The sequence below is a fragment of the Hypanus sabinus genome, unplaced genomic scaffold (assembly GCF_030144855.1).
Source record: "Hypanus sabinus isolate sHypSab1 unplaced genomic scaffold, sHypSab1.hap1 scaffold_47, whole genome shotgun sequence".
NCBI classification, from domain to species: Eukaryota; Metazoa; Chordata; class Chondrichthyes; order Myliobatiformes; family Dasyatidae; genus Hypanus; species Hypanus sabinus.
In genome coordinates, this window is record NW_026781341.1 from 429,677 (window position 1) to 501,765 (window position 72,089).

A 72,089-nucleotide genomic window follows, 5' to 3' on the forward strand; every position below is an offset into this window, starting at 1 on the left:
AACCGGTCAGGACTGCCCAAGCCAGAAACTTTTGATCAGCAGTTCCGTGCGAACAGCATGTATTGCATGACTGACAGCTTACATTGCCGGTAATCAGCAGGAGCTCAAGAAATGCAGCTCCGATTTGTGGATTATCATCCAGACAGCGAAACGTCAATACCGAGACAGGGTTCAGGCACAACTCTCCACCAACAACACACACTGCTTAGAGCAAGGTCTGTACACCATCGTGGACTTCAACGCCAAGCGCAGTGGTACTGCCAGCATCGCCGTCTCTCTCCCAGATGAGCCAAATCTTTTATACGCTCTGTTCGATATCGCCAACACTGAGCCCACGAGGAGAGCTGACAAAGCGACCTGCACATTGGTCATCTCTGAGGCTGAAGCTCGCAGGTGTTTCCAACGAGTGGACAGTTGCAAGCCTGCGGGACCGGATGGCATCCAGGGCGGGTACTCAGGATGTGCACGGCGCAAATGGCAGGTGAGTTTACGGATATTTTTAATCTCTCCCTCTCCCAGTGTAGAGTGCCGTCCTGCTTCAAAACATCCACCATTGTCCCTGCACCTAAAACTACGAAGGCAACATGTCTGAACGTTTGGCGTCCTCTCGCTCTCACCTCAATAATAAGCAAATGCTTTGAGAGGCGGGTCAAGGACTACATCTGCCGCATGCTGCCACCCACACTGGACCAACTACAATTCACCTACAGCCACAACCGATTGACAGACGACACAATAGTCACTGTCCTGCACACCTCCGTAAACATCTGGAGAAGAGGGATGCTTATGTGAGAATGATGTTATTAGACTACAGTTCAGCATTACTCTACAGGGAACTCTCTCTGGGCAAGAGAGATAGTGGTGCCCACGCAAGATGGACAAGGACCAAATTAAGCAGCAGCTCTCTCAGGCAAATTTGGAGGTCAACGAGCGGCAGCCGCTGATCCAGGGAAAAGCCAAGAATTTTGAGGAACCCAGAAGAGCGACTGCTGAAAAGAAGAGAAGATGCAAGAAGGATCCAACTACCCAAACGCCAGCATCCCAGCTGTCCCTCTGTCCCAAATGCTCCCGGGTCTGCAGACCCAGAATATATCAACCTATTGGGGAAGAGAAAAGGATTTCGGGTATGCTTTGCATCATGGTCATTAATGCTTGCTGGAACCCTGGAATGTCCAAGCCCTTCAATCCTTTTGTTCCCCAGATCTGGAGTACCTGTGCTGCTGTGTGGACCTTTCTGGTTGCCGAGGGAGTATTATTATCACAGAGGGGGGGATGATTCCTCCCAGAAACCGGTCAGGACTGCCCACAACTTAAAGATTTCTCAAAAGAAAATGAAATGTTGGTTTGATAAGTGGGCTTGCGAAAGAAATTACCAGGTGGGGGATAAGGTGCTTACCTTATCTCCAATGTTGACAAATCCAGTTCAGGCAAAACTCAATGAACCGTATGAAATAGTCTCTCAGATTAATAATGTGAATTATGTTATCAAAACACCCGACCGATGTAAGCTAACACAGGTAGTACAGATAAATATAATAAAGCATTATTTTGACAAGCAAGCACCGTCTGTGAGTGTTGTTGTCAAAACAAATGAATCTGACAACCCTGAGAATGAAGCAATTGACTTGTCTGAGACTTTTCACAAGCCAAACATTGTCCCAGTTAGGCTAATGAACTCGGTTGTCCCAGAAAACATTGATAGCAGGTTGGCTCACCTGCAGCCAAAGCAACAACGACTGCTGAAGGAATTAATTCTACAGTTTAAAGATTTATTTCCCGATGTTCCCAAGCAAACCACGTCGCAATACATGATGTAGATATTGGTTAAACCGATTAAACAACACCCATATCGCATGAACGTAGAAAAATGTAAATAGGCTGAGCAAAAAATTGAACATCTGCTGGAAAATGGTATTATTTGTCCTTCAGCATCAGATTGGAGCTCACCCTGCTTTATTGTGCCCAAACCTGATGGTAGTGTTAGATTTTGCACTGATTATAGGAAGGCAAATGCAGCAACGAAAACAGATGCCTATCCTATCCGTAGGATGGATGGTTGCATCAATAAGGTTGGAAAAGCTGAATTTCTTACAAAGATTGATCTGTTGACAGGGTATTGGTGTGTCCATTGACGGACAGAGGTAGAAAAAATCCTGCATTTGTGATAACAAATGGGTTGTATGAATATAATATCTTGCTGTTTGGAATGAAAACTGGTCCAGGAATATTCCAGAGAATGAATGATCCTGTAATTCGAAGGTTGGAACTCACAGATGCCTATATTGATGACTTAGTCACAGGGAGTGACACTTGTGAAGAGCATATCTCTGCAGTAGAAAATATGTTTGACAGGTTTTCCCAGGCCAGCCTTACAGTTAAATTGGCTAAGAGTGAATTTTGCCATGCCACTGTGACCTGTCTTGGCTATGTTGTAGGTCAAAGCAAGTTGGCTCCTGTTGGGGCAAAAGTCCAGACAATTTCTCAAGTTCCTATTCTGACTGCAAAGAAGGCTCTTGGAAGGTTTCTGGGAATGGATGGATATTATCGTAAGTTCTGTAAGAACTTTGCTGCTATCGCTCTTCCTCTGACTAACCTGAAGAAGGGTGACAAATTTGTTTGGAACGAGTCTTGTCAGCAGGCATTTGATCGATTGCAAGTTATTATGTGAGATTAGGCCAATCAATGTAGTGCTGTCAGCAAATTTAATTAGCAGATTGGAGCTGTGGGTGGCAACACAAGTCATGGGTGCACAGAGAGGAAAGGAGACGGCCAAAGAGACAACCCTGTGGTTGTGTGTGCTGAGGGTCAGAGGAGATGGAGCCCACTCTTACCACCTGCCAGCGATCTGAAAGGAAGTCCAGGATCCAGCTACACAAGGCAGGGTGAAGGCCGATGTCTCTGAGCTTCTTGTCGATACTTCACGCCTTTGTATGGCTACTGCTCTGCCCATGACTGCAAGGAACTGCAGAGAACTTTTGAAAGCAGAGAACATCAGAGAAACAAGCCTCCACTCCATGGACTCTCCCTACACTTCCCCTGCCTCGGAAAAGCAGGTCATGTACTCAAAGAACCTCATAACCTGGACATTCTGCAGATCTGCAGAAAAACACGAACAGGAAACGGGATCAGATCACGGGTGGAGGTACTCCCAACTGAAACGCAGACTATGCTCCTCTCACCTCACACACTGCCCGACCCATCCGCAGCATTCCCCACATTATTCCATATTTACACCAGATACATGTCTACGTTTCCACACCATATCTACCCCGATCCCTTTCCCTCCACCCCCAGGTCAGAGTCACGGGCTCGATTCCCATCCCGGTCCGAAACATAATTCAAGCCCAAACAGAAAGTGTTCACGTTTCATTTAAATCAGTTCTGTGTTTATAAACACTAATTCTATTCACATTCCTCCGGCTTCAGTGGACACGAACACTGAAACAGCAGGAGGTGGCCATTCGGCCCGTCTAACCATCAACAAGATGGCGGCTGCTCTCCCATCTCAGCCACGTATCTGTGCGATCCTTATTTCCTCTATCACTTCGGTCTCCACACATCTGCCGGCCTCTTTTCTACGTGAGGACGATCACTGAGTCTTCACCGCCCTCTGTGGAGGGGATTTACAGATATTCACTACCCTCGGAATGGAGACTTTTCCTCTCATCTCAGTCCCGGACAGTCCACCCACTTTTTCAGTGACTGGGATCCCTGGTTCAACCAGTAATGATGTTGTGCATTTAAATGTATTCACCTCTCACTCCTCGACTCTCTAAATGACATTTAGAATTATCACATTTGATCTTTCTTCAAGTTATGACCCCACCACTCCAGCGATCAGTCAGGTGAATCTTCATTGCATTCTGTATAACAAATACTCCCTAATCTCTTTGTTCACCCTCTATGGAATTAATTTCCATCTTCTGCAGCCCCGTGTTGCCACAACTACTCACCTCCCACCCTTGTCACTATTTCCACCTTCCACCTCCCCCTCAGCTGATGCCACCTCTCACTCCCCAGCTCTTGCCCCATCCCCACCCCTCACCTCTTTTCTCTGACTATTTCCCGTCCACACTCAGTCCAGAGGGAGGGTCTGGGCCCGAAATGTTGACGGTCTATTTCCCTCCACAGATGCTGCCCGACCCACTGAGTTCCTCCGGCAGTTTGTTCTTTGGTCTGTCTAACCCGTGTTAGCATGGGGAGCGGGATTTTACACCATATTGCAGGGTTAGGGTTAATGGACTTTTCGGTGAGACAACAACATTAATCACTGGTTTCATCGCTGAATCCAGTGTTGTGGGATGTAAAGTCCCCTGTTATGTGTCCGGCTGTGCCGTGTTGTTGGTGGAGTGGGCAACGTGGTGTTTGTCTCGATTCGGGTCACAACACCAGAATTACCAACGGGGTCCACACACGGTGTATTTGACAACAGAAAACCTCTCGTCCCTGCAGTCTTTGTCTCCTGGTAAACTCAACACCCTGACAGTGTGGACCATAGATACCCCTTCCTCTCAGATTCAGGGAGTCATTCAGACAACTGATCGTTGAGAGGAATTATATTTATTGGTGATTCAAGTTCGCCCAGATACGTTTGGACGGATTTGATGTGGAGTTCGGGGTGTCACAGTGAAAGGGCCGGACGGCCGACCTCTCCCCGTTGTCCAAACATCCTTCCAGGTGAGGCGACACTTCACCTGTGAATCTTCTGGGGTCGCCTATTGTGTCCGCTGCTCCCGATGCGGCCGCCTCTACACTGGTGACACCGGCTCCTCCACAATAGTGTGTTTTTAAAGGGTGTCGATATTTTCCTTCCATTTTGTGCGGGAGGGTGGGTTTTGGGGGTTGATGATCGGGATGCCGTCCTTTTTGATTCAGGGGGTGGGGAGGGAGTTTCATTTTTTTTTCTCTCTGAACGACTTTCATGTTTTCTTTGTTTGGTTCTCTGGAGAAGAAAAAAAAACTCAGCGTTATTTATGAATACCTGCTTTGATAATAAATTAACCTATCAACTATCCACTCCGAGAGGGACTTACTTAGTTAGTCACTCAGACAGGAACAGTCTGTGAATGCTCCCACTCAATTCACCAATTCCCCTTACACCACAGATACATCTGTCCAGATACACCCCACGCAAGACAGGCTGGAGCCAAAAATATTTACTACATGACAGACCCTAAAGACAAATTACAAAATAGTGTTAATGGCTTACACAGGGAGAACAGACAGAAGCTGTCCTATCTCTACACATGAGTGCACAAGGAGATAAGCATCCTGAAACCCTAGTTAGCTACCCTCAAGAAGTAATATGGCTCAGCTTGGCTTAGCACATTGGTTCATCATCAGAAGTTTCTTTCAGAAAAACAGGCTGCTATTTTTAATGCAGTGTTAACCCTTTTACATACTTTATCATTCCCTCCTTTACATCATTACATGATCAACAAAGCAGTAACTTTTTACAGAGAAAGCAACCAAGTGCAGCATTGACTTCTCAGTGGGTAAAAACGGAATACATCAGTAATTATAACAATGATATGTACAACCATTTGGACATAATGCAATATAAAGCCCCACATATTACCGACAGGTCTTCAAAGATCACCATTTCGACCCTTCGGTGAACCCGTGTAAATCCTGCCCTACTCTCCTGATGCTGTCAGTCTCCTTGGCAGTGTGCTCGGAGAGGGATGTAACGTTAGTAGACTCATCAGGGATATAGGTGCAGCATTCTGTGTCAATAATAGCACAGGTTCCCTCTTTCTCAGCTGGGATAATATCTGAAGCCGTACGATTCTGTACGACTGTTTGCCGGATTGCAATCATTTCAGTGGATATTTCTGTTACTTGGGCCTGTGTTTCTGTCAGGGCCCCTGCAGTATTGTGGCCAGCTCTTCAAAAGCTTGTAGCCAAATTCAATATCAGTCGTGAATTCCTGGCTACTCCATAGGAGAAAAAAGCGATCATCCAAAATTGCTCAGTCTCAGTTATTCCTCTCGGCTGCTGGGCACCTGCAGTTCTGGCCAGGATGCATGTTTCCCAGTTTAGGAAGTTCAATTTCGTGGGGGCCTGCGATACTATCCCACAAAACACCCACAGCCACAGTCATCCCTGACTAGACCACAGTTCCTCACTCTCCTCACCAGATGTTATTTGAGGAAGCCCAGGCTGAGAGTTCCTCACTCTAGTTGAGCAGGATTACAGACATTGGAATCATAGTTTTACCCAGCAGGCCCCTAGTTCTACCTGTTTGGCAAGGTGTGACAGAGAGACAGAAAGGTGTTAACATGTGGGCCCCCAGAAAGACATAATCACGAACACCTCTTTACATTCCCGTAACAGTTTAAATGAAGCAGCAGCGATAGACAACACATGGAGTGTGGTTTTGATGTTAAAACCACTGTCTTTATTCGTAAGTACTTATAATATAACAAATTAAGCAAAATAGTCAACAGTTAAAAGTGTTATGAGTACACATATGTGTAAATATAACTCCCAAACCACTGATCTCAGGGAATACCAAGCTTAAAATCTTGAGATGGAGAAGTATGAAATTCAGTTCATCCACAGGATCAATGAAGAGAGAGAGATATTTGTAATCCAATGAGAATGTCCAGAGAAGGTAATTACATTGTATTCCACAAATTCCACAGCGGTAAAACAAGATAACAGTCGCTGTAGGTCTTATCCGTCGTTGTTCTAAATCCACATACGAATTATCTCCAAAAGTAGCTTATCACAGGAGTACTGTCTTCAGAAGGAACTACCACCCAAGCAAGGGTTGACACACAGGTAGATTCCGCAAGGTACTCCCAATCCAGATCCAACACACAAAGTATCATCGACAGTGATTTCCACAGAATATCCCTTCTCACAAGTGGTTACCGCATAACACAACCAAATCCGGCAAAGGGTTAACAAAAGTGGTAGCCACGAGATACTCCAACAAAATCTCCATTTGGATTATACGAATAATCACCAACAGTGATTGGTCACAGGGGTACCTCTTTAAGTGAATTACCACCCCCAGGCAAGGGTTAGCACAAGTGGCCCTCACAGGGTACTCCGAAACCAACAGATCCACTCCAACGGATCAAACAAAGTGACAATCACACATTCGGTATAGGCTGGATCAATAATCAACCCAACTTGTGGGCACAGGAGAGTCCAATCAGTGACCTTTGGCCACTAGGCCATTTGTTTCAAAGCTTCCATCTTCTTTCTTTCTCTCTGGCTGACTGTGCTTGTGACTGTCCTTGCTTAAATAAAACAAACTGTGAGCTGTGTAAACACAAGCTGCGAGCAAGTGTAAACACGCTGCATTGTCAAATAGTTCCGCCCCTCCCCCCCGCCTCTCTCAGTAAGAATCAAACAGGAGCCGGAAAAGCCAGGCTTGTATACACAGGAATTTAGAAGGAGAATTTAGAATTTAGCATTTTTTTCCTCGTATTCCCTTTTTAGTTATCTTCTGTTGCTCTATAAATGTTTCCCAAACTTCTGGCTTCCCTCTCATCTTTCCTATGTTATACATCTTTTTGATTTTTATACTGTCCTTGACTTCCCTTGTCATCCACGGTCGCCCCTTACTCCCCTGAGCTGGCTTTTACCACTGGGATTGGGTGGGACTACAACCAGAGGCCATGGTTTAAGGGTGAAAGGTGAAACGTTAAGGGGAACATCTGGGGAAACTTCTTGACACAGACGATCATCCGGGTGCGGAACGAGCAGCCAGCACAAGTGGTGCATGCGAGCATGTTTTCAACATTTAAGAGGTTCGTGTAGGTATCTGGATGGTAGTGGTGTGGGAGTGGGCAGTTTAATTAGTTCAGTACAAACCAGATGGCCCAAATGGCCTGTTTCTGCATTGTAATTTTCCACAGGAACCTGAAGTAATACTAATATTCACTCTATCCATTTAACAGCTGTGCAGACCAACCATTCACCTCAGCAGGGATTTTTTATATGGCGTTAAAATTGTGGAACTTTAAGTTAAAAATACGTGAAAGAAAATCCCAGATGCACGTCAATAAAGACAATTTGCATGACAGTGTTTCAGTTACTGTAGGGCCAGGACCCATGCAGCTCAGCAGGAACTGGGAATAATACCAATGGAGAGAGTTAAACTGAGCCAGGGTACAAATTGTAGATGGCAGAAATGCCCCATTCTTATAGAAACAGGAAGAGCATCGGAGAGCTGATGGTCATTCCAGATACTAGCACTCTGCCCAGTCAGGAGATGATTTCTCCGTCCAACTTGGGTTCAACCTCATTGTAACAGTGAGGAACAGCCAGATCAAAACTTGGCAACTCAAACAATCTCATCTGAAATGTTGTCCTACGGCCATTGATGGACTTTGTAAATTATTTCAGAGGTTAAAACGAGAAGGAATTTGTCTCCAAGAATCTCAAACACAGCGCGCCAGTTTTGTTGTCTCTGTCTAGATATTTAAGAAGTGGAGCGAGGGATTCAATCGACTATCTTTCCTACTCAGACTGTGGGGAGGGATTTATTCGGTCATCTGACCAACTGGCACGCCCGTTATTTTACAAAGGAGAAAGGCTGTTCACCTGCTCAGACAGTGGGAATAGATTCACTCGGTCATCTCAACTGAAGGTACATCAGCCGGTTCACAGTGGGCAAGGTCATTCACCTGTTCTGTGTGTGAGAAAGGATTCAATTGGTCTTCCCACCTGTGGACACACCAGTCAGTTCACACCAGGCGGAGGCTGGTGATCTGCTGAATTTCTGGGAAAGGATTCACTCAATCATCTGACGGAATGGCTCACCAGCGGGTTCACACTGGGGAGAGGCCGTTCATCTACTCAGAATGTGCGATACGATTCACTCGGTCATCCGACCTACAGAGACACCAGCGAGTTCACACTGGGGAGAAGCCCTTCATTTGTTCCGAATGTGGGAAGCGATTCACTCGATCTTCCAAACTACTTGTACACCAGCGAGTTCACACTGGAGAGAGGCCGTTCACCTGCTCAGTCTGTGGGAAGAGATTCGCTGACTCATCCACCCTACAGAGACACCAGCGAGTTCACACTGGGGAGAAGCCATTCACCTGCTCAATCTGTGGGAAGGGATTCAGTCAGTCATCCAACCTACGGAGTCACTTGCGAGTTCACAATGGAGAAAAGCCGTTCACTTGCTCAGAATGTGGGAAGGGATTCTCTCAGTTATCCAGCCTACAGAGACACCAGCGAGTTCACACTGGGGAGAAACCGTTCACCTGCTCAGAATGTGGGAAGGGATTCATTCAGTCATCCGACCTACAGAGACATCAGCGGGTTCACACTGGGGAGAAACCGTTCACCTGCTGAGAATGTGGGAAGGGATTCACTCAGTCATTAAAACTACTGGCACACCAGTCAGTTCACAATGGGGAGTGGCCATTGTTATGAATCTCTAGGTTTCGGTTGTTGTGGACTACCATTGTAAGAGAGAGAGAGATTAAGAAGGTGAATTAGTAGGATTTGCAGTTTGTTTACATCGCTCGCAGCTTGTTTAGTTTTAACCGAAGACAAAGACACTCAGAGTCAGTCAGAGAAGAAGGAGGAAAAATGGAAAGATCAAAACAAGGGAACTACTGGACAAGGGTCACTGGTCGCAACTTTCCTATGCCCATAAGGGTGGGTTAATTATCGATTCTACGTACATCAAATGTGTGGTTGTCACCTCGTTTGATACATAGGAGTGGTTCTGACTTGGGGTATCCTGTGAAGACCACTGATGTGTTAACCATTGCTGGGTGTGGTGTGGTAATTTACTTGAAGACGATACCCCTTGTGACAAGTCACTTTCCGTGATAATTCGTATGTGGATTTGGAAAGATGACGAATAAAATCTACAGCACCTGTTGTCTCGTTTTACCACCATGAAACCTGTGCAATTCGACATAATTGCCTTCTGTCAACATTTACGCTGGATTACAAGTATCTCTCTCATCACCTATTCCGTGGTTGAACTGAACTTTCATACTTTGCCATCTCAAGACTCCAAGACTTGTTTCTCCCGAAATCAATAGTCTGGGAGTTATATTTGCACACATATATACACATAACACATTTGTTTATCTTGTTTAAGTTGCTATATTATAAATAGATTCTAATAAAGATGGTTTTAATATTAAAAACAGACTCCAGGTGTAGTCTATTGCTGGTGTTCTTTTCTAAAGCGTTACAATTCATAACAGAATTTGGGCCTGCGTCTGGGATATAAACAGATTTGGGGACGTAGTTATTAATTATCGATTTCATTGGGGAAATTCCTTTTGATTTATTTGTGTGTGAAAAATCAGTAGCAATGGATATTGATAGATGTGTCGAAGTGCCAGGCATTGGAGGACGCCAGAAGGATTGAGTTGTTATGTATTGCTAAAAGGTTAAAACTTGCTAAGGGGAAATCGACAATAGGGAGTGCAGAGATGCAGAGTGTAATAGCTGAACATTATGTATCTGAGGGTATGTTTAAAGTGGAGGTGTTAGAGGTGTTTCCTGAACGTAATCCTAGTGTGCTTCAGATCCAGTGCAAGTGAAAAAATTAAATGTGGAGGCTGCGGAAAGGCAAGATGCAGAAAAACACAGAGGAGACAGAAAAGCAGATGGAGGAAGCAGAAAGGCAGAGGCTGCTCGAGCGGGAAAAGATAGAGAGATTGCAGCAAAGGGCTCGATTGCTAGACTCTGGTGATAAGTTTAAGGCTAGTCGGGAAGTTAAATTGGTACCTCCATTTGACGAAGCAGAGGTTGTTAAATACTTTCATCATTTTGAGATGGTTGCTCAGAGTTTAAAGTGGCTAAAAGAGGGTTGGCCTATTCTCTTACAAAGTGTAATTAAGGGGAAGGCTCAGCAAGCCTATTCTGCTTTGACAGTTGATGAAGCAGTTGATTATGACGTAGTGAAACAGGATGTGCTCAAAGCTTACCAGTTTTACACAGAATCATACAGGCAAAATATTAGAAATTTGAGGAAGACTGTGAACCAAACTTATATGGAACTTGCGTATGATAAGTTTGTCTGTTTTGACCGCTGGTGCACATATAAAAATATAAATGATGATTTTAACAGCTTACAAGAGTTGGTTTTAATTGAAGAATTCAGAGGGTGCGTGCCTGATGACATAAAGACGTATTTAGATGAAAAGGATGCTGCCATTTTGCAGGAGTCTGCTAGAATAGCAGATGAGTTTGTTTTTACTCATAAGGTTACGTTTATCCCGAATAAGAGCTTCCAAAGGAGTAGCAGGGATCACCAGGGTAAACCAGAAATTAAAGCTGGGACTACTGACAAGATTAAGGGAGAAGGGAAGCAGTTGAAGGAGAAATATTCTCATGTTAATTTTTACTATTGGAAGAAAGCTGGTCATATGATGGCTAATTGTTGCCTCCTGGGGAAGAAAAATGAACAGGAGGCAGTCCCAAATGCCTGTATTCAGTATGTTGAAGCACCTATAAACGCGCAGGGTTCTGAACATTCTGTTGATGCTCAGATAGGAAAAAGGAAAAGGAGGCCGTCACAAATACCTGTGATCGGTCTGTTGAAGCACCAGTAAACCCATAGGGTTCTGAACATTCTTTTGAGTCTCAGATAAGGATTTGAGAGGTCTGACCCAGTTAAGAAGAGATTCGATTATTTTATGTCAGATGGGATTGTATTATTAAAGGAAGGGCCAAACACGGTACCACTGAAAATTGTTTCAGGTACAGGGGCTTCTCAGTCACTTATATGAGACAGCGTTCTAAAGTCTGGTGATGAGACTGATAGAGGTGAGGTAAATCTTATTAAAGGCATTGGGAGCGGTGTGGTTTCTGTTCCTTGTACAAGGTAGCTTTACAGACAGGGCTGTTTCGGGACCTGTTGAGATCGGATTAAGCCCCAGTTTACCGGTGAGAGATGTTACTTTGCTGTTAGGAAATGACCTGACAGATGGTAAAGTTGTTCCTGCAGTGCTGATAACAACTAAGCCAAACACTGACGACTCACTGATGGATTTTAACATTTATCCTTCCTGTGCAGGAACTCAAAGTATGGCTAAAAAGTCTGCCGACGCAGACGGTTCTGTGCAGCATTAATCTCATTCCCATGATAGCCAAAATCGGGATTCAGGTTATGATGACTTGTCAGGGACTTTTCTGCCTTCAGTCTTTCAACAGGATTCAGGTAGTAAGTCTGATGAGAAAGATTCATCCCTGTCTAGGAACGTGTTTATAGCAGAACAGAACCGAGACCCTGAGATTGAAGCTTTAAAAGCAACAGCTCTCTCAGATGATTAGATTAAGAAAGTGCAAGTTGGGTATTATCCCAAGGATGGAGTGTTCATGAGGAAGTGGAGGCCACCTGCTATACCAGCGAGGGAGGAATGGGCAATTGTTCAACAAGTTGAATTTTCTAAAGTTTAAAGGGATGAAATTTTAACCTTGGCCCACAGTATGCCCTTAGGTGGCCATATTCGAGTGAATTAACTGTGACCAGGTTTACGAAATAATGGTACTGGCCTAATTTGAGGAAATATGTAATATTTTGCAAACCTGTCACTCTTGTCCAGATGTGGGTAAACCCCACCAGGTCACTACAGTGTCACCACTGTGTTCTGTATCTGCATTCAGTGATCCGTTTACTAAAGTTATAGTGGATTCTGTTGGCCCATTGCTAGAGCTTAAAGCTGGCCATCAGAATCTGCTAACTATTATGTGTACTGCATCCCCATTCCCAGAGGCAATACCTCTCAGAAATATTGAAGCTAAAACTGTGGCGAAGGCTCTTACCAAGTTGTGTGTTTTTTTTTTACTTTTTCTGGATTGCCTAAAGAAATCCAGTCTGATCAAGAAAGTAATTTTACACCTGGATCATTTCAGTAGGTAGTTTATGAACTAGGAGCTGAACAAATAACATCATCTGCGTACCACCTGGAATCACGGGGGCTGTAGAAAGTTTTCATTCTACAGTCAAAGCAATAATTAAGACATACGGTGTTGAAAATGGAAAGACTGGGATGAAGGAATACAATTGCTTTGTTTTCAGTAAGAGAGTCAGTACAGGATTACTGGGCTTTAGTCCATTTAAACTTGTATTTGGTTGTAGACTGAGGGGATCTTTGACCTTGTTAAAGGAACAGTGGATTGATGGGGATGTACATGTTAACTTGTTAGACTATGTTTTGAAGTTCAAAAATAAACTACACCAAGCACGTAGTCTAGTGAAACAAAACTTGAATATACTTCTCAAAACAAAATGAAGTCTTGGTTTGATAAACGGGCTTGTGAAAGGAAATACCAGGTGCGGGATATCTTATCTTATCTTACTTTATCTCCATTGTTGACGAATCCACTCCAGGTGAAATTCAATGGACCGTATGAAATAGGCTCTCAAATTAATGATGTGAATTATGTTATTAAAACACCCGACTGACGTAAACTGACACAGATTGTACACATAATTATGATAAAGCCTTATTTTGACAAACAGGCACCATCTGTGAGTGTTGTTGTCAAAACATATGAATCTGGCAACCCTGAGAATGAAACAATTGACTCGTCTGAGACTTTTCACAAGCCAAACATGGTCCCAGTTAGGCTAATGAACTCGGTTGTCCAGAAAACATTTATAACAGTTTGGCTCATCTGTAGCCAAAGCAACAACAACAGGTGAAAGAATTAATTCTGAAGTTTAAAGATTTATTTCCTGATGTTCCCAAGCAAACAATGTTCGTAGTGCATGACGTAGATATTGGTCAAGCCAAACCGATTAAACAACACCCATATCGCATGAACGTAGAAGAGTGTAAATTGTCTGAGCAAGAAATTGAAAACAAGCTGGAAAATGGTATTATTAGACCATCAGCATCAGATTGGAGCTCACCCTGCTTTATTGTGCCCAAACCTGATGTAGTGTTAGATTTTGCACTGATTATAGGAAGGTAAATGCAGTAACAAAAACAGATGCCTATCCTATCCCTAGGGTAGATGATTGCATCAATAAAGTTGGAAAAGCTGAATTTCCTATCGCTCTTGCTATGACTGATCTCCTGAAGAAGGGTGAAACGCTTGCTTGGACCGAGCCTTGTCAGGAGGCATTTGATGGATTGAAAGCCATTTTTATGCCATTAGCCTCTGCTCAGGGCAGGCTGCTGATGCCAGTGATGAAGCTGCCGGGGCAGTTTTATTACAAAAAGATGATGATGATGTTGAACAGCCTGTAGCTTACTTTTCGAGAAAATTCAATGAGCTTCAAATAAATTATTCCACCTTAGCGGGCTCACTTTTGACATTTAAGAAAAACTTGGGCAGATATATGGATGAGAGGGGCTTGGAGGGATAGGGCCCATGTGCAGGTGAGCGGAACTAGGCAGAGAAATGGTTCGGCCCAGCCGGGAAGGGACAAAAGGCCTGTTTCTATGCTGTAATGTTCTATGGTTCTTAGCAAAAGAGTTGTAGTCACTCATCTTGGCATTGCGGCATTTTGATGTCGATGTTTGTCCTGAGAAGAAACCTCTTGTAGTTTATACTGATCATAATCTGCTGGTGTTTTTGATTAAGGTAAAGGGCAAAACCAGATGATTGTTAAACTAGAGTCTGATTTTGCAAGAATATGGTATTGTGATAATGCATATGAAAAGCACGGTCAATATCATTGCCGATTGTCTTTCCAGATGCTGAGCTTACAATTTTAATAGTGAAGCAGAATCTGCTATTTGTATACGATTCTGCAATGTGTTACATGGTATCTGTACATGCATTATTTTACATACAGTAGCTTGCAGTTAAATTGTTTTCTCTTTTAGAGCAAAAGAAATTACTTGGGGGGGGGGAGGGGAAGTGTTATGAATCCCGAAGTTTCGTTTGCTGTGGACTGTCACTTTAAGAGAGTGCCTGAGTGAGGTGGGAACTAACAATGACGTCAGCCGCTGACTTTCTCGGCTGTCTTTTGATCTTTACAGAGAGAGAGTTCAAGGAGGCGAGACTGTCTGACTTGCAGCTTGTTTACATTAGTCCCAGTTTGTTTAGTTTTAAGCAAGGACACAGACACAGTCAGAATGAGACAAAGAAAGAGAACAAAAGGATTTAGACAAGGAAGCTCGTGGCCAAGGGTCACTGTTTGGAACTCTCCTGTTCCCACAGGGGTAGTTTGATTATCGATCCAGTGCACATCGAATGTGTGCCTGTCACCACGAACAATCCACAGGAGTGGATTTTGATTAGGGAATCCTGTGGAGAGCACTTACGTATTAACCTTTGCCTGGATATGTGGTGTGGAGCTTCGCTTGAGGACGATATCCCTGTGACAAACACGAGGACCTCTGAATTTCAAAGAGCAACACACACAAAATGCTGGTGAAACACAGCAGGACAGGCAGCATCTATAGGGGGAAGCGCTGTCGACGTTTCGTGCCGAGACCCTTCGTCAGGACTAACCGAAAGGAAAGATACTAAGAGATTTGAAAGTAGTGATTTGAAATACTAAGGTAGGAGGTGTTGTGGATAATGAGATGGATTTTCAAAGCTTGCAGGGAGATTTATGCCGGTTAGAAGAATGGGCTGAACGTTGGCAGATGGAGTTTAATGCTGAGAAGTGTGAGGTTCTACATTTTGGCAGGAATAATCCAAATAGAACATACAGGGTAAATGGTAGGGCATTGAGGAATGCAGTGGAACAGAGAGATCTAGGAATTACAGTGCATAGTTCACTGATGGTGGAGTCTCATGTAGATAGGGTGGTGAAGAAGGCTTTTAGAAGGCTGGCCTTTATAAATTAGAGCATTGAGTACAGAAGTTGGGATGTAATGTTAAAATTGTACAGGGCATTGGTAAGGCCAAATTTGGAATATTGTGTACAGTTCTGGTCACCGAATTATAGGAAAGATATCAATAAATTAGCGAGAGTGCAGAGACGATTTACTAGGATGTTACCTGGGTTTCAGCACTTAAGTTACAGAGAAAGGGTGAACAAGTTAGGGCTCTATTCATTGGAGCGTAGAAGGCTGAGGGGGGATGGGTATTTAAAATTTTGAGAGGAATATATAGAGTTGACGTGAACAGGCTGTTTCCATTGAGAGTAGGGGAGATTCAAACTAGAGGACATGATTTGAGAGTTAGGGGGCAGAAGTTTAAGGGAAACACGAGTAGGTATTTCTTTACTCAAAGAGTGATAGCTGTGTGGAATGAGCATCCTGTAGAAGTAGTAGAGGCCAGTTCAGTTGTGTCATTTAAGGTAAAATTGGATAGGTATATGGACAGGAAAGGAGTGGAGGGTTATGGGCTGAGTGCGGGTAGGTGGGACTAGGTGAGATTAAGGGTTCGGCACGGACTAGGAGGGCCAAGATGGCCTGTTTCCGTGCTGTGATTGTTATATGGTTATATGGTTATAGTGAGGGGAGGGGGAAATGCGAAATGATAGGAGAAGACCGGAGGTGGTGGGATTAAGCTAAAAGCTGGAAAGGTGATTGGTGAAAGTGATACAGAGCTGGAGAAGGGAAAGGATCATGGGACGGGCGGCGTCGGGAGAAAGAAAGGGGGGGCAGATGAGGAACAGGTAATCAACTAAATATGTCAGCGATTGGGGTAAGAAGGGGAGTAGGAGCATTAACGGAAGTTAGACATTTTAATTACACGTCCCATTCCCATTCTGATATTCTATGACCTCCTCTATTGTCAAAATGAATCCAAACACAGTTTGAAGGAACAACACCTTATATGCCGGCTGGGTAGCCTCCAAAATGATGCCATGAACTTTGACTTCTCTAACTTCCGTTAATATCCCTCCTCCCCTTCTTACCCCATCCCTGACATATTTAGTTGTTTGCATGTACTCCATCTCCCTCTGGTACACAAGTCAGTTCACACCAGGGAGAGGCCGTTCTCCTGCTCCGTGTGCGGGAAGGAATTCACTTGGTCATCTCAACTGAAGGAATATCAGAGTGTTCACACTGGGGAAAAGCCGTTCACCTTCTCAGACTGTGGAAAGGGGTTCACTCGGTCATCCCACCTACTGGTACACAAGTCACTTCACACCAGGGAGAGGGCGTTCTCCTGCTCCGTGTGCAGGAAGGAATTCACTTGGTCATCTCAACTACGGAGACACCAGCGAATTCACACTGGGTAGAGTCTGATCACCTGCTCGGACTTTCGGAAGAGGTTCTGTCAGCCAAATCAACCAGATGTGCATCACTGACTTGACACTGAGGAGAGGCGGTTCACCTACTGTGAATGTGGGAAGCGATTCGCTTATTCATCTAACCTTATGTAACTCTCGCTTCGGCTAGCAGCTTAAAATAAGAGGTGAAAGCGCTCCCTCCCTACTCCCCACCCGGCCAAACTTAAGAAATCTCATTTGGGTGGATGCTGCGTGATGTGTTCCCTGTTACAAATCAGTACTATACCCCGAAATAACAAACGGTACGCAATATGTGATTAAACAATTGAGCTTTGTCACTCTGACTTTGACTGAGGCAAAGATGTACAGTGTATCGGTAAAGTTTCCTGCAACATTTGACTTCATTGTAAAGTATTATCTTGCACCTTCTATCTCACTGAGTTTTCCAAGAATCAGTTTCTGTTCACTAGAACGACAAGAGGTTCAATTGAATGCAGCACCTGGTGGGTAAGAGTTATAAGCTACGATCATAGGGTATGGCAGGATAGATTCTAGTATTTTGTTAAGAACAGTAACACTTTAGAAACGAACCAGCAGGAACAGACTGCACCTGGAGTCTGGTTTTAGAAACATAGAAAATAGGTGTAGGAGTAGACCATTCGGCCCTTCGAGCCTGCTCCGCCATTCAGTATGATCATGGCTGATCATCCAACTCAGAACCCTGTACCTGCTTTCTCTCCATACCCCGATCCCTTTAGCCACAAGGGCCATATCCAACTTCCTCAAATATAGCCAATGAACCGGCCTCAAATGTTTCCTGTCGAAGAGAATTCCACAGATTCACCACTCTCTGTGTGAAGAAGTTTTTCCTCATCTCGGTCCTAAAACTGTGACCCCTCATTCTGGACTTCCCCAACATCGGAAACAATCTTCCTGCATTTAGCCTGTCCATTCCATATAACCGTATAACAATCACAGCACGGAAACAGGCTATCTCGGCCCTCCTATACCGTGCCGAGCTCTTAATCTCACCTAGTCCCACCTACCCGCACTCAGCCCATAACCTTCCACTCCTTTCCTGTCCATATACCTATCCAATTTTACCTAAAATGACACAAGTGAACAGGCCTCTACTACTTCTACAGGAAGCTCATTCCACACAGCTATCACTCTCTGAGTAAAGAAATACCCTCTCGTGTTTCCCTTAAACTTCTGCCCCCTAACTCAAATCATGTCGTCTCCTTTGATTCTCCCCTACTCTCAATGGAAACAGCCTATTCACGTCAACTCTATCTATCCCTTTCAAAATTTTAAATCCCTCTATCAAATCCCCGCTCAACCGTCTGCGCTCCAATGAATAGAGACTCAACTTGTTCAAACTTTCTCTGTAATTTAAGTGCTGAAATCCAGTTAACATCCTAGTAAATAGTCTCCGCACTCTCTCTAATTTATTGATATCTTTCCTATAATTCCTTTAGAATTTTATATGTTTCAATAAGATTCCCCCTCAATCTTCTAAATTCCGGTGAATATAAGCCCAGTCGATCCAGTCTTTCTTTATATGAAAGTCCTGCCATCCCAGTAATCAAGCTGGTGAACCTTCTCTGTACTCCCTCTATGGCAAGAATATCTTTCCTCAGATTAGGGGACCAAAACTGCACACAATACTCTAGGTGCGGTCTCACCAAGGCCTTGTACAACTGCAGTAGAACCTCCCTGCTCCTGAACTCAAATCCTCTTGCTTTGAATGCCAACATACAATTTGTCTTTATCACCGCCTGCTGTACCTGCATGCCCAACTTCAATGACTGGTGTACAATGACACCCAGGTCTCGTTGTACCTCCCCTTTTCCTAATCGGCCACCGTTCAGATAATAATCTGTTTTCCTGTTCTTGCAACCGAAGTGGATAACCTCAGATTTATCCACATTCAATTGCATCTGCCATGAATTTGCCCACTCACCTAACCTATCCAAGTCGCCCTGCATCCTCCTACCATCCTCCTCACAGCTAACACAGCCGCCCAGCTTCGTGTCATCTGCAAACTTGGAGTTGCTGCATTTAATTTCCTCGTCTAAATCATTAATATATATTGTAAACAACTGGTTTCCCAGCACTGAGCCTTGCGGTACACCACTAGTCACTGCCTGCCATTCTGAAAAGGTCTCATTTACTCCCACTCTTTGCTTCCTGTCTGCCAACCAATTCTCCATCCACATCAGTACCATACCCCCAATACCGTGTGTTTTAAGTTTGTACACTAATCTCCTTGTGGGACCTTGTCAAAAGCCTTTTGAAAATCTAAATATACCACATCATCTGGCTCTGTCCTATCCACTCTACGTTGAATCTTCAAAAAATTCTATAAGATTCGTCAGACATGATTTTCCTTTCACAAATCCATGCTGACTTTATCCGGTGATTTCACCTCTCTCCAAGTGTGCTGTTATCACATCTTTGAAAACCGACTCTTGCATTTTTCCCAATACTGACGTCAGACTAACCTGTCTATAATTCCCCGATTTTTCTCTCCCTCCTTTTTTAAAAAGTGGGGTTACATTAGCCACCCTCGAATCTTCAGGAACTAATCCAGAAACTAAGGAGTTTTGTAAAATTATCACTACTGCATTCACTGTTTTATTCCTTAATTCCTATTTCCTTAAGCGCTCTGGGATGCAGACCATCTGGCCCTGGGGATTTATCTGCCTTTAATCCCTTCAATTTACCTAACACCACTGCCCTACTAAAATGTATTTCTCCCAGTTCCTCCGTCTCACTAGAACCTCGGTCCCCTACTATTTCCGGAAGATTATTTATGTCCACCTTAGTGAAGACAGAACAAAAGTAGTTATTCAATTTTTCTGCCATGTCTTTGTTCCCTATGATCAATTCACCTGTTTCTGACTGTAAAGGACCTACATTTGTCTTGGCCAATCTTTTTCTTTTCACATATCTGTAAAAGCTTTTGCAGTCAGTTCTTATGTTCCCTGCCAGCTTTCTCTCATAATCTTTTGTCCCTTTCCTAATTAAGCACTTTGTCCTCCTCTGCTGGTCTCTGAATTTCACCCAGTCCTCAGGTGTGTCGCATTTTTTTTTGCTAATTTATATGCTTCTGCTTTGGACTTGATACTATCCCTAATTTTCCTTGACAGCCACGGGTGCACTACATTCCCTGGTTTATTCTTTTGCCAAATTGGGAAGAACAATTGTTGTAGTACATCCCTGCGATCTTTAAATGCTTGCCATTGCATATCCACCGTCAACCCTTTAAGTATCATTTGCCAGTCTATCTTAGCTAATTCACGTCTCATACCTACAAAGTTTCCCTTCTTTAAGTTCGGATTTTTTGTTTCTGAATTAACTATGTCAATCTCCAGCTTAATGAAGAATTCCACCATATTATGGTCACTCTTTCCCAAGGGGCCTCGCACGACAAAATTGCTAACTAAGCCTTCCTCATTGCTCAATACCCAATCTAGAATGGTCTGCTCTTTAGTTGGTTCCTCGACATGTTAGTTCAGAAAACCATCCCGCATTCATTACAAGAAATCCTCTTCCCCAGCACCCTTACCAATTTGGTTCACCGAATCTATATGTAGGTTGAAGTCACCCATTATAACTACTGTTCCTTTATTGCACGCATTTCTAATTTCCTGTTTATTGCCATCCCCAACTTCACTACTACTGTTAGGTTTGTTTGTACACAACTCCCAACAGCGTTTTCTGTCCCTTAGTGTTATGCAGCTCTACCCATATCGATTCCACATCCTCCAGGCTAATGTCCTTCCTTTCTATTGCGTTAATCTCCTCTCTAACCAGCAATACTACCCCACCTCCTTTTATTTCCTGTCTATCCCTCCTGAATATTGAATACCCGTGGATGTTGACCTCCCTCCTTGGTCACCCTGGAGCCATGTCTCTGTGATCCCAACTATATCGTATTCATTAATAACTATCTGCACATTCAATTCTTCCACCTTGTTACGAATGCTCCTCTCATTGACATACAAAGTCTTCAGTCTTGTTTTCACAACACTCTTAGCCCTTATACAATTATGTTGTAAAGTGGCTCTTTTTGCTTTTTGCCCTGGATTTGCCTGCCTGCCATTTTTACTTTTCACCTTACTACTTTTTGCTTCTACCCTCATTTTACACACCCCTGTCTCTCTGCACTTGTTCCCTCCCCCCTGCCACGTTAGTCTAAATCCTCCTGAACAGCAGTAGCAAACCCCTAGGACATTGGTTCCAGACCAGCCCAGGTGCAGACCATCCTGTTTATACCGGTCCCACCTCTCCCAGAAATGGTTCCAATGCCCCGGAAATTTGAATCCCTCCCCCTTGCACCATTTTTCAAGACACCTATTCATCTGAAATATCCTCCTATTTATGCTCTGAATAGCACGTTTTTTTATGTTAAAACCAGTATCTTCATTAGTATCTACTGACAATATAGTAACTTAAGCAAGATATGGTGTATACGTATGTATGAATATAACTCCCAAACTATTGAGCTCGGCGGTGGTGGGGGGGGGGGGGGGTGGGAGGGGAACAAGGCTTAGAGTCCTGAGATGGTAAAGTATGAAAGTATAGTTCATTCACGGAATAAGGGATGGGAGAGAGATATTTGTAATCTAGGGCAAATGCAGAGAGAAGGCAATTACGTTGAACTCCATAGGTTCCACGGTGGTAAAATGAGATAACAGTCGCCGTAGATTTTACCCGTCGCCGTTCCAAATCCATATACGAATTATCACCGAAAGTAACTTGTCACAGGGATCAACAACACACACAAAATGCTCGTGGAACACAGCAGGCCAGGCAACATCTATAGGGAGAAGCACTGTCGACGTTTCGGGCCGAAACCCTTCGTCAGGACTAACCGAAAGGAAAGATAGAAAGAGATTTGAAAGTAGTGGGGGAAGGGGGAAATGCGAAATTATACCAGAAGACCGGAGGGGGTGGGATGAAGCTAAGAGCTGGAAAGGTGATTGGCGAAAGTGATACAGAGATGGAGAAGGAAAAAGGATCACGGAACGGGAGGCCTCGGGAGTAAGAAAGGAAGTGGGGAACACCAGAGGGTGATGGAGAACAGGCAAACAACTAAATATGTCAGGGATGGGGTAAGAAGGGGAGAAGAGGCATTAACGGAAGTTAGAGAAGTCAATGTTCATGCCATCAGGTTGGAGGCTACCCAACTGGTTTATAAGTTGTTTTTCCTCCAACCTGAGTATGGATCCATTTTGACAATAGAGGAGGCCATGGATAGACATGTCAGAATGGGAATGGGACGTGTAATTAAAATGTCGAACTTCCGTTAATACCTCCTCCCGTTCTTACCTCATCCCTGACATATTTAGTTGTTTGCCGGTTCTCCATCTCCACCCCTCCTTTCTTTCTCCCGAGGCTTCCCGTCCTATGAACCTTTCCCTTCTCCAGGGCTGTAACCCTTTCGCCAATCACCTTTCCTGCTCTTAGCTTCATCCCACCCCCTCCGGTCCTCCCCTATCATTTCGCATTTCTCCCTTCCCCACTACTTACAAATCTCTTACTATCTTTCCATTCGGTTAGTCCTAACGAAGGGTCTCGGCCCGAAACGTCGACAGTGCTTCTCCCTATAGATGCTGCCTGACCTGCTGTGTTCCACCAGCATTTTGTTTGTGTTGTTGTTTGAATTTTAGATTTCCTGGGGGATATCGTCTTCAAGTGAATCGCCACACCACATACCCAGGCAAGGGTTAACACTTAAGTGGTCTCCACAGGATTCCACAAACAAAATCCACTCCTGTGGATTATTCGTGGTGACAGGCACACATTCGATGTGCACTGAATCGATAATCAAAGTACCCTTGTGGGCACAGGAGAGTTCCAAACAGTGACCCTTGGCCACCAGTTTCCTTGTCTAAATCCTTTTGTTCTCTTGCTTCTGACTGTGTCTGTGTCCTCGCTTAAAACTAAACAAACTGCGAGTAATGTGAACAAGCTGCAATGCAGACAGTTCCGTTTCCTTGAGCTCTCTCTCACTCTGTAAAAATCAAAAATGAGCTGTTAATGTCAGCTGCTCACGTCATTGTTAATTCCCACCTCCTCAGGCACTCTCTTAAAGTGACAGTCCACAGCAAACGAAACTTAAAGATTCATAACACTTACCCTCCCCCCAAAACATTTCTTTTTGCTCTAAAAGAGAAAAAAAATTAACTGCAAGCTACAGTATGTAAAATTATGCATGTATGGTTATCATGTAACACATTGCAGAATCGTATACAAATATTAGATTGTGCTTCACTATTAAAACTGTAAGCTCAGCATCTGGAAGGACAATCGGCATTGGTGTTGTCCGTGCTTTTCATATGCATTATCACAATACCATATTCTTGCAAAATCAGTCTCTAGTTTAACAATCATCTTTATTTGCCCTTTACTTGAATCAAAAACACCAACACATTATGATCAGTATAAACTACAAGAGGTTTCTTCTCAGGACAAACATCGACATCAAAATGCCACAAAGCCCAGCTGAGTGACAACAACTCTTTCTCTAAGAACCATACAACATCACCGCACAGAAACAGGCCTTTTGGCCCTTCTTGGCTGCGCCGAACCATTTTTCTGCCAGCTCCCACTGGGCCATATCCCTCCAAGCCCCTCCCATCCATATATCTGTCCAAGTTTTTCTTAAATGTCAAAAGTGAGCCCGGTAAGGTGAAATAATTTCTTTGATGCTCATTGAATTTTCTCTAAAAGTAAGCTACAGGATGTTCAACATCATCATCATCTTTCTGTAATAACACTGTCCCGGCAGCTTCCTCACTGGCACCCACAGCTGCAGAAAATGGCTTTGTAATGGCTTTGCCCTGAGCACAGGCTAATGACACAAAAATCGCTTTCAATCCATCAAATGCCTCCTGACAAGGCTCGGTCCAAACAAACTTTTCACCTTTCTTCTGGAGATTAGTCAGAGGAAGAGCATTATCAGTAAAGTTCTTGCTGAACTTTATCCAACCATTCCCAGAAACCTTCTAAGAGCCTTCTTACCAGTCAGAATAGGAACTTCATCATTGCAACGTAAATGTTGAGAGAAGGCAATTATGTCGAATTCCACAGGTTTCATGGCGGTAAAACGAGACAACAGTTGCTGTAGATTTTATCCGTCATCATTCCAAATCCACATACGAATTATCACCCAAAGTGACTTGTCACAAGGGGTATCATCTTCAAGTGAATTACCCCACCACATCCAGCAAGGGTTAACACATCAGTGGTCTTCACAGGATACCCCAAATCAGATCCACCCCTACGGATCAAAAGAGGTGACATCCTCACATTCGAGGTACGATGATTCGATAATTAACCCACCCTGGTGGGACTAGAAAAGTTGCAATCAGCGACCCTTGGCCACTAGTTCCCTGGTTTTGATCCTTCCATTTTCCCTCCTTCGTCTCCGTCTAACTCTGAGTGTCTGTGTCCTCGGTTAAAACTAAACAAGCTGCAAGTCAGACTGATTTACCTTTTTAATTTCTCTCTCTGAAAATGGCAGTCTACAGCAAACGAAATCTAGAGATTCATAACAACGGCAACTCCCGATTGTGAACTGACTGGCGTGCCATTACTTGGGATGACTGAGTGAATCCCTTTCCACATTCTGAGCAAGTGAACGGCTTCTCCCCAGTGTGAACTCGCTGGTGTCTCCGTAGGATGGATGACTGAGTGAATCCGTTCCCACAGACTGAGCAGTTGAACGGCTTCTCCCAGGTGTGAGCTCGCGAGTGCCTCCGTAGGTTGGCTAAGTGAGCGAATCTCTTCCCACATTCTGAACAGGTGAATGGCTTCTCCCCGCTGTGAAATCGCTGATGACTCCGTAGGTGGGAAGACTGAGTGAATCCGTTCCCACAGACTGAGCAAGTGAATGGCTTCTTCCCAGTGTGAACTCGCTGATGACTCCGTAGGGTGGATAGGTGAGTGAATCGCTTCCCACATTCTGAGCAGGTGAACGGCTTCTCCCCAGTGTGAACTCGCTGGTGTCTCTGTAGGGTGGATGACTGACTGAATCCTTTCCCACAGTCTGAGCAGTTGAACGACTTCTCCCCAGTGTGAACTCGCTGGTATCTCTGTAGGTTGGATAGGTGAGTGAATCCCTCCCCACATTCTGAACAGGTGAATGGCTTGTCCCCGGTGTGAACTCGCTGATGTATCTGCAGGTTGGATGACTGTCTGAATCCCTTCCCACAGACTGAGCAGGTGACAGCCTCTCTCCAGTGTGAACTCGCTGGTGTCTCTGTAGGTTGTTTGACTGAGAGAATCTCTCCCCACAGACTGAACAGTTGAACGGCTTCTCACCAGTGTGAACTCGCAAGTGACTCCGTAGGTTGGATAAGTGAGCGAATCCCTTCCCGCAGTCTGAACAGGGGAACGGCTTCTCCCCGGTGTGAACTCGCTGATGACTCTGTAGGTTGGATGACTGAGTGAATCCCTTCCCACAGACTGAGCAGTTGAACGGCTTCTCCCCGGTGTGAATTCGATGATGTCTCTGTAGGTCGGATGACCGAGTGAATCGTTTCGCACATTCTGAGCAGGTGAATGGCCTCTCCGCAGAGTGAACCCGCTGTTGAGCCATTACGTCAGATGATTGAGTGAATCCTTTCCTACAAATACAGCCGTTTACCAGCTTCTGCCCAGTGTAAACTGACGGGTGTGTCCGCAGGTGGGAAAACCAATTGTATCCTTTCTCACACACACAGAACAGGTGAATGGCCTTGCCCAGTGTGAACTTTCTGATGTACCTTCAGTTGAGATGACTGAGTGAATCTATTCCCACTGTCTGAGCAGGTGAACGGCCTTTCTCCTTTATAAGATGACGGGCGTGCCAGTTGGTTAGATAACCGAATAAATCCCTCCCCACAGTCTGAATAGGAAGGATGGTCGATTTTGGCCCTCGCTCCACTCCTTAAATCTCTGGACAGAGACAGCAAAACTGGCGTGCTGTGATTGAGATTCCTGGAGACAAATTCCTTCTCGTTTTAACCTGTGAAATGATTTACAAAGTCCATCAATGGCTGCTGGACAACATTTCAGATGAGATTGCTTGAGTCGCCAAGTTTTGCTCAGGCTATTCCTTACTGTTACAATGCGGTTCAGCCCAAGTTGGACGGATAAAACATCTCCTGACTAGTGCTGGAACCTGGAATGACCATCGATTCCCTGATGCTCTTCCTGTTTCTATAACAATGGGGCATTTCTGTCATTTGCAATTTGTACCCTGGCTCAGTTTGACTCTCTCCATTGGTATTATGCCCTCTTCCTGCTGAGCTGCATGGCCGCCTGGCCCCACAGTAACTGAAACACTCTCACGCAAATTGTCTTTCTTAACCTGCATCTGGGATTTTCTTTTACGTATTGTTATCTTAAAGTTTCACAATTTTAACGGCCTATAAAAATTCCCTGCTGAGGTGAATGGTTGGTCTGCACAGCTGTTAGAAGGACTTAGAGTGAATATTAGAATTACTTCAGGTAATTACAATACAGAAACAGGCCATTTGGGCCTTCTGGTTTGTACTGAACTAATTAATCTGCCCACTCCCACACCACTACCATCCAGATACCTACACGAACCTCTTAAAAGTTGAAAACATGCTCGCATGCAACCACTTGTGCTGGCTGCTCATTCCACACCCGGATGACCGTCTGCGTCAAGAAGTTTCCCCCGATGTTCCCCTTAACGTTTCACCTTTCACCCTTAACCCATGGCCCCTGGTTTTAGTCCCACCCAATCCCAGTGGTAAAAGCCAGCTCAGGGGAGTAGGGGGCGACCATGGCTGACAAGGGAAGTCAAGGACAGTACAAAAATCAAAAAGATGTATAACACAGGAAAGATGAGAGGGAAGCCAGAAGATTGGGAAACATTTATAGAGCAATAGAAGATAACTAAAAAGGGAATACGAGGAGAAAATACTAAATTCTAAATTCTCCTACTAAATTCCTGTGTATACAAGCCTGGCTTTCCCGTCTCCTGTTTGATTCTTACTGAGAGAGAGAGGGGCGGAACTATTTGACTATGCAGCGTGTTTACACTTGCTTGCAGCTTGTGTTTACATAGCTCACAGTTTGTTTTATTTAAGCAAGGACAGTCACAAACATAGTCAGCCAGAGAGAAAGAAAGAAGCTGGAAGCTTCGAAACAAATGGACTAGTGGCAAAAGGTCACTGATTGGACTCTCCTGTGCCCACAAGGTGGGTTGATTATTGATCCAGCCTATACCGAATGTGTAATTGTCACTTTGTTTGATCCATTGGAGTGGATCTGTTGGTTTGGGAGTGTTCTGTGAGGACCACTTGTGCTAGCCCTTGCCTGGGTGTGGTAATTCACTTGTAGAGGTACCCCTGTGACCAATCACTGTTGGTGATAATTCGTATAATGCAGATGGGGATTTTGTTGGAGTATCTCGTGGCTACCACTTTTGTTAACCCTTTGCCGGATTCGGATTCGGTTGTGTTATGCGGTAACCACTTGTGAGAAGGGATATTCTGTGGAATTCACTGTCGATAATACTTTATGTGTTGGATCTGGATTGGGAGTACCTTGTGGAATCTACCTTTGTGTTAACCCTTGCCTGGGTGGCAGTTCCTTCTGAAGACAGTACCCCTGAGCTCAGTGGTTTGGGAGTTATCTTTACACATATGTGTACTCATAACACTTTTAGCTGTTGATTATTTTGCTTAATTTGTTATATTATAAGTAGAGACGAATAATGACAGTGGTTTAAACATCAAAACCACACTCCAGGTGTGGTCTATTGCTGCTGGTTCGTTTAAACCGTTTCGGGAATGTAACTGTGGTGTTCGTGTTTATGTCTTTCTGGGGGCCCCCATGTTAACACCTTTCTGTCTCTCTGTCACACCTTGCCAAACAGCTAGAACTAGGGGCCTGCTGGGTAAAACTATGATTCCAATGTCTGTAATCCTGCCCAACCGGAGTGAGGAACTCTTAGCCTGGGCTTCCTCAAATTAAACCGAGGGAAGAGAGTGAGGAACTGTGGTCCAGTCAGAGATTACTGTGGCTGTCGGTGTTTTGAGGTATGGTATCTCAGGCCCCCACCAAACTGAGCTTCCTGTACTGGGAAACATGCATCCTGGCCAGAACCGCAGGTGCCCAGCAGCCGAGAGGAATAACTGAGACTGAGCGATTTTGGATGATCACTTTTCTCTGCTTTGGAGTAGCCAGGAATTCACGAGAGATAATCAGTTTGGCTACAAGCACTTCAGGAGCTGGCCACAATACTGCAGGTGCCCTGACAGAAACACAGGCCCAAGTAACAGAAACATCCACTGAAATGATTGCAATCCGGCAAACAGTCATACAGAATCGAAGAGCTTTAGATTTTATCCCAGCTGAGAAAGGGGGAACCTGTGCTATTATTGACACAGAATGCTGCACCTATATCCCTGATGAGGCTACGAACGTTACGTCCCTCTCCCAGCACACTTCCAAGGAGACCGACGGCATCAAGAGAGCAGGGCAGGATTTACAGGGGTTCACCCAAGGGTCGAAATGGTGATCTTCGAAGACCTGTCGGTAATATGTGGGGCATGATGTTGCGTTATGGCGAAATGGTTGTACATATCATTGTTATAATTACTGATGAATGCCGTTTTTACCCACTGAGAAGTTAATGCTGTACTTGGTTGCTTTCTCTGTAGAAGAAAGCATGTTGTTAGTCATGTAATGATCTAAAGGAGGGAATGATAAAGTATGTAAAAGGGTTAACACTTCGTTAAACAATAGCAGCATGTTTTTCTGATAGAAACTGCTGATGAGCAACAGATGTACTAAGCTGTGCTGAGCCATATTTCTTCTTGAGGGTAGCTAGCAAGGGTTTCAGGATGATTATCTCCTTGTGCACTCATGTGTAGAGATAGGACAGCTTCTGTCTGTTCTGTGTGTGTAAGCCATTATGACCATTTTGTAATTTGACTTTAGGGTCTGTCATGTAGTAAGTATTTTTGGCTCCAGCCTGTCTTGTGTGGGGAGTATCTGGACAGATATATCTTTGGTGGAAGGGGAATTGCTGAATTGGGTGGGAGCATTCACAGACTGTTCCTATCTGAGCGACTAACTAAGTAAGTCCCGCTCGGAGTGGATAGTTCAAAGGTTCATTTATTATCAAAGCAGGTATTCATTAATAACCCTGAGTTTTTTTTTCTTCTCCAGAGAACCAAACAAAGAAAACATGAAAGTCGTTCAGAGAGAAAAAAAATGAATCTCCCTCCACACCCCCTGAATCAAAAAGGACGGCATCACGATCATCAACCCCCAAAACCCACACTCCCGCACAAAATGGAAGGAAAATATCGACACCCGTTAAAAAACACCCCTGCCCCGCACAACTGCGGAGGAGCCGGTGTCACCAGTATCGAGGCGGCCGCATCGGGAGCAGCGGACACAATGGGCGACCCCGGAAGATTCACAGGTGAAGTGTCGCCTCAGCTGGAAGGATGATTCGACAACGGAGAGAGATCGGCCGTCCGGCCCTTTCACTGTGACACCCCGAACTCCACATCAAATCCGTCCAAACGAATCTGGGCGAACTTTAACGACCAATAAATATAATTCCTCTCAGCGATCAGCTGTCTGAGTGATTCCCTGACTCTGAGAGGAAGGGGTATCTACGGTCCACACTGTCAGGGTGTTGAGTTTACCAGGAGACAAAGGCTGCAGGGACGGGAGATTTTCTGTTGACTAATACACTGTGTGTGGACCCCGCTGGCAATCCTGGTGTTATGACCTGAATCGAGAGAAATACCACGCTGCCCACTCCACCAACAACACGGCACAGCCGGACACATAACAGGGGACTTTACATCTCACAACACTGGATTCAGCGATGAAACCCATGATTAATGTTGTTGTCTCACCGAAAAGTCCTTTAACCCTAACCCTGCAATATGGTGTTAAATCCCGCTCCCCATACTAACACGGGTGATACAGACCAAAGAACAAATTGCCGGAGGAACTCAGTGGGTCAGGGAGCATCTGTGGAGGGAAATGGACCGTCAACATTTCGGGCCGAGACCCTCCCTCTGGACTGAGTGTGGACCGGAAATAATCAGAGAAAAGAGGTGAGTGGTAGGGATGGGGCAAAATCTGGGGATGTAGAGGTGGATCCAGGTGAGGGGGGTGGTGGCAGGTGAAAATTGTGACAAGGGTGGGAGGTGAGTGGTTGGGGCAACACGGGGCTGCAGAAGATGGAAATTAATTCTATAGAGCATGAACCAAGAGGTTAGAGAGTATTTGTTATAGAGAGTGCAATGACTGATCCCTGGAGAGGTGGGGTCATAACTTGAAGAAAGATCAAATGTGATAACTCTAAATGTCATTTGGAGAATCGAGGACTGTGAGGTGAACACATTGAAATGCACAACATCATTACCGGTTGAACCAGGGATCCCAGTCTCTGAAAAAGGGGTCGACTGTCCGGGACTGTGATGAGGGGAAATGTCTCCATTCCGAGGGTCGTGAATATCTGTAAATCCCCTCCACAGAGGGCGGTGAAGCCTCAGTGATCGTCCTCACGTGGAAAACAGGCCGGCAGATGTGTGGAGACCGAAGGGATAGATGAAATGAGAATCGGACAGAAGCGTGGCTGAGATGGGAGAGCAGCCGCCATCTTGTTGATGGTTAGAGGGGCCGAATTGCCACCTCCTGCTGTTTCTCACTTGATGTTTCAGTGTTCCTGACCACTGAAGCCGGGAGAATGTGAATATAAATTAGTGTTTATAAACACAGAACTGATTTAAATGAAACGTGAACACTGCCTTTTTGGTCTTGAATTATGTTTCGGACCCGGGTGGGAATCGAGCCTGTGACTCTGTGACCTGGGGGTGGGGGGAAAGGGATCGGTGTAGATATGGTGTGGAAAAATAGACATGTGTCTGTGTAAATATGGAATAATTATGGGGAACGCGGCGGATGGGTCGGGCAGCGTGTGAGGGGCGAGGAGCAGAGTCACCGGGACAGGTGGGAGTCCCTCCACCCGTCACCTGATCCCATTTCCTGTTCATGTTTTTCTGCAGATCTGCAGCATCTGCGGGTCACTGCTGAACGTGTACGTGTAGCTTCACCTTTTGCCCCTTCAGACAAAGCAATGAGATCCGGATCTGTCACGTCCTCTCGTTGTGGGTGGACAATGATTTTTTTTTTCCCCTGCAATATTTTCTGCATGTTTCATTCACTGTTTCAACGTGCTGAAGTGCGGCCGATCTTTCTGGGTGTCTGACCCGTTTATGTGAGAATTTATCCATTTGTATTTATCTGAGCTTCTCATAAATGTGTAAAGTTTAATTCAGCTTCAGATGAGAATTTCTAAAGCAACAACCCAGTCAGTCAAATAGTTCCACACAATTAAAATAGTTTATTACATTTTTATTTTTTCTATTTTTGTACTATATTACTATAGTTATTTTAAATCACAATTGTTTAAATCTTTTGTTAAGAATTAGGTTCCACTGCTACCGCAGAGACAACGAATTTCATAGCATATGCCGGTGCTATTAAACCTGATTCCGATATTGATATGGGAGACCCACCACCAGTCACCTGATCCCAGTTACCGCAGATCGTAATGTGAGATTGAAGCATTTTCCATATACTTGCTTTCCACAGAGATGACAACAGTTCAGTTTCCTTCTGCGGTTCCGGAGCAGAAGCTCAGTCTGTCTGGTATTTCCACACAATTCAAGTGGGGAATTTGTTTATTATCATCACGTACTGAGATACAGTGAAAATCTTGCCTGATGTACCATCCACACAGATCGATACATTACGACGGTACATCGGGATGACATACAAAAAAACAAATAACTGTAACAAAGCATTATGGCTGCAGAGAAAGTGCAGTGCAGATACACAGACGTTGCAGGGTCACGTCGAGTTACATTGTGAGGTTGAGTCCATTTTATCATCCATTTGGCTTATAACTGCAGACAGGAAGCGGTCCTTCAGCCTGGTATTACGCACTTCAGGCTTTTGTATCTCTTCCCCGATGTGGGAGCGGGTTTGCAGCGAGAATGTCCAGGTTATGAGGTTATTTGAGTACATGGCCTGGTTCTCCGAGGCAGGGAAAGTGTAGGAAGAGTCCATGGAGGGGAGGCTTGTTTCCCTGATGTTCTCTGCTCTCCAATGTTCTTTGCAGTTTCGTGCAGTCATGGGCAGAGCAGTAGCCATACGAAGGCACAAGGAGCTCAGAGACCTCGGTCTTCACCCTGCCTGGTGTCGCTGACTCCTGGATTTCCTGTCAGATCGCCGGCAGGTGGTAAGAGCGGGCTCAATCTCCTCTGTCTCTCTGACCCTCAGCACACATAAACCACAGGGTTGTCTCTTTGGCCTTCTCCTTTACTCTCTGTGCATCCATGACTTGTGTTGCCACCCACAGCTCCAATCTGCTAATTAAATTTGCTGACAGTACTACATTGATTGGCCTAATCTCACATAATAACTTAAAATCGTTGAAATGCCTCCTGACAAGGCTCAGTCCAAACAAACTTTTCACCCTTCTTCAGATTGGTCAGAGGAAGAGCGAGAGCAGCAAAGTTCTTGCAGAACATCCGATAATATCCATCCATTTCCAGAAACCTTCTAAAAGCCTTCTTAGCAGTCAGAATAGGAATTTAAGAAATTGCCTGGACATTTACCCGAACAGGAGGCAACTTGCATTGACCTACAACATAGCCAAGGCAGGTCACAGTGGCATTGCCAAATTCACTCTTAGCTAAGTTAACTGTAAGGCTGGCCTGGGAATACCTGTCAGACAGTTTTTCTACTGCAGAGATACGCTCTTCCCAAGTGTCACTCCCTGTGACAATATAGGCATCTGTGTGTTCCAACCCTCGAATTACAAAATCAATCATTCTCTGGAATGTTCCTGGACCAGTTTTCATTCCAAACAGCAAGACATTATATTCAGACAACCCAGATGGTATCACAAGTGCAGAATCTTTCTATCTCTGTCCGTCAATGGAACACACCAATACCCTGTAAACAGATCAATCTTTGTAAGAAATCCAGCTTTTCCAACCTTATTGATGCAATCATCCATCATCAGGATAGAATAGGTATGAGTTTTTGTTATTGCATTTGCCTTCCTATAATCAGTGTAAAATCTAACACTACTATTAGGTTCAGGCTCAATAATGCAGGATGAGATCGAATCTGATGCTGAAGTACTAATAATACCATTTTCCAGCATATTTTCAATTTCTTGCTCAGTCTGTTTACACTTTTCTACGTTCAAGCGATATGGGTGTTGTTTAATCGGTTTAACCAATATCTACATCATGTACTGCGACCGTGGTTTTCTTGGGAACATCGGGAAATAAATTTTTAAACTGCAGCATTACTTGCTTCAGCTGTTGTTGTTGCTTTGGCTGCAGGTGAGCCAACCTGTTATTAAAGTTTTCTGGAACAACCGAGTTCATTAGCCTAACTGGGACAATGTTTAGCTTGTGAAAAGTCTCAGGCAAGTCAATTGCTTTATTCTCAAGGTTGCCCGATTCATATGTTTTGACAACAACACTCACAGATGGTGCCTACTTGTCAAAATAAGGCTTTATTATATTTATCTGTACCACCTGTGTTAGTTTACATCGGTCGTGTGTTTTGATAACATAATTCTCATTATTAATTTGAGAGACTATTTCATACGGTCCATTGAGTTTTGCTTGAAGTGGATTTGTCAACATTGGAGATAAGGTAAGCACCTTATCCCCCACCTGGTATTTTCTTTCGCAAGCCCACTTATCAAACCAACACTTCATTTTGTTTGAGAAATCTTTAAGTTTTGTCTCGCTAGACTACAGGCCTCGAGTAGTTCATTATTGAACTTCAAAACTTAGTCGAACTAGTTATCATGCACATCCCCATCAATCCACTGTTCCTTTAACAATGTCAAACGTCCCCTCACTCTATGACCAAATACAAATTCAATTGGACTAAAGCCCTGTGATTCCTGTACCAACTCTCTTACTGCAAACAAAAGCAAATGTATTCCTTCATCTCAGTCTTTTCCATTTTCAACACAGTATGTCTTTTTTAGGCAAGTGAGTGTGTGAGTGCAATAATGTATTTTCAAGCCTTTACAATTCATGGAGTGAGAGAGAGACGTGTGGAACACATTATGTCTTAATCATTGTTTTGAGGGTAGAATGAAATCTTTCTAGAACCCATCGTAATTCTGGATGGTACGCAGACGATGTAATTTGTTTAGCTCCCAGTTCATAAAATACCTGCTGAAATAATCCAGATGTAAAATTGCTTCATTGATCAGACTGGATTTCTTCAGGCAAATCAAATAAAGTAAAAAAAAAACTTGTTAAGATCCTTCGCTACAGTTTTAACTTTAATATTTCTGAGAGGTATTGCCTCTGGGAATCTGAATGCAGTACACATAATAGTTAGCAGATACTGATGGCCAGCTTTAGTCTTTGGCAATGGGCTAACACAATCCACTATAAATTTTGAAAATGGTTCACCAAATGCAGTTATATATAGACTGCAGTGGGGCACAGTGGAGATCTGATTAGCTTTACCAACAACTTGACCAATGTGACAGTTTCTGCAAAAGGTCACACCATCTTTCCTGAGATTAGGCCAGTAGAATTATTTCATAATCCTGTTCACAGTTTTATTCACTCCAAAATGGCCACCTGAGGGCAAACTGTGGGCCAAAGATAAAATTTCAGTCCTATAAACATTAAGAACTACAGCTTGGTGAACAATTGCCCATTCCTCACTCGCTGGTACAGCAGGTGGCCTCCATTTCCTTATTATCATTCCATCCTTGACATAATACCCTACTTTCTTAATCTCATCATCTGAGAGAGCTGTTTCTTTTAAAGCTTCAAACTCGGGATTTTGGTTCTGTTCTGTAATAAACTCGTCTGCATCAGCAGACATTTTAGCCATACTTCGAGCTCCTGCGCAGGAAGGATAAATGTTAAAATCCATCTGTGGGTCATCAGTGGTTGGTTAGTTGTTAACTGCACTGCAAAACAACTTTACCATCTGCCAGGTCATTCACTACCAGCAAAGTAACATCTTCCACCAGTAAACTGGAGCATAATCCGATCTCAGCAGGTCCAGAAACCAACCCTGACAGTAAAGTTACCTTGAGCAATGGCATGGAAACCATGTCGCACCCGATCACTTTAATAAGATTTACCTCACCAGTATTAGTCTCATTACCAAAGCTTAGAACGCTGTTTGATATACGTGACTGAGAAGCCCCAGTAACTCAAAGAATTTTCACTGTTACCGGGTTGACCCTTCCTTTACTAATACAAACCCATCTGACATAAAATGATCGAATCCCTTCTTAACTCGGTCAGACCTCTCAGACCTTAACTGAGCCTGAAACAGAATGTTCAGAACCCTGAAGGTTGGTAGGTGCTACAACATACTGAACACAGGCATCTGGGACTGAATACTTTTCCTTTTTCTTCTTCAGGATGGAACAATTAGCCATAATATAACCAGCTTTCTTACAATAGAACAAGTGAGACAAGAATATATCTCCCTCAACTGCTTCCCTTCATCCTTACTCTTGTCACTATTACAGCTTTATTTTCTGGTTTAACTTGGTGATCCCTGCTACTCTTTTGGAAGCTTATTCGTGATAATCTTAACTTTATGATTAAAAACATTCTCATCTGCTACTCTATCAGTCTCCTGCAAAGTGGCAGCATCCTTTTCATCTAAATATGTCTTTATGTCATCAGGAATGCACCTTTTGAATTCTTCAATTAAAAGCAACACTTTCAAGCTGTTACAATCATCATTTATGTTTTTATATGTGCACCGGTGTTCAAATCACACAAACTTCTCATAAGCAAGTTCCATATAAGTCTGTTTCACAGATTTCTTCAAATTTCCAAACTTTTGTCTGCATGATTCTGGGACCAACTCATAAGCGTTGAGCACAGCCTGTTTCACTATGTCATAATCAGCTGCTTCATCAACTGTCAAAGCAGAATAGGCTTGCTGAGCCTTCCCCTTAATTACACTTCGTAAGAGAAAAGTCCAACCCTCTTTTGGCCACTTTAAACTTTGAGCAACCTTCTCAAAATGCTGAAAGTATATATCAACATCTGCCACGCCAAATGGATGTACCAATTTAACTTCCTGACTGGCATTAAACTTATCACTAGAGTCTAACGCTAGACCCCTTTGCTGCAATCTCTCTCTTTTCCAGCTCAAACAGCCTCTGTCTTTCTGCTTCGTCCCTCTGTTTTTCTGCCTCCCTAGCTTCAAACTGCCTCTGCCTTCCGCAGCCTTTATCTGTAATTTTTCTCACTTGTACTGGAGCTCAAGCTCACGAGGTTTACTTTCAGGAAACACCTCCAACTCCTCCACTTTAAACACACCCTCAGATACATAACATTCAGCTACTATCCTCTGCATCTTTACCTTCCTTGTTGTCGAATTCACCTTAGCAAGGTGAACCAGCAGCAATAACCTACATCTGGAGTCTGTTTTTGAAGTTAAAACTATCTTTATTAGAATCTACTTATAATATAACAAGCAAGACAAACAAAAGTTAACATTGTTATATGAATATATATGTGTAAATATAACGCCAAAACTATTGGGCTCGGGAGAAACAAGGCTTAGAGTCTTGAGATGGCAACGTATGAAAGTTCAGTTCAACCATGGAATAGCTGATGAGAGAGATATTTGTAAACCAGTGTCAATGTTGAGAGAAGGCAATTATGTCGAATTCCACAAGTTTCATGGTGGTAAAACGAGATAACAGTTGCTGTAGATTTTAACTGTCTTCGTTCCAAATCCACATACGAATTATCACCGAAAGTGACGTCACAAAGGGTATCGTCTTCAAGTGAATTACCACACCACACTCAGGCAAGTGTTAACACATCAGTGGTCTTCACAGGATACCCCAATTCAGATCCACTCCTATGGATCAAACGAGGTGACCTCCACACATTCGATGTATGCTGAATTGATAATTTACCCACCCTTATGGGCATAGGAATGTTGCAATCAGCGACACTTGGCCACTAGTTCCTTGGTTTCGATCCTTCCATTTTTCCTCCTTCATCTCAGTCTGACTCTGAGTGCCTGTGTCCGTGGTTAAAACTAAACAAGCTGTGAGTCATGTAAACAAGCTGCAAGTCAGACTGATTCGCCTTCTTCATATCTCTCTCTCTCTCTCTCTCTCTCTCTCTCTCTCTCTCTCTCTCTCTCTCTCTCTCTCTCTCTCTCTCTCTCTCTAAATGTCAGTCCACAGCAAACAAAACCTAGGGAATCATAACAACAGCCACTCCCCATTATGAACTGACTGGTGTGCCAGTAATTGGGGTGACTGAGTGAATCCTTTCACACATTCTGAACAGGTGAATGGGCTCTCTCCAGTGTGAACTCGCTGATGTCTCTGCAAATGGGATGACTGAGTGAATGTCTACCCACAGACTGAACAGGTGACTGGGCTCTCTCCAGTGTGAACTTGTTGATGTCTCTGTAGATAGGATGACAGAGTGAATGTCTTCCAACAGTCTGAGCAGGTGAACGGCCTGTCTTCGGCATGAACTTGCTGATGTACCTTCAGATGTGACGATTTACTGAATCCCTTCCCACAGTCTGAGCAGAGGAATGGCCTCTCCCCAGTGTGAACTGATTGGTGTTTCTGTAGGTGGGATGTGAGTGAGAATCCCTTCCCACATTCTGAGCAGGTGAACGGCCGCTCCCCAGTGTGAACTTGCTGGTGACTCTGTAGGGTGGATGAATGAGTGAATCTCGTCCCACATTCTGAGCAGGTGAATGGCCTGTCTCCAGTGTGAACTTGCTGATGACTCTGTTGGTGAGATGAATGAGTGAATAACTTCCTGCAGACTGAGCAACTGAATGGCCTCTCTCCAGTGTGAATTCGCTGATGACACTGCAGATTGGATGACTGAGTGAATCCCGTCCCAAAGACTGAGCAAGTGAACGGCTTTTCCCCAGTGCAAACTCACTGCTGTGCCATTAGGTCAGATGACTGAGTGCATCCTTTCCCAGAAATTCAGCAGATGACAGCCTCTGCCTGGTGTGAACTGAATATTGTGTCCACAGGTGGGAAGACTGACGGAATCCTTTCTCACACACAGAACAGCTGAATGGCCTTGCCCAGTGTGAACTTACCTTCAGTTGAGATGACCGAGTGAATCCACTCCCACTGTCTGAGCAGGTGAGCGGCCTTTTTCCTGTGTAAAATGACGGGCTTGTCAGTTGGTCAAATGCCCGAGTGAATCCCTCCCCACAGTCTGAGCAGGAAGGATGGTCGATTGAATCCCTCGCTCCACTTCTTAAATATCCAGACAGAGACAGCAAAACTGGCATGTCATGTTTGAGATTCCTGGAGACAAATTCCTTCCAATTTATAACCTGTAAATAGATTTACAAAATCCATCAATGGGTGTAGGACAACATTTCAAGAGAGATTACTTGAGTTCCTAAGGTTTGATCATCCAATTTACTGTCTCATCTTGAATGCTGAGTGACTGAACCTTCTTGGCCAACCTCCCATATGAGACTTTGTCAAGTGCCTTGCAAATGTCCATGCAGAGCACATCCACTGCCTTGTCCTCCCTATCTGTTTTGTTTCCTCATATGGATTACCATTCTGATCTTGCAGAGGATTATTTTTTTCCCATGCAATCTTTTTGTTCTTAACATATCTGCAGATTCCCTGAGGATTCTCCTTCACCTTGTCTGCTGGGGCAACCTCGTGCCTTCTTTTATTTATTTCATCAGTGTTCACTTGAATTTCCTGTATTTCATAAGGACCCCATTTGTTCCTATCTGCCTGTACCTGGTATGCACCTCATTTTTATTGACCTGGAAAGCCAAAGGGTAGAGCTGCATGCTGGGAGGTGGGGGTAAGGGGGGGGGTGGTTAAACGAAAGTTGCAGTGGGAATGCGAGCCTGAATAACTGAACAGAGAGTGGAGTGTTTGTGGAGATAGTTGTTGTTCAGTCCTCAATTGTCAGGAATGAAAAAGTTGAGCATGATGCAGTGAATATGCTGAGCCCTGTATATTTCAATACAAGGAGCATTGCAGGAAAGGCGGATGTGTTCAGGGCATGGATCAACACCTGGAATTAAGATACTAGGATCTGGCAACTGTGGATTGGGACAGTCTGTTTTTCTAAGCTCCATGTACCTATCTACGAGGCTGTTAAAAGACCCCATTGTATCTGCTTGGACCACCACTGCTGCCAGTGCATTTCACACACGCACCACTCTCTGTGTAAAAATCTTACCCCTGACATCCCTCAGTATCTATTTCCAAGCACCTTAAAACTACGCCCCCTCGTGTTAGCCATTTCAACCCTGGGAAAAAAAAACTTCTGTTTATCTACATGCTCAATGCCCCTCATCATTTCACACACCTAAAAAAGGCTCTAAAATAAACAAGGAAATTATACATTGGATTGAGATTCTGTTAGAAGTATAGAAAATTATGGGGGTATAGATAGGGTAAATGCAAGCAGCTTTTTCCACTGAGGTTGGGTGGGACCACAACCAGAGGTCATGGGTAAATGGGGAAGATGAAAATTTAATGGGAACATTTGGAAAAGCTCTTCACTATAATGGCTGTGAGAGTGTGGAATGAGATGCCAGCACAAGTGGCGAATATGTGCTCGGTTTCACCACTTAAAGGAAGTTTGGATGGGAACCTGGATGGTGGGGGTATGGAGCGTGATGGTACCAGTGCAGGTATTTGCATTAGACAGCTTAAATGTTTTTTCAGCATTGACTGGATGGGCCAAATAGACCATTTCCATGCTGAACTTCTCCATGTTTCTGTGACAGAGAAGCTGGCCAATCTTGTTTGGAAGGGAAAGATAGGAGTGACAACGGAGCAACAATGGTTGGAGTTTCTGGGAGTAATTCGGGAGCTGAGTGATTCCCCAGAAGTGGAAATATTAGAACAACAGGAGGACACAACCGTGGCTAAAGTGAGAAGCCAAAGCCAACATAAAGCCAGAGAGAGGGCACATAATACAGCAAAAACTTTTAGAAACCAACAGCAGACAACTAAAAAACCTCAGATGAGCTCAGTGTGTGAAATCCTGATATTGTAGTCATTTATGGGTCTTGGTAGCTCCCAACCGTCTGAGGGATTTAGAGGAACAAAACATCTGGGGCCTCGCTAGCTCTTGAAAACCAAGATTCCCTGCACCAGTTTTCTCTCAACTTTTATCTTGGCAGTCACATACAGACTCTACACCCTCAAAATTTCACTTCTGTAGGCCTACCACTTACTGAGATCTCCTTTGTTAGAAGATAGCCTGTCCCAAACCACACTTGTCAGATCCTTTCTGACACAATCAAAATTGACCGTTCTCCAATTTAGAGTCTCAACCCATTGTCCAGACCTTTCTTATACCATCTTTATTTTGAATCTCATGGCATTATGATCACTAAATTTTGTCACCAGCCTTGGATCATTTGCTAACAGCTTATTGCACACTTCTACGTCGGGAATTCTACGTACTGATTAAGGGCACATTTGACAAACATTACCACATCCAGTCCTTTTACAGTGTGGGAGTCCCAGTCAATATGTGTAAAGTTAAAATCACTTACTGAATCAACCTATGTTTATTGACATGGTCTGCAATCTCTCTACAGATTTGTTCCTCTGAATCCCTCAGACTGTTTGGTGTAAACAAGTCCCAATAATGTCTACAATATCATAATTCCCTGTCCTGAGCTCATCTGGCTTTCCTACGAGGCTTCTTGCATTGTGATATACACAGCTCAGCACATTCATCGCACCATGCTCCATGTGATTGCTGACTTTGTCTGAGGTCTGAACAAAACCTGACTGGTGTCAAGAAAACAAACTCTCGCTCACTGTCACAAAAACAAAGGAGCTGATTGTGGACGACAGAAGGAATGGAGTCAGGCTAACCCCCATTGACATTAATCAATCTGTGGTTAAGAAGGTGAAGAGCTTTAAGTTCCTTGGCATAAACACCACCGAGGATATCACATGGTGCCCTGACGAAGGGTCTCGGCCAGAAAAGTCGACATGCTTCTTCCTATAGATGCTACCTGGCTTGCTGTGTTCACCAGCATTTTATGTGTGCTTCTTTAATTTCCAGCATCTGCAGATTTCCACGTGTCTACGTACCAGCTGTGTTGTAAAAAAAAGCACAACAGCACCTCTGTCACCTCAGATGACTGAAGAAGTTTGGGTTGGGGCCCCAAATACCAAGAACATTCTACAGGAACACAATTGAGAGCACCCTGACTGGCTGCATCACTGCCTGGTACGGGAACTGTACTTCCCGTAATTGCAGGAACCTGCAGAGAGTTGTGCGGACAGCCCAGCACATCTGCAGATGTGAACTATTCAATCCATTTACAGAGACAGGTGTGTAAACATGCCCTAAGGATATTGGGGACCCAGTTCACCACAACCACAAACTGTTCCTGCTGCTACGATCCTGGGAACGTTACCACAGCGAAAGGAATAACAGACTCTGGCACGTTTGTTATGTGAAAGCTACTTGTTGCCCAGGACCAAGTTTTTTGATGTCATTAACTTCCCAGAGAGAATGGGTCAAAACATGTCGTCACGGGTAGAAAAGTCCAGAACAAAAGAAGGTAGAATCTATTATAAATATGAAGGGAAGGGTAATAGTCTGTCTCATTGGAGTCTGGCACATTTGGGATGTGAAAGTTACTTGTTGCCCAAGGGCAAAGGTTTTTGATGTCATTAACTTCCAGACAGAATGGGTCAAAACATGTCGTCACCGGTAGAAAAGTCCAGAACGAGAGGAGGTAGCTCAACAACACACAGAAAATGCTGGAGGAACTCAGCAGGCCAGGCAGCATCTATGGAAAAGAGTACTAATGCTGAATTCCTCCAGCATTCTGTGTGTGTTGCTTCGATTTCCAGCATCTGCAGAGTTTGTGATTGGAAGCGAAACAAAGGTGATTTTCTCAATGTGATGTAAAAAATTTTGTTCCCTTTCTCCGAGTTCCTAATCCTTGCATTTAGATAGCTGGAGCTCAGCTCTGTCTGAGAGATCCATCGGTTCCCATTCCCTCATCAGCCAGAAGCTCCCCGGGACCCGTGTACGGATCGTGGGGCTGAGAGAGAGAGGGAGGTGAGCAGGGCCGTCCCGGGATTGCGGGGTACGGTGTGGGGAGCTCACAGCAGTTGCCCCTCAGTCGATGTTTAGGACAGTAGTCCGTAGATAACTGCTTACCTGCGTCCGATCCAGCTGCCGGGCTCCCGAGACCTTTTGTGAACTGCACGCATGCGTAAAATTCGCCACCGTCACAACCTTCACGCCTGCGCATATGACCGATGCTTCAGCGCCGGCGAATTTTTTTAATGCTGAGCATTATGGGTACGCACGGTGCCATTAAAAGTTTCTGCAAGCGCCAGTTCCATGTCCAAACCTCAGTTTTCATTTGTATATGGAAAACTCAGCAGCTGCTTTAACGCAGAAAGCGGCTCCCATACTCAATATCAAAGGGTATCTAATGCCAACGTTCAATCCTCTTACAAAGGCAGATATAAGACACAAAATATTCTGCAGTTGATGGAAATACAGAGACGCACACACACAAAATGTTGGAGGAAATTTGCCATTCAGGCAGCAACTAAGCAGAGGATTACAAAAACAGCAAAGGGAAAAACAGAGTTCTGAGAATACTCTACCGCCGACCAGAGGGTGCGACAAATCCCGTCCCACCATGGACGGCATCTGACGGCCCAGTACTGTCCGGAATGTCCTTTGGAATTCTGAGTAAAGGACAGGATCCAAAATACCCCTTCTTCCTCCTGACCATATCCCACCCGTACTGGTAAAATGATCCCCAGTGGTGAGGGGCGGAGGGAAAGGCATGTGTGGCTTCCGATTCGGGGCCAAGTAGGGACAACGTACAAGTTTAAATCCCGATACGTATAAGGCGGGATGAATTTTTAGAGAACGGGGAAGACGTGATGTGTATGTTGCCGGGGCAGTTTCCCTCATGACTTTAGAGAGAGGATAAAGCGAGGGGCTAGTTACCGCCATTCCAGTTTGAGCGGACGATCTTTATTTGAACAGAGACCCGCTTGTCAATATTGAAAGAGGGGCCAAGCCGTCTGTGTCTGAACTTCCATTCCGAGTCTGGGTGTTTGGAAGAGGTTAGAGGAGGAGTTGTGTCTGTGGGGGTTGAGAGATTCCGACGGTCAGTATCTGTAGCTACTTGGAGACACGCGTAGTCAGTGTGAGAGGGTCGTGCAAGAGGCGAGTTTTATTATCGGGAGTCACGACCTTCAGTATTTTATTTCATCTGCTGTATTTCCCATTAACCTTCCACTATGTCACTGTTATGTTCTCCCAGTTTTCCCGCTCTCCATTAGTGATTATAAAAATTTGCAAATGCTACTGACATCTGAGGAAGTCTAGTGTGAATCCTTCACCGGTCCGGAGAAGCAGCAACATTTCAGGGCTTGATTCTGCAGAGTCGCGCTCCCCGTTATTGCACGATATCAAATCTCCATGGCCACCCGATTACCCCGCAGCTTTTGGGAGTCAGTAACTGCCCCATTGCATCAGCTTACGCATCTTCTGCTTCACTGAAGGGTTCCCCCGTGTTAATAAGAAGCGATTATTTTTAACAACTTCATTCTAATATATCGCAATTGTCCCAGTGAATGCAAATTGAGCCCCTTCCCCGCATCTCCATCCTCTGTGTGGAATGTGTTTTGATTCCCGGTTAGATTTTTCGAGGCACATTCACTGTATTCTTCCTGTACCGACCGTCCACAGTCCTTACACCTACTGTGACTCTGCCTTCACAATTCTCATATCATCCTGGCAGACTCCCCACATCTTCTCTCTTCTAGGCATAATTTAAGTACCTTCTCCACATTTTCCACGTTCTTAGCATTTGAGTGTCCTACAAACTGCTATATCATCCTGGCAGATTCCATCACAGTCTCCCATCTTCCAAGGATGATCTAACCCCTCTCTCCAAATCACCCGTATCACTGATAGTGAACGCTTTTAGCAATTATGCCGCAATTTTACCATTTGAATGTCACGATAAGAAGACAACATCAATAATAAAAAATCAATACTGTAATTGAACTTTCTGAAGTAAAATTGCCGGGCACACATTACTCCTACCGAAGATATTAATTCTGAAGTTATACAACTTAACGTTATTGAAAGTATAAAACGTAAATTCTTTTAACTTGTTTCTCGTTTTCCTCATGTTCGGCATCATTGTTGTAAAGGGCCTGTGCTGCAAACCTGTTATAGCAAGGGTAACTTGTATTTACTGTATGAAAATAGTCTCAGGCCAATAGGAAATGTGTCCCGATATGTTATCAAATTACAGCGAAGTTGGGCCAATGAAGAATTACATCTCCTCCGGGCTGTAGGATTCGACTCTTGCTGAAACTGGAAAGCTTCATCCGGACAGAGAAAAGGCAATTATACATACAGGTATAGCAGACAAATCGGAAGTTTAAATAAAGGGAGAATTCGGAACAAGAGGGAAGGAGAATGGACGTCGGGATTGGCAGACACGGCCAGGTCACTAGCAAGATTTAGAAAATGGACACTTCGACAATGGATCTGCGTGTTTTCAATCCCGGATATCAGGGTGATATAATGTGCAAGGTAAAATACATTTTACAGAACCGAAACGACAAGCAATCTAATCTGTAATAGAAAAATAAATGATTTTACTTCTGAAATAATGGAAAGGCAGAAATGCTGGGAACAGTAACTTTTTCAGGCAGTTCAATTCATTAATGTACTTGCAGAGCGGTATCTTATTTCGAAATTTGTAAATTATTTGACCCTTTCATCTGAGCGGTACAGACTAAAAATATTTCAAAACTAAAGTAGCCGGCGAGAGCAGAATGATTTTCACCTGCTCTCTGAATCTGGTCTGTGTCACTCCGTAGATAAATGTATTCGTGCAGCTGCTGAAATTCTGAATCACTGAACCCCAAACTGTGCCTGAAAAAGCCGAATAGACGTTTCCAGGTCTGTGTAGAATCATCGCATGAGATGAAGACCAGAGTGGTTGTCGCCCAACAGAGAAGGAAACTCGCCGACAGGCTGAAGAGCAGAATGATGGATTGTCTCCGACTCTGCATCTCCGGATCCCGGTGTTTCCCGCAATTTCCCCGTCCCTTCAGCCCCCTGCGGACTCTGCTCGCCGCTAGTATCTGTCTGACGGTCAGAGCATTGAGGGTCAAAATGAGGAAGAAAGGAAGTAGCGGATTCAACAGACGGTCCGTTTGCTCGACCCATCTGGTAGAACAGGACTTCGATAACCACCACCATTAGATCCGCCGCAGCCATCGCCACCAGGTAACGCGTCACACATCTGGACAGACCGCAGTTTCCTCGGCTGAGAATGATGATCGTCACAAGGTTAACTGCAGTGAAAAAATAGACCAAAAATAAGAATAAAGAAATTCAAACGCATTTTTGGCAGAAATACAGCCGTAAATTGTTCTCTTGAAATTAAATCTCTGCTGGACATTATCAGTGGAAGTAAAAAGATACTTTGTTAGTTTGAACACGTGACCGCAGCATAAAGCGTTTTACAGTAGCGCATGCTCACATTAATCTCTTCACGTTCACGGATGCAGCAGCGATGAGCAGAGTCCAAGAATGATGGAGCACAGAAACGGGTCCTTCGGCCCAATATCTCCATGCCGACCGACATGGCCACCTGATACAGTTGTTCGTGATTGGGTCACATTCGTCAAACTGTCCATGTGTACTTCAAATATTGTTAACGACTCTGTACGCCCATTTACTTTGTCAGGCTGTTCAATACACAGAGCAACTTCTACGTGAGGAAACGTCGCTCGTGATCCAGCTACATTTCTGCCCTCAATAAAATGCCACTCGGCCGAACCTCTCCCTGTAACTCAATCCCGCGAGTCCCTGCAAATCTTTGTGAATACTGACTGCACTCTTTTCAGCGGACTTCTGCCTTTCCTATCACAGGGCGACCAAGACTGTTCACAGAACTCCAAGCGCGGTATCTCCAAGGAGAGGGGTAGTGTAATTGAAGTGCGCACCTACGCTTCTTTCCGAAAGTCCGAGTTACTATTCGATTGCAAGGTCAGATTCTGGAAACAAGATCTTGCACCGCAGCAACCTTCCCTCTGTTTTATTTTACTGCTTCGGGGACAAACCATTGCTCTGAGCAGAACATTGTTACCCGGTCTTAAAAGTGCTCGGCACTTGTAATGTTGTTTAAATCTGTAATATGCAAGTCAAACGATGACAAAACATAACACACAAGACACGTAAACACTGTCAGGCAGTCACAATTGACAGGGAGGATGCAACAGTGAAATGTTCTGACGGGACGACGTTGGTGGTTTCTTAACAGTAAGACTTCTATTCTGTCTTTATTGTGACCATTTGTGACAGTGTTGTAACTTGAAAACAATGACAATGCACATATGTTGAAGCTGAAATTTTTCATTGTAAATGTGATACGTTTAGTGTTTAACACATTTATGGATTATATTCATTAATGCACTTAAATTCAGAGTATTTCATTATAATATTCCCAAAGATGTCGAAACATTTTGGCATAATTTCAAAATGATGTTAACATGGTATAAAGGAAATTCCAGCTGCTTGTCCACAAATGCCACGTTCGCGGGGGAATTTGAATCATGGCGAGGCTGTGGTATGGAATTGATGACGGGCGCAGTAAAAGAATTCCTGATCCTTCGAGCCGGAATCGAACCAGCGACCTAAGGATGACTCCATTTCCTCTACAGTTCTCCGCTCTACCAACTGATCTATCGAAGGAAAAGCGACACCAAGTTTCTCCACGTTGGCTCCTACCGACAATCATTATGCAGATTTCAGCCCGGCATCTGTCGACCGATGGCAAAAGCCTGCCTGTGGCAACTATGTCGTCCTTCCAGCACTGGGGGCCACAGGCCACGGGATGACGCCGATCACCGCGCTTCTGACAATTCTAGGGACACTACGATTCCAACACAGCTCTTTGATCGTCCTCGCCCGTTCAAATCAAAGGTTACTCAGCTTTCTCTTTTCACCCAGTAACCAGGGCAATGTCCTTCTAACCACTCACCTGATTTATGCCTGAATCGTCGCCTGCAGCTCATCCATTACGGAAACACCAGCTGCCAGCCGGCTTTCCCACCAATCTGCTTTCAACGCAGCAAACCTACGACATTTTCTTCCGGCCCTTTGACTGAGGCACTTTCCGCACAACCGCATCTTTTGTGCATTCCAAGTTCAGGGATTTGGTGCGACGAATCCTCTGAATACAAAATGTCGATGGAGAATGCGAGCATCGATCTCGCTACCTCTCGCATGCTAAGCGAGTGCTCTACCATTTGAGCTAATTCCCCAGCACATCGCGCTAATCTATAATTTGCACCATTGGACAAACATCATTGCATGCCTGCCACTGTTCACCGATGCACAATCAGCAGCTCACAGACAGGCACACACACTCACTCACTCACTCACTCAGCAGTAGCTGAGAGCGGCGTGAGGTCTCTGCTTCCGAATCAGTAATCGAAAGGTACTTACCCGGGAGACCGACAATTACAATTAAGGTGTAACAAATATCCCTGTCTGGAAACATTGTTAATCCAAGGCTGTTCTGTTCGGAATGTTGTCAATTTCTAAATTTCCCTCTATGGATAGCTGAGACCCCGTGAGTGGGGATAAAAGAAAGGTCTGGAGAGACATCCTAGTGGACACTGATTGACTGTCGGGAACCCACAGAAAGGTGGGGGCTTCGGAGACCGAACCAGGTGATCGGTCAGTAAAGCTCACAGTGCTACAGCAGGGCCGGTGGGGACTTGTCTGTGTGTCCACTCATGCCAGAGTGAAGAGTCCACCACAGAAGAACAGTCTAGCTGAAGGACGGAGGGGTTATAACTGAATGACCACAAAAACACGACGGATTAAGAAAGCCACAAAAGGTTTTCCTGCCACAGCTGTTGCTGTTACATCTCGCTCGCTCGCTCTCCGTCGTTCTCGCTCTCTCTCCAACGTTTTCAACACAAGTATAATCACCTCAGCATTTATGAACTGAACTCTATACTTTCCTATGACAATTCATTTACCCCTAGACATCGATAGAGCTTGTTTATTATTGCTTATTATTATTCCTACATTTTTAGGTTAATTACTGCTAACTTGTTTTATATGTATATTTGCATTTTTGATTCTGTATTGTGTCGTTTACTAATAAACACCTTTAGTTTGGTACCACCAGACTCCAACGGATTCTTCTCTCTCTGCTGATCAGACACCCAGTTACGGGGTATGTAACAAGTTCATCAAACAAACAGCTCCATAAGATGTATTTTAGACATTGTACATATATATCATATCACATATCATATCACAAAATATATATCACAAAATTTCCACAAAGTATTTATCTGGGATATACACTTATAAAAAACAGTGGAAACAAAAATACAAACAAACAAAAGGAAAGAACTACGTACAGGTAGGGAGTGATTTTTTTTACAACAGATTCATTGATCTGTGAGATTAAAATCAGGCCTATGAGGCATTATGTAGTTAAACCATTTTCCCCAGTATGAATCAAATTGTTCCAGCTTATGATTAACACAATCTGTTATCTACTCCATTTTGCAAATGTCCATTGTAATTTCCATCCATGTATTTAAAGTTGGGCTTTCCTGTGATAACCATTTTCTAGAAAAAGTCTTTTTACCAGCCACCAAGAGTATATTCAGTAAATATTTATCTCATTTCATCCATTCTTGAGGTATACATCCAAAATATATGGTCTTACTCTCCAAGGGTATTTTACATTTAAAGATGTCTTGTTAGGGCATTATGTATCCCCCTCCAATAGTTTTTGATAAAAAGGCAGTCCCAAAAAAATATGATAATGATTTGCATTTTGATTTCCACAATTTCTTCAGCAGGCAGGGAGGTTACCATCATAAGGGGATTTCTAAGAAGGTGTAATAAAATATCTTATTAACTTTTTCCATCCGAACTCCCTCCATTTCTGTGAATTGGTGACCTGCCGTTGATATCTCCATATTGATGACCATCCTTCCTTAGATATAATTATCCCTCCTTCCTTCTCCCATTTTGACTTAATGTATGAAGTCGAATGTGTTTTACATTTGCCACTCCCTTATACATGCTTGAAATGATTCTACTACCATTATCTGAATTATATGCTTTTCTAAGGAGTTCTATCAAGCATGTATTTGCCTTGGTTACATTTTTAAGCGTCTTATTAACATATTGTCGCATTTGTAAATACCGATAAAAATCTTGTTTTTCTAATAAATGTTTCTCTTTAAGCATTTCAAAACTGAACAGTGTTCCGTCTTTCATTATGTTGCAAAGAACTGTTATTCCTTTAGCTGTCCAGTACTTAAATCTAGCATCCAATTTATTTGGTGTAAAATCAGAGTCATATGCACACCATTTAAGAATTGCAATATCTTCCTCTAGATTATATTCATTTATAGTAGTTTTCCATATTTTAAGAGTCACTTTCACCCATGGGTTATCAATAGTATTTATGTAACTTTGCAGGTCGTTATCAGCCTAAATTGCTTGTATGGGGATGGGAAGTACCTGCTCCTCAATGTTTTTCCAATGAGTGTCATATGCTGGGTTGCACCAACATATCACAGCTCTCAACTGTGCTGCAATATAATAATCTCTAAGAGAAGGTAGGCCCCATCCCCCCTTTTCCTTTGCTAATTGCAAAGTTTTGAGACGAACTCTAGGCATTTTACCTTGCCGAATATACCTTGATATATTGATTGAATTGATTTTGATTAATCTCTATTGGTGATGCATGAACGAGCTATAACAGTCTGGGCCGTATATTAATTTTAATAGACTCAATCCTTGAACTGAGACTGAAAAAATGAATCAGGCTCCATCATGACACATACTGCTTAATTTTTTTTTATATAAAGGCTGATAACTACATTGTGATAATTTTGCCAAATCTTTTGGGATAATGATGCCCAAATATGTGAAAGACTGTGTGCCATGCCCAGGGGTATCAACTTTCAATTTCTATTGTGCGCTATAGTAATATGAAAGTAATTGGGTTTTATCTATGTTGATCTTGTATTCTGATAATTGACCATATTGTTCAAAGGATTGCATCAATTTAGGTAAAGAGTATGTTGGTTGCCCTAGATAGATCAAAATGTCATCCGCATAACAAGCCAATTTATGCTCTGTCCCTTTAATAATAATTCCCCTGATATCCTCATTTTGTCTGATGTATTGAGCTAATAGTTCCAAAGATAGTGCGAAGAGTAGTGGTGGCCATGCACAATTCTGTCTCATACCCCTTTCTAGGGTAAGACTATTTAATAAACATCCATTGACTTTAATCCTAGCAGCAGGATTGTCATATAGTGTCTGTATAGTTTTAATAATTGTGTCTTGGAAAACAAATCTATGTAAAGCTCTGCAGAGTAAATTCCAATTAACCGAATCAAGTGCTTTTTCAGCGTCCATGCTTACCACTATTGCATCGATATTATTTTGTGTATATGATCCAAAATGTGAAGTGTCCTTTGTATACTGTCTTGTGTCTGGCGTTGTCGTATAAAACCAGTCTGATCATTACCTATCAGTATGGGTAGAAATTCCTCTAATCATTTGGCCACGATGGAGGTAAATAACCTATAATCTACATTAAGAACGGATATTGTTCTAAATTACCCGCATTCCATTTTATCCTTGCCTTTTTTCGGTATAGCTGAGATTATCGCTTCCATCCAACTGGGTGGCATTTGTGCCTTTTTAAGGGGCCAGTTCAGTGTGGGGAGTAAAACAGGAATTAACTCATTTTTAAATTATTTGTACCACTCTGCCGTCTACCCATCGAATCATGCTGGCTTGCTTAATTTAAGCCGACTAATTGAAGCTTTTTAATCAACTTCAGTTATGTCATCAGTCATCCTTCTATTTTGTTCTTCGCTTAAAGTGGGTAACTCTAGAGAATTCAAGAAGGTGTCAATTTGGGTTATGCTTCCCCCTGGAACTTTGGAATATAGTGTTCTGTAAAACACTTCAGAAGTTTCTTGCATTTCACTTAGCTTATTTTTTTTTTTATCATTTTCGTTCTTGTGTCCCGAATTCTATGAATTGTATTTTCTGCTAATTTTTTTTTCAGTTTCCACGCCATTATAGATTTCAATCCACTTTCATAATGTCTCTGTTTCAGAACCATTTAATTTTTCCTGATTTCTTTCGTAGCCAAATTATTTATTTAATTCCTAATTCTTTTAATTTCCCCTAATGTATCCTGTGCCAAATTCAATTTGTGTTTTTTCTCTAGTTCTTTCAGCTTATTTTCTAAATCCCCTTATGTTTTATTCCTTTTTTTCTTATTTGAAGATATCGCTATAATTTTCCCTCTTAAGACCGCTTCAGATTATCGTATAAAATGGGAGGTGAAACCTTTCCATTATCATTAAATTCCAAGCAGAGACCAATTTCTTTTTTTAATTTGTTCCTTAAAGTACGGATCATTTAGTAGACTTGAATTTAGTTTCCAAATAGTATTCTTTGTTTGTAGGTCAAAATCAACATTATCACTTAAATGAGTTTCCTGTAAATATACCACATGGGTTTGTTCCATTTTTTCATTTTGGATAAAATTCTCTTAAGTTTGATTGTATTTAATAGCCCATTTACATTAAAATAAATGAATTTTACCTTGTCCTTATCCATCTGTATTTATCTGTCAATGTATCATTGAAATTAGAATAACACTTAATCGATCTACTCCCTGTACAAATAAGAACCAAGAAACGCAAATAATAACAAAAATGGCAACAGACGTGTGACTCCAAGGCTGAGGTCTCCAGTAGACGACCCTGCGTTGAGCTAGATGAAATGTCTAGCTGTGGGGATAACCCCTCCTACTTGTGAGTTGAGGGCCCCCATTGCAGTATTCTTAAATGCCAGTGAACAAATCCATTACACAGAAAATATTTCCCTGTTTACTCCTATCTCTCTATATACACACGCAAACATACGCACACACGCACACACACACACACACACACACACACACACACACACACACACACACATATATATTCTCATTTTGCTGGGGAAAAAGGAGTAAGTGAGCGAATAGAGAATAACAACTAAGTAATATAAACAACAACACACGCGAAATGCTGATGGAACACTGCAGGCCAGGCAGCATCTATAGGGAGAAGCGCTGTCGACGTTTCTGGCCTGCTGTGTTCCACCAGCATTTTGTGTGTGTTGTTGTTTGAATTTCCAGCATCTGCAGATTTCCTTGTGTTTGCTAAGTAATATAAAATCCACATTATAATGTATTTTTCGAGATAGGTATATCACCGTGTGCTTTTGCTCTTGTTTGTCTTTTCAGCATTTTTAAAGTTAGCCAAATCTTATGGCTCTTCTGAAAGGGGTGAGGATTGTCTTTGCGACACTCCCGGTCTCTTCCTGATATGTTTCTCTCGGCTTCCTCCCGTCTCCTGCCTTCTCGTTTCTCGCACTATTTCCCAAGCCGAGCGGGACATTTCCTCAGCCAGGCTTTCTTTCGTTTTGCTCATGCTGACGGGCAACCCACTGGCCTTCATGTCTGTAGTCGCCTCTTCCACTGTCTGGGACAACTGCATCCCATTGTCATAAAACACTCGATGTTTAGCAGCGTACGGAGTTTGAAATGTAATCTTATTTTTCTTTAATGCTCGTTTTACTTCGGAGTATTCTTTGCGTTTCTGGAGGACCGCGGGGTGTGTAATCTTGGTCGAAATATATTAATTTATACTCTAAAAACAATATCAATACCCGGAGACTTCTAACAAGACACGGAGGATTCTATCCACAGTCCATCGTCCAGCGACACTGGAATAAAGTACGACGGGGGCTAGGAAGGGTCAAGGCCACAGTCCTGGATGAAATGAGAAACACCCATGAATATGTCAAGAAGATGGTCCCTATGGCACTTATGGGAATACGTCACAGAGCAGGAAGTGGATATGGAAACAGAAGAAGCTGAACCAGAGCCAGAGGACCAGAGGCCATGGAAGGACAAGCCACAGCACGTGTGATGTACCATTGCCGTATATCAGAGGTGGTTGTCACAAGAATGTCTTATCAATGGCGAAATGGCAGGGCTGACGGGCAGACAGAGGCGCTGCTCATGGCTGCACAGGAACAGGGGCTAAGCACAAGAGGTGTGTCGCACCTGAAGAACATGTGGATGGACAAACCTCTGGGAGTTCACAGCCTTTCACAGGCACTTCTGAGAAGCAATGCCTCTGGCAAAGATAGTTACACGTTCGACTGAGATCAATGAGGTACCAGCGGACGACAGGATTGCCGTTTCATCCGAAGGGCTCAAAGGAGGAGCTGGGGAACTGAGGGCCAGTGAGCCTCATATTACTGGTGAGAAATGCAGAGAAGGGATTCTGAAGAGCCGGATTGGGCGATAATGTTTCGCGAATTGAACTGAGTTTATAAGCATGTCAACAAAAAGTTAGAAGAATGTGTAGTGCTAGGCACTCACTACCGGAGCATTGATATTGACATCGTGATAGGTGGCACAATGTGCTAGATGGATGGGGGTTGTCCTTATTTAGGAGTACAGGACTGGGGCTAGTGATGCGTCGCAGCGATCAATGTTGGGTTTTTGATAAATCACTACACAGGTCCTTAATTATAGATCCGGCATCAACACCAGGGAAGCATGACTTGCATAAGGTTCCAGGGTCATAAAACAAAATCTAAAATACTGTCTGCGGGTTTTCTGGCGGCTTAAACGTATGACGCTGTTTCATATCATAACAGAGGAGGCTTAACTGCGAACTGCTCGAGTTTTGGAATTTGTGAATTGTATTGTCACGCTGCACGCAGGAAGATTCAACAAAACTAGAAATTTTATTAATCAAACTGAAAAAAGCGCCAAAAGCAGTAGCAATTACACATTCTTGTACAATTTGAAATAACTCGGCCGTAATTTCATTACGCAAGGACCAGGCCGACAGAGCCCCGAGGGTTTAGCCCTTCAACTTTAAATACACTCAAGGGTACGGAGGAATCCTTGTCCAGCTGATTAAACCCCCGATTCGTGAGCAGCTTACAGGTCACCATTGTGATAAGAGGCAAAAGTCCAAGGGTACTTAATTGGACGCCGGCAAAGTCTCAAGGAAATTTAATGGGAACTATCCGGGGGCAATGGCTGCTCACATGGGAGTGAGAGAAGACTCAACTATAACACATCAACACCAGAAACGCAACAATACTTTACAACTAACATTACTAAATCTCAGAGAACACGGACACACACCAAAAAAAATCAGTAAGGAAGGCTGAGAACTCCAGAATACTCCATCGGCGACCCGGGTTTGTGACAGAACCCGCCCAACTGTGACCGGCACCTGACGGCCTACCGAGATCTTGAATGTACAATGGAATTCTGAACTGAAGCCAAGATCCGAAATATTCCTGGTTCCTCCAGACCTTATCCGTCACAAACTACAAAGTATTGTAGGTGTCCCTTTAATTTCGTGAGTTAAACAGTCTATGGATTGTGTAAACTGTCTCACCGTCTGAACTCCTAGGTGGAGTGTGTGGCTTGGGATTCCGGGTCAAATTAATTGTTTCAATTTCGATGCAAGAAAGGTGGGATGAAATCTCATAGAACGGGGAAGCTGTCATCCGTATGCTAACGGGTTAATTTTCCTAATGTATTTGAGGAGACTGATAAAGCGAGTTGTTAGTTTACGTGATTCTCGTTTAGGTGGAAGATAATTATCTCAAAGCCAGTTCCACTGAGCAGAGCTGGGAGGTGAATCGAGCACCTCTGTCTGATACACTATCAGTGGGAAACCGTGTAGACGGAAACCCTGGCGCATGAGTTGTTCTGCGGTTTGTCCGGCTGATGGGAAATTCTTTAGAGCAATGAATCAGCAAGCCCTGGAAAACCTATGGAGCACAAGTGAAATAGTGGAAAGGGAAGTGACGGAGTCAGACTGGTAATAAAATCTTCAGAAAGGTTAGACCGGAGAGTGAAGGACAGGGTAGAGAAATGAGGGCTGCTCCGCACGACATTCCTGCGACCAGCAATATCAACCGACGTTGACTGGATGAGCGATAGCCCGGGTTGCCAAGAGGATAAGAGTGATGATCATTTACATCAGAGTGAGAACAAAGGTGAGCAAGGAAAAGGGTCAGTTTATGATGGTGAGAATCCCTGTCCGCCACGGAATTTACCCAGTGAACTGGACACAAGGATGTCATCCGCTCCATATTCTTTTCGCGGCGAATTATAGGATTCATCTCGAAAACATGGCTCCCTGTCTCTGCATAGCCTTTAAAGTCTCCTGGTGAACCTGACTCCATTACAGTATCGGGCTAGCGCCCTCCAATTCACAAGCAGTTATACTTTGTAAAACACATCGGGACGTTCAACTCACCGCCAACGCCCCTCCCGCATTCATCAGGCCCAGAAAGCAACAGATTTTGAAAGGTCCTCAAAGAGGAAGATAAATCCCCGTGAAATACAGAATATTAGATAGAACATTGGCGCTGATACAGGGTTTCGATTCGAAACGTCGACAATTACTTTAACCTACAGATCATGCTCAATTTGAGTCCTCCTTGAGGTTGTATGCTGCCATGGAAATCTTGACCTTGACCGAGGTATTGCGTCCGATAGCAGGCATAGTACCTCAGGAAATACTAGGAAGTTACCGGACTGTAACCTCCGTGGATTCCTGAGAAACGGAGTTCACTTAGTGCAGAGTCAGTCCAGGACTGTTCATACAAACGGAACAAGAAGTATTTGAACGGGTGTAAATCAGATGACGGACCGGAGCGCTGCTGAGTACATGGGAATGTGTGAAGTCAGTGGCAGCTGCTGGAAGAAATATCGTGTTCATTGGAAGGTGGAAGGTTTACGGTATCGTGGATAACATATGGGGAATTGGGCAACCGGTTGAGTTTGGTGGCGAGGTGTAGAGTCATTGGGAAAAGTCGGTATGAATGGGGTCAGTGGGATCTGTTGGGGCTGTGGTCCAGTGTGGAGGTATGGTTTCAAAGGAACTATGGCGAATGTGCTGTGTTGGAGGAAGCTGTTGGAGAGGAGGATTCAAAACGGAACATTTTGTCGAAGATTGGGTCAGTAGGAAATATATTTGGAGGTGTGCGGTTCGTAGAGGAGCTGGTGGAATATCGATCAATGGAGTGGCCGACGTGTAATTGCCCAATCAGGGGTTAATGTGGCGGTGTAACTGTTGGAATATTGTGGTCAGAGGGAAAATCTAATGGGGAGGAATAGAGCCATTGTCATACGTCGATCATGAAGAAGTGGGTTTTGAAGGTATTTTAAGGGAGGCGGTGTGATAATTGGGCTTGTTTAAAACTTTTGGAGTCCGGAAGTTCAATGGCAAGGACCCGTGGTAATGGAATGGACTCGGTTGCGTCTCACTGGGAAGAGATCTTGCAGTGACGTCTGGTCATTGGGAGTGGGTGGAGGGTGGGTGTGTTCAGTGTGAGAGCGTGGGTCAGTGATGGAGGCTTGTTGAAATTTCCGGATCAATGGGTTCCGGTAGGGTGCAAGGCGTTGAGGGATTGGAAGAGGCTTGTGGAGGAGATGTGGTGTCCGTATTGTTAGCTGATGCCGAGGTCTATGTGTCTAGTTGAAAACATAATTCGTCAGTGCAAGAATGTGGTGCAAGAGGCGTGGTTTCTTATCGGGATTCATTATAAAACACTGCTTAATCCTCAGTGTTCAATTTTAAATGCAATATTTCCTGTTACTCTATTACTCGTACTGCATCACTTGGTTATTCAACTCCAGACTTACTCAGCTCTATATTAATGTTAAGAACAACAATGTTCTGCTGCAACTGATCTCTGAGGAAATCGATTGTAACTCTTCCACCAGTCCAGGAAAAGGGAAACATAATAGAGTTCTGTTTTGTTTCTGTACAGAAACAGTTTATATTATTCCAAGATATTTAATCTTTCTGACACCCAATTAACTTGCATCCTGTTATATAGCTTTTGGAAATCAGGACCTAACCCACTTGCTTATTCATCCGCTGTATCATTGGAGGATTCTGTCCCGTTTTGTTTTTAATTTTGGAAGGGATTTCACTTTAGAAATGCAAATTGTCGAAGTGACGACCGATAGACTCCATTCGCGGCATTTCATTCCTCTGTTTCGAATGCTGTTCTGAATCGAGACGCGTTATTTGTATTACCCGAGACTGACCGTTCATAGTGCGATCGGAAACAGTCCATGGTTCCTGCGCTTCATTTTTATATATTCACTGACAGATCCCTCACGTCTTCCATCTTTCAAGGATAATCTAATCCCTACCTCTCCAAACCTCTCATATAAATGAAAGTCAAGTGAGTTTAGCAATTGTATTGGAAAATTTTGTTTAATTGGCAAGAAATGAAGGTTTAACATGAGTAGTAAAACTTAATACTGTGATATACCTTACTAAGGCAAAATTGACAGTTTTACGTTAGTTCCGCTGAAGATAATGTGAAGTACCCCAAAAATCATTCATCCTCATAACAATGAAAGACTCATGACTACCGCCTTCCGGAATAGTTGGAGTATCGCTTGTCCCGCTCGTCCAATGTGCTCACGGGTGACGGGCTCATGCTCGCGCTTCCAATTCATTTCCTTCAGCAGACCGGCAACAGCTACAATCGTAGAATAAGTGGATCAGCTGCAGAACTTCCTGCTGTATCTTTGACACTGTGGAATAGAAACATTTATAAATCCATGTTGTCCGTCCTATTCACGGATCATGGTGGAAATTTGTTTTTATTCCGTCATGTTGTTAATACGCTTGAGTATCGGGGAATCTGTTCATAACTCGACAGCGTTTCCGACAATTGGAATTAAAGTAAGTAAACCAATAGAATAACCCTCCCCCCAACACACACACACACACACACACACACACACACACACACACACACACACACACACAGAGTTGGGAAAGTTAGTTCCACACGGACATGTGGCTGTATATATCAGTTGGGTTACTAGGGAGGTTCAGCTGTGTAAACCTACGGTCCGGCCTGTTCCAGACCATAAAAAACGTAAAGACATTCACTGCCTACTGACAAGTACAAGCAGTTTACTCAGTGCATTTGTAATTAGGATCTGTGATCGCTGCCGACCCGCTCAGGGATACCGCACCCCGTAATGGGAGATATGGATCAATGGCTTTGCAGTGCAAGGAACCGGAAAAGTAAATGCGGGAGCCCAAATAACTCGGGAAAATCTGAGTTTAATTGATTTCATCTGTTTTCAATGCCGGATTAGCGGTCAGATCGCCATTGCCAATATGATTGTGATACATTCTTCAGGTTTGTTATCAGTTTAATCGCGGTAAACAGTCATGTAATGGGTTTACGTTTGTTCGCATCACACTGATACTCGCTAGCTTCAAACGCTACTTCCGCGGGTAAACTCTGCGAGAGGGTCTGCATTACCTCCGACAGATCTTTTGATAAAATAGTTCAATATTAAATGGGCATTCATGGCTAAATGACATTTAGCTCCATTGGGCCATTACGCAGCACCATTACAGATCGTGCTCTGCGCATTATACGGGTTGATCACAGAAGGAGTATTATAAAAGGAGCAGCGGGAGGGTCAGCAGCTTCCAGAAGCCACAGCAATATACGTGTGAGATACGTCTTTGTCCGTCAGAGACGGATTCTCACGTTAGGGTCCAAATACGGAAATTCAAATGTCTGAATTTGAAAGCAATCATCAAACAGTGATTGCACCCAGAAGCAGATACGAGTTCCGGATTGCTAAACTGATTTTACGCCAAGCACACCCTGTCTACAATATTTCGTTCAGAAAAGGCTAATGTGAAACAAAGTGGTGCAACCTTTGCAACAATTTCGGGACGATTGTGATATTTATACAGATGGAAACTACTTGTTAATAAATGAATGTTTTAAAGTGCTGTAGCAATTCTGGATTGTACAGTACGATTCCAGACATCCTGATTTAGACCATTTGAATAGATATGTTCTCCATCAAACAGCCAGCTCAATAGGACATGGGAGACTGATGTGTTCTCAAATTACAGCGATATTGGGCCGAAGCAAAAGCATATCTCATTCAGAGTGTGGGTTCCGATTTGTGCTGAAACTAGAGGGGTCTATTCAGACAGAAAAAAAGGCAAAAAAAAAAGTCTGCTAGTAAAATGCTGGCTATAGTAAGCAAACTGTAACATCAGGTAAAGGGAAATACCAAGCAATACAGAAAGGGATTGGATGCCGGGATTGGCAGCCACGGCCAGACCATTCCATAGATTCAGCTATTGAACGCTTCGAGAATGGATCGATGCTTTTTCAACATTGGATACTCGGGTGAGATAATGTGCAAGGTAAAATACATTTTACAGAAGGACAGTAAACAAGCAACTGACAGTTATATAACACCCTGGTCAGACCCCACTTGGAGTTCTGTGCTCAGTTCTGTCCCCCTCACTACGGGATGAATGTGGAAACCATAGAAAGGGTGCAGAGATTTACAAGGATATTGCCTGGATTGGGGAGCATGCCTTATGAGAGTAGTTTGAGTGAACTCGGCCTTTTCTCCTGGGACCCGACAGAGGATGAGAGGTGTACAAGTTAATGGCAGGCATTGATAATCATAGTCAGAGGCTTTTGCCCAGTGTAGAAATGGCTAACACAAAAGGACACAGGTATAAGGTGCTTGGAAGTAGGTACAGAAGAGATTCTAGTCGTAGTTTTTACGTGGTGGCCAGTGCGTGGAATGGGCTTTCGGCGACAGTGTTGGAGGTAGATACGACAGGGTCTTTTAAGAAACCCCGGCATGGCTATATGAAGCCTAGAAAAATTTAGGGCTTTTGGTATCCTGAGGTAATTTCTCAGTAAGTACATGTTCGGCACAGCATTGTGGGCCAAAGGGCTTGTATTGTGCTGTCGGTTTTCTATGTTTCTATGTAAATTATAGCAGGAAATGAGAGTATTTTACTGAAGAAAAGGGAAAGCTGAACTGTTGGGAGCAAAGGTATTGTTTGAGAACAGGAACGTTTTCAGAGAGCCCAATTTATTCATGGCTGATGTGGGTTTATTTTGCACGACACCTGCCGGTGACAATAAACCTGATTCTGATTCCGAAACGAGGAAGTTATCTGATGCTTTCTCCTGCTCGGTATGGACTTCCAAAAATCTTCAAAACTAAATTAGCCGGAGAGAGCAGAAGAGCTTTCATCTGCTCTCTGAATCTGGTCTGGGTCACTCCATAGATAAATGTATTCGTGCAGCTGCTGAAATTCTGAATCACAGAACCCGAAAACTGTGCCTTAAAAAACCGGATTGACGTTTCCAGGTCTGTGTAGAGGCATCGCATGAGAATGAAGACCAGAGTGGTTGTCGCCCAACAGAGAGGGAAACTCGCCGACAGGCTGAAGAGCAGAATGATGGATTGTCTCCGGCTCTCCATCTCCGGATCTCGCTGTTTCCCGCAATTTCCCCGTCCCTTCAGTCCCCTGCGTAATCTGCTCGCCGCCAGAATCTGTCTGACGGTCAGAGCATTGAGGGTCAAAATGAGGAAGAAAGGAAGTAGCGGATTCAACAGACGGTCCACCCAATAAAACCCCTCAAACGATCCCGAAATAAGAAATACACTCCTATCGAAACAGACCCAGTTATCACTCGTCAACCATGCTGTTCCTCCCATATATATGAAATAAAATGGGATGTTTTTTAAACAGAAACCGATAGATATTGCGCCGATCACCAAACTCGCAATTTTGGAGATGCAGTACTTCGTTTTAAATTTAGCAGAGCAAATGGCCACAAAGCGATCGAAAGTGAAAGCGACAGTAAACCAAGCGGAACAGTCAACGGCCACGTGACACAGGACGTAGTGGACAAGGCAGAACGGAGCGTTGCCCAGGACTCCGTAATGAAATCTGTAAGCTCGACTCATCTGGTAAAACAGGACTTCGATAATCACCACCATTAGATCCGCCGCAGCCATCGCCACCAGGTACCGCGTGACGCATTTGGAGAGACCGCAGTTTCCTCGGCTGAGAATGATGATTGCAACAAGGTTAACTGCAGTGAAGCAAAGATGACCAGCAATAAGAATAAACAAAATCAAACGTACTTTTTGGCAGAAACACAGCCGTCAATAGTTCTCTTGAAATTAAATCTCTGCTGGACATTATCAGTGGAAGTTAAAAGATACTTTACTTGTTTGAACACGTGACCGCAGCATAAAACGTTTTAAAGTTGCGCATGCTCACATTAATCTCTTCACGTTCACGGATGCAGCAGCGATGAGCAGAGTCAAAGAATGATAGAACACAGAAACGGGTCCTTCGGCCCAATATCTCCATGCCGACCGACGTGGCCATCTGATACAGTTGTTCGTGATTGGATCAGATTCGTCAAACTGTCCACGTGCACTTTAAATATTTTTAACGACTCTGTTTCTCCCATTTCCTTTGTCAGGCTGTTCAATACACAGAGCAACTTCTATGTGAGGAAACGTCGCTGGGAATCCAGCTACATTTCTGCCCTCTGAAAAATCTACCGCCTTTTGTTCACGATTCCCCTACCCCACGGAGTTGAATGGTTTAATTCACCTCGTCCGCCAACCACCTGCCTTTTGCAATAAAATGCCACTCGGCCGAACTTCTCCCTGCAACTCGATCCCAAGATTCCCTGCAGCAACTCTGTGAATACTGTCTGCACCATTTTTAGCGGACTTCTGCCTTTCCTATAACAGGGCGACCAAAACTGTTCACAGAACTACAAGCGCGGTATCTCCAAGGAGAGGGGTAGTGCTATTGAAGTGCGCACCTACGCTTCTTTCCGAAAGTCTGAGTTTGATTCGATTGCAAGGTCAGATTCTGAAAACAAGATCTTGCACCGCAGCAACCTTCCCTCTCATTTATTTTACTGCTTCGGGGACAAACCATTGCTCTGAGCAGAACATCGTTACCCGGTCTTAAAAGTGCTCGGCACTTGTAATGTTGTTTAAATCTGTAATATGCAATTCAATCGATGACAAAACATAACACACAAGACACGTAAACACTGTCAGGCAGTCACAATTGACAGGGAGGATGCAACAGTGAAAAGTTCTGACGGGACGGCGATGGTGGTTTCTGAACAGTGAGCGACCGACTTCCATTCTGTCTTCATGTTGACCATTTGTGACAGTGTTGTAACTTGAAACAATGACAATGCACGTTCGCTGAAGCTAAAATGTTTCACTGTAAATGTGGTACGTTTAGTGTTTAGCACATTTATGGATTATATTCATTAATCCAGTTAAATTCATCGTTATATTACCAAAGTTTTCGAAAGATTTTCGCAAAATTTCAAAATGATGTTAGCATCGTGTAAAAGAAATTCCAGCTGCTTGTCCACAAATGCCATGTTCGCGGGGGAGTTTCAATTATGACGAGGCTGCGCACCCCCGCATTTTAGAGGGAACTGTGCTGACACCAAGGAACATAGCTCAGAATTTGGTGACGGGAAAAAAAAAGGAATTGTCAAAGAATAGAAAACAGATTGGCCGTTAATTGAACAGTGCCCGGAGAAAGAGAAGGGGGAAATATGAGTTTACTTTTCAGAAGGAGGGAAGAGAATTTGTTTTTGGGGGGTGGGATTGGTGAAGCAGTCCAGTGACAAGTCTGCACGACCCAGGTTAAAACGACAACAGGGCAGGAGGTTGAGATGAACGGAACAGCATTTTAGGGATTTTTAATAATCACCTATTAAATCACCGCCGAGAGCGGCGTGAGGTCTCTGCTTTCGTATAAATATTCGAAAGGTACTTACCTGGGATACCGACAATTACAGTGACTGTGTAACAAATAGCCCTCTCTAGAAACATTGTTGATCCAAGGCTGTTCCGTTTGGAATGTTCCCAATTTCTAATTGTCATAGAAATTGTAAATAGCCAGTAAATGAACTCAAACAGTTATAAAAAAGCCCGGAGAGCACATTTCCTTTGCGGCTACTGGGTAAAACTCTTCACGGATCACACGTTGTTGAGAGTCCACCGCGTCTGGATGTTTCCGTCCTCAATGTAGCTGAAGCACAAAATGACGTACTTATATAGAAAAATCGGTCACCAAAAATGAAAACAACTTGTACAGTGACTGGTGCTAATTAACGCTAGATAGCAAAAATATCTCTGCTCTAACGAACCGTAATGCCAGTGGGGAAATAACATGCCTTATTTCATTCAACTGAACTCAACACCTGTCATGAAGCCTCAAGAGACGGCCGATGCTGGGCTCGCAACACCAAATGTGATGTTGTCAAACTACTCCGTGTAATGACAGGACATTATCTGCGCATCGCTGGGGACGACAGTAGTCTGTAATCCTGTGGGTGAGTCCACCTCATCAGCGCTGATTCCACACTCACATTGCGAGTGGAGTCTTTGTCTCGTTAATTCCCCGTGATGACGCACCTTTCATGTGATTCACTGTCACTTTGCTTGCGGGGATTGAATTTTAATGGACATTAACATGAATGATTTCTGGCGCAAACCCTCACTGTTTGCACTGTTACCGGAGTCAGTCGCAAACACAGATGTTGGCGAGTATGCGGCGCGAAATGCAAACCAGTGAACCCAGCATTACAGACATTGTCCGCTGCTGTACCAGACAGAGTAAAACAGAAAATATTGTGTCAACACCGGTCTTAATGCAAACAAGTAGCACTGACGATATTAAATATGTTACAGAGTTACTAGATGATATTCGAAGTTGAATTTCAGAAAGAAATTGATTCAGGAAAAAAGTGTATTAAACTGCTAAACAGAGATGAACTGCGTAATGGGGCATAAATACAGAGACACAGTAAAGCATCGGGATAATTAAACACAGCTATTCCTGAAGCACGCTGTTCTCGTGTTTAGATAGAGAAACATGGAGAAGCAGTGGGCCGGGGGCTCTTTGGCATTTCATAAAACATGACATACAACGGGCCAATTGCGTCACTTCCGCTACAGCACATCAGGAACAGAGAGACGGTCAATGGAGAGACGCATTGGAAAGAACGCCGCATTAAGAACCAGCATCAGTAACTGAGCTTCCGGGCGTGCACTGGCTTCAGATTAGAGCCGTGCAAATATCTGAGTGCCGGGGAAAGCGGATTGATGGTAAATCAGGGAGGATCCTGGCACTAATTTTCGAACCCCTTTCTATGTGCATGAGAATAAAATGGTTAATTGTGCGCAGAGATCCCCTCCTCGGAGATCTGTATAGCATGGATTCTATGAAGAGTCAAGACAAAGTGTCTCGTCCCGAAAAGGCAACTGTCCTGCTTGTATTTACGCTATCTATACACTTCATAAATTGCAACATCTGTTAAAATCCTTCTCTCTTACCCCAACGCTTGGAGGAATAAAAAACCTATTCCTAACCTACTCAATCTTTCCCTCCAACTCCCCTCCTCATGTCCCGGCATCATCCTTCTAATTTTTCTATCTACACCGTCAAGATTATTGATATCGTTCATGCAATGTGGTGACCAGAACACATACAATACCCGATATTAGGCATTACCAACGTCTTATATAGCTTTAGCATAGCATCACAGCCCCTGTACTCGTCGCTTCGATGTCTGAAGGCCGATGTACCTGTAGTTCTCTTTACAATCCTATCTGACTGCGACGCCACCTTCAAGGGATAATGGATCAGTCTTCCCAGGTCCCTCTGTTATACCGCAGTACTCAATGCCCTCCCTTTTACAGTGTAAATCGTGTCATGGCTAGTCCTCCCAAAGTGATACACCACACACTAACCTGTATTCAAGACCATCAGCCTCTCTCGCTGTTTACCACTCATCCAATATTGGTGTCATTCGCAAATCTGTTGAGTGAATTTATCAGACTGTCTGTCAGATTGTTGATCTATAAAACTCACAGCAATGAACCCAGAGCAGCACCTGCGTTACACTAGTAACTGCAGGCCTCCAGTTAGAGAGGCCAATACCTACTACCACCCACTGAATTCTGCCCCTAGGACAGGGTTTCCAATATGTTTATTGCATGGAGCCCTACGATTAACCGAGGGGTCCGTGGATACAAAGAGGGGAACCCCTGCCGTAAGCCAATGTTGCATCCAATTTACTACCGCATCCTCAGTGCCAGAAGACGGAACAGCCGGACCAACCTCTCAGGCCCGATATTGACAAAGGCTTTTCTAAAGTCCAGGCAGGCATGAGCCACTGCGATTCCTTCATCAGCTTTCCTGGTAACCTCCGCGAAAAACTTTTTTAAGATTGGTGAGGCACGACCGAACACGCACAGACCTAAGAAGGCCCAGTCTACCCAAATGTTTACATAGACGATCCCGTAGAATATCTGCTAATAATGTACCCACTTCTGACGTCGTGTTCAAGGAATTAGCCCCAGAATCTATCTTAAGTAACCGAATACATTTGCAACCATCCAGTTCTCAGTGGAACTAACACGCCAGCAGAATGTGAAAATGAAAGTATGTTGAAATTTGATTTTGAGTTTTACAATAATGAACCGTCAGACGAGGGAACGAGTTCAGATGTAGAGAGAGTGAACAGCTTTAAGCTTCTGGGTGTCAAGATCTCTGAGGATCTAACCTTGTCCCAGTATATTGATGTAGTCATTAAAAGGGCAAGACAGCGGCTGTACTTTATTAGGAGTTTGCAGCGATTTGGCATGTCAGCAAATACGCTCAAAAACTTCTATCGTTGAACCGTGGAGAGCATTCTGACAGGCTGCATCACTGTCTGAGTGTGGAGGGGCTTCTGCACAGGTCCGTAAGAAGCTGCAGAAGGTTGTAAATCTAGTCAGCTCCATCTTGTGTACTAGCCTACAAAGTATCCAGGACATCTTTAGGGAGCGGTGTCTCATAAAAGCAGCGTCCATTATTAAAGACCTCTGGCACCCAGGGCATGCCCATTTCTCACTGTTACCTTCGGGGAGGAGATACAGAAGCCTGAAGGCACACACTCAGCGATTCAGGAACAGCTTCTTCCCCTCTGCCATCAGGGAGGAGGTACAGGAGCCTGAAGACACACACTCAGCGATTCAGGAACAGCTTCTTCCCCTCCGCCATCAGGGAGGAGGTACAGGAGCCTGAAGACACACACTCAGCGATTCAGGAACAGCTTCTTCCGCTCTGCCATCTGATTCCTAAATGGACTTTGAAAGCTTTGGACACTACCTCACCTTTTAATATACAGCATTTCTGTTCTGTTTTTAACAAATTTTTGATGATCCTTTCACTTGTGTATTTATTATGTTTTAATTTATTTATTATTTTTATTATTAACTCTGCTAGATTATGTATTGCATTGAACTGCTGTTCTTAAGTTAACAGATTTCACGTCACATGCCGGTGGTAATAAACCTGATTCTGATTTTGGTTTGCTAATCTGGGCTCGGACTGCGCTATAAATCTCCGCACGGAGTGCAGTATTGATCCGGGTGCATGGCGGCCCGGTAAGGGAACACCAATGCCGCAGAACGGAAACACCTGCACAAGGTAGTGGATGCATCCCATCCCATCACAGGAAAAGTCCCACACACCCGACAGGTGAAAACACAGGAAACTCGCGACAGATCTACAACGTGTGACGTCACAAAGAAACAGAAGGCACAAACAAGAGCGCCCACCTTCCAGGTGATTCTCTTTTATCCCGGCTGCCCTCGGAAAGAGACACAAGACCAGGTTCAGGAACAGTTCTTCACTCCTACCATCAGGCACCTGAAACAATGCGGATTACTGCACTCAGCGCAAAACTGAACAGATTCCCCAACCCTGGACACACTTTCAATGGCTCCGAAAGTCATGTTCTCGTAATATTGATGTGATGTATTCATCTATCAAGCTATCTACCTCCCTGTCTATCTGACTTCTATCTACCTATATTTATCTATCTATCTATCTATCTATCTATCTATCTATCTATCTATCTATCTATCTATCTATCTATCTATCTATCTATCTATCTATCTATCTATCTATCTATCTATCTATCTATTTGTCTACGTATATATGTATGTATTTATTTATTCATTCATTCATTCATTCATTTATTTATTTACTGTTTTGCATTATTATGACTCCCCCCATTGGCCAGTGTGGACCGTGGATGATGCGACCGAGTTGTCTCCCTGATACACAAGACAATATGAAAGCCGTTACAACAGAATACACAGAGCACGCTTTTAACGTGGAGCTGTTGCTCCGGACTTTGCTACCGAGGCTTTCCCACGGACTGGATTTTGTCGTAGGTTTGAGAACAGAATTTTTCATCACGTGATGAGTGCCAACCCCGGCTGACAAGCCCCATCCGCCCGAAGCCATGGTGAGCCGCCTTTGCTCCTCATCCTGTCAATAGAAATGGTTCCGCCGGGCTTAGTAGTTAAACCTCATGTGAAGGTCAGGAGCTGGGCTTGTTCAGACGCGGTCGACAGCTCAGAGGTTGTTTGAGAAACACGCCATTGAGAGATATTTTGTGTAGTGGGAGTTAATCAGCATTACCAACCCCGTCTATCACACGCATAATGAAGCATTTCATTCTGAATACTATTTAAGTTTTTTTTGTTCTCTCAGCTCAAGCTGGGGAGTTTTAGGAGCATTCTGGAGCAGTTTATTGTTGTGGCTCTCTGGAGGCTGACATAAATATTGCTGTGAAGGCCTAACTGTTTAAAAATACTGTATAGTGTGTTTGGGATGAGACCAGTTGTGAATATTACTATTGTGACAATGTATGCTAAAGCTGTTCGGGAGGGTTTAAACTAATTTGGCGGGGGTGGGAACCGGAGTATTCCTGCTGACGATGAGGTACGTGGGGTGATTGACGGACGGGCGTTATATATTGGCCCTATTTGTGATAATGGACCAGCCTTAATGTAATTGTAGGATTCCGAATCTAAACCTGGATCAGGATTCCACTGATACAAATGTAAACACTTTTTATGAGTTAGCATTTTAAAGCGAGAACTTGGTGAATGACGCTTGCCACCTGATTTCACCTGTATCAGTAATCAAACTGAGTTAATCTGCTGCAGGATCCTGTGCTGCGGTCAATTGTTTCTGCTTTCTCGTGACATTGTCGGCTTGAATTTGTTGTTCTTCTGTATTTTATATTGGTTCAGAGTTCACCACCTTGAGTTGCACCGTTCCTGGGAAAAGGACTCCAACTCTGAGCCAAACCTTCGACTTTTCCTTGTCGACATCGACTCTGTTCAGATCGTGGGGATGTTCTCCGTGGAAGGTCATGTTCTTCCATCGGATAACTTTCTGGTCTGAAGTGAGAATTTTATTATTTTTCCTATATTGTACTTTCATTTAAGGTATTTATCTTCCGCCTCTGTCCGAGGTACCTGCTCGCAAGTGCATGAAGAAAATTGCTCTCAAGTGCATGATCTCAAGTAGAACATTTTCTAAAATTTTCATTTCAGTTGTTATTTTTCTTTATCAGTTTTCCAGATAGGCTTTGACAAACAAATATAATGTATTTGCAGCAAACCTGTGTGTTGCCTTTGTAATATTTTCACTATTGAGCTCTTTCTGGTGCATTTTCTTGAGCCCTGAAGTGGTTTATTTCTATTTACACGTCATGATCTAGTTTGCTTGCATTTTGATATCCCAGGTGTTTATTTGTTTCATTTCCATCCATCGGGAGTATCGGACCTTGCTGCTCTACTCGCTCTATTGCACCTTTCATTATCAGAATCAGAATCAGATTCAGAATCAGACTTTAATCGCCAAGTACCTGTACACACACAAGGAATTTACTTCCGGCAGATGTTGTCTCTCCGCTCATAACAGATGATAAATAGAAATGAAAATATAGATTATACAAACATGTTTAATGTTCTGCGGTTGTCCAGTCCAAATGACATGTTTCTCTAGTGTGGGGCAGAATTGAATGATTTTTGTAGTCAACATAACAACATGAAAGCTTTCACATATTCATTCGGGCTTGATTTAGAATTACAGAATCTATTATCAGTTATCTTTACATATTTTTACACCCTCACGGCATACTTTCTGCTCTTCTGTAATTATATTGTGATTATCTAAGTGAGTGTCGAATAGCTGTGGGATGCATGATGCTACAATTTTATATCCTGTTTTTAAACAGGTAAATTATTATCAATGGTATTATTTTTCCTTTTGCTCTCAGCTCCGGCTGCTAAACCCTGAGGCACGAGTAAACCTCACACACCTACTTCTCAATCCGTGTGAACTTTCCAGCCACTCTATTCGTGTAAACTATCATGGCGTTCTGGAGACTGACATCAGTATTGTGTAGGCCTCATTGTTTAATGCTGCTATGTCCTGACTTTCGGATGATGTCAGATGTATCTGTGACGATTGAGAGAATGTGTTACAAGGATTACCCATCAGCAATAATGATCAGTTAGGTACAGAAGGAGTTTGTATTTATTGATAAGTGCTTTTATTGTCTGTGCTAAATCAGCACGTGAACGTACACAACGACTACATTTCCATAAACCTGGGAAAAGTGTCAAATAATCGAAAAGATGGTTGCCGGTGAAGAGTGAGGTTCCACAGGGATCCATGTTGGAACCGATTCTTCTTACATTTTATGCCAATGATTTCAATGATGGAATCATCACCAGCAAATTGTATTTGCAATGTTTGCAGACGATATGAAGAGAGGTGGATGGGCAGGGAGCTTTGTGTAAGTAGAGAGGCTACAGAAGCATCTACATAGATTAGGAAAATGGGTAAGGAAATGGCAGATGGAAGGCAGTACCGTCTCTGGTCATGAACATTGGTAGGGGAAATGAAAGCATTGACTCTTTTCTAAACGGAGGGGAAATACAAACAGAAACTCAGGGGGAAAGGGACCTGGGAACTCCTGTGTGACAGTTCATAAAGGGGAAATTTGCAGGTTGAGTCTCCGGTGAAGAATGGGTGCAATGTCAGCGTGGATTTCCAGAGAACCAAAATATAAAAGCAAGAAGATAATGCGGACACTTTATAAAGAACTGGTGGGGCCTCACCTGGAGTGTTATGAGCAGTTCTCGGCCCCTTACCTTAAATGTGTTTGACTGGAGATGGTTCAAATTAGTTTCACGGAAGTGATTCCAGGATTGGATGGCGAGCCACCTGAAACATGTTTGACCACTTGGTGTCTGTATTCACTGGAATTCGGAAAAACTAAGAGTGGCCTCATTGAAAACTATCGAATAGTGAAAGGTCTTGATAGAGTGGGTGTGGAGAGGATTTTACGGAAGGCAATCCTTTTAAATCGGAACTGAGGAAGAATTCCTTCAGCCAGAGAGTGGTGAATCAGTGGAATTCTTTACCACAGTCATCTGCGGAGTCCAAGTGTTTCTGTACATTTAATGCACAGTGTGACAGATTCCTGATTGTTCAGGACATATGTAGATGTGGGTGGAAGACAGAAGACTGGAGCTGAAAGGAAAATTGGATCAGCCCTGATGGAATGGTGAAGCACACTCGATGTAACAAATGGTTTAATTCCACTCCTACATATTATGGTCTCATGGTCTTATGCCATTGAATATTAACTGGTTAAACAGCCTCATGAGCGGCACCTTCTCAAAGGCCTTCTCAAAATCCAAGTACACAACATCCAACGATTCTCCTGAATCTAACCTACGTGTAACTTCTTCTGGAAATTTTTGAAGATCTGCCCGGCAGGATTCTCCATTAAAAACCAGAAGACTGAATGAGTAAAGAAACTCTTGGGAGATCCACTGGTGCCGGCCGTCTCCCCTGATGATCAGGTCTAGTTGGAAAGTGGATATACTAGATATGTGATTCCTTTTATCAGTGACTTGTGTGGTTGGACGAATCGGAGAAACAAACAACAAGCGAAGTCAGAATTAGATCCTGGTTTTCACTGTTGAAAAATTATGATTTTTTATTATTATTATTTATTTTTTAATATATTTAAAGAAATAAAAAAATAAACCTAAACTAACATGGGCAGCAATAATAGTTTATATGTATATGATAGTGTCAAAAACTCCGGAACTCCATACCAGAACAAGAATAAAAAGAGTAAAGGTCTGGAAGAGGCCAAATTAATTCATATGAAAGTGTCGAATGAACGGTCCCCAAGTTTGTTCAAATTTAATTGATGAATCAAAAATAGTACTTCTAATTTTTTTCTAAACTTAAACAAGAAATAGTTTGAGAGAACCACTGAAATGTGGTAGGAGGATTTACTTCTTTCCAATTTTGTAATATAGATCTCCTGGCCATTAATGTTACAAAGGCAATCATTCGTCTAATTGAAAGGGAGAATCGACTATCATCTTCATATGGTATACCAAAAATTGCAGTGATAAAATGAGGTTGTAAATCAATATTCCAAATTGAGGAAATGGTAGCAAATATGTCCTTCCAATAATTATGTAAAGTAGGACATGACCAAATCATGTGGGTCAATGAAGCCACATCTAAATGACATCTGTCACATTGAGGATTAACATGAGAATAAAACCGAGCAAGCTTATCTTTAGACATATGAGCTCTATGTACAATCTTATATTGTATTAGAGCATGTTTAGCACATATAGAAGAAGAATTAACCATTTGTAAATTTTTTTCCCATTTTTCCGTTGAAATATTGAATTGAAGTTCTTTTTCCCATTCCTGTTTAATTCCACCCGATACCTCTGGTTGTATCTTCATAATCATATTATAAATAAGAGCCACTAATCCCTTCTGACAGGGATTTAAATTAAAAATCATATCTGAAAAATCTATCAAAGTTGAATTAGGAAAGGATGATAAAACTTTATACAAAAAAATTCTAATTTGTAAATATCTAAAAAAATTAGATTTAGGTAACTTAAATTTGTTAGAAAGTTGATCAAAAGACATCAAACTACCTTCAGAAAAAAAGATCGCGAAAAC

The 72,089-nt window shown here is 43.5% G+C and overlaps 2 protein-coding genes across 2 annotated transcripts; both read right to left on the reverse strand.

The window, feature by feature from the left end:
• Positions 1–24,753: 24,753 nt before the first annotated feature.
• On the reverse strand, positions 24,754–35,264 carry LOC132389068 (zinc finger protein 239-like; the record flags this gene model as incomplete). The annotated part of the gene is made up of 4 exons (XM_059961482.1): positions 35,241–35,264; positions 28,542–28,648; positions 25,434–25,728; positions 24,754–25,278 (listed from the first exon to the last, which is right to left on the reverse strand). Coding segments are annotated over exons 1-4 (951 nt in total), but the record flags the coding sequence as incomplete, so codon positions are not given.
• A 2,820-nt stretch (positions 35,265–38,084) lies between these two features.
• On the reverse strand, positions 38,085–45,832 carry LOC132389069 (zinc finger protein 420-like). The gene is made up of 3 exons (XM_059961483.1): positions 45,712–45,832; positions 42,355–42,485; positions 38,085–38,512 (listed from the first exon to the last, which is right to left on the reverse strand). Exons 1-3 carry the CDS (start codon positions 45,830–45,832, stop codon positions 38,114–38,116), a joined length of 651 nt encoding a protein of 216 aa, XP_059817466.1. The 3' UTR covers positions 38,085–38,113.
• Positions 45,833–72,089: the final 26,257 nt, after the last annotated feature.

Coding starts and splice junctions, on each gene's coding strand:
- LOC132389069 (XM_059961483.1), bottom strand. CDS start 45,832: ATGTCGGTCGGCATGGAGATATTGGGCCGAAGGACCCGTTTCTGTGCT. Junction 42,486..45,711: donor TAATGTGAGCATGCGCTACT/GTAAAACGCTTT, acceptor CATAATGCTCAG/CATTAAAAAAATTCGCCGGC. Junction 38,513..42,354: donor GGCAGCTGGATCGGACGCAG/GTAAGCAGTTAT, acceptor ATCTATTTACAG/GTTATAAATTGGAAGGAATT.